Genomic DNA, 72,089 nt, shown 5'->3' with positions numbered 1-72,089 from the left:
GGGGTGATACAAGTCTACCCCCCTTAAAGAAGGTTTCGTCCTCGAAATCTGAATATGCACCAAATAATTCCGGGTAGTGTTCGTGCATTTCATTCTCCGCTTCCCACGTAAGATCTGATCCCTTTCGGTGTTGCCATTGAACCATCACTTGTCCAATGGCTTTGTTGCGAAGTTGTTTCACTTTGTAGTCTTTTGTTGCCACGGGCTTTTCCAACATAATTTAATCTTTCATCCACCTCGATATCGCCCAAAGGCACATATATCGTTCCATCCGCGAGGCATTTTCGTAATTGCGACACATGGAAGGTGTTGCGAATTCCATCTAACGCCGGTGGTAGTTCTATCTGATATGCCACCGTTCCGACTCGAGCTAGTATACATTCTGACAAGTCTACTCGCATCCTTTAGTAAGTACATACCTCGAACTTTGACAACAAGTTTTCATCTGATTACCCGTCATGATGAATTGGTCACTACCACTTTACAACTTGTCCAATACACTTGGTAATTCAATATTGTATGATTCAATACGATCCTGTTACATTATTCCATGATCAACGTTCATTCGTTCGAGCTGATTTTCTTAAATCTTGTGTGTTAAACTATGCATACCCACATACCTCTAACACCCACTTAGGGAAACAATTATAATAATATTCAAGCTTGTTCATTCCTATTTATTCATATAAAATCACAAGTCAAACACCATTCAATAGTTGCTAACTATTTAGCTTCTACATACACTCCACCCTTTTCTGGGCCAATATCAAGCAAAATTTCTTTCATGTCACTGGCTTGGTAATTCTTTTCACACTTTTCTTATAATACCTATGTATAATCTCTACCCGAGACCAATATTTCTTTCATTGATAATCTATCGTATATGCATGGTTAAACGCAATTCAGTGCATACATTTATACAACTCGGGTATATACTATCTTGCTCCAACCCCTCTTACCATCTATCCCTTGGTTATAAGGGCCTACATAAGGCTTTAATCACACAACCAATATAATCGTGTGTCAATACTTACATTCATGTAACTCATATTACACCCGAGGTGTTATACGCAACTATACACGCTATCACATTCCATAGCTGTCATACATACATCAGTCCTTCTAACATTGCAGTACAAAGGCAAATACCTAACATCGTACCACAATGGATAACTCTACCTATATACCTACTAAAGTTTCGTTACATACAAGATTATAAGCTTATTTTGCATGCCATTCCATTCCACGTATTTGTTACATACAACTAGGTATAACCATTCATTCGATAATTTGTTTATACTTTACCTCCTAGGGTTGTCCTATAAAATGAACCAAGAATCCTTACGTATCGAAACTCTAACTCGTGACATTTCTCGAGAGGTATACCTTCTAATAAGATATGCATTCTATTGTTTTCATTTTTACTTCCTTCCATGTTAATCTTTCAATCTACCATACAATTCTTTCTAATTATTTTAAATTTGGCATTCTAAACATTTACCCTGCTTTGTTACCAGTGCCTTACTTTCCTTTCTATTACCTATTTTATTATATGCGGATCAACTCTTACAATCTTTCCATGACGACACTTTAAGACATCTAATAACTATCCTTTGCAATAAACAAGAATTTAGAGCCGCTCAATTTCCTGTATTGATATGAAGTTTATAATTCAATTGCCATCATAATAAGTCATTTACTTCTGCTTTCTAAATTACTAACCATACTTGTTCCTTCATTATACCGTTAGTAACGATAACGTTCATCATGAGCCTACTACTCAATCCCTCCATTATTATTATCTTCATTCTTTCTATTCGCCTCCTTTGTAACGTAAAATTATGACTACCAATAAATGTGTGTGTGTATATATACACACGCCACCGGCATTTGGTAACTCCATTCTTGTTATTTGCTTGTGTTTTCAACCATTCGCAAATTTCTTTCGTATGCAATATCTAGTTATCTACCTTACTATGACAAATTTAATGTTTTCCTTCACAACCATATTGCATGTTCAACTTCGTTAATTAAAACTCATGACTTTTGGTCATTGCCCTTCCATCCCCACAATATGGGCTAATTCATACATTTGTACTTCCTTGTTAATTTTGGACATACTTATGTAAATGTTGTTCTTGCCATGCCTTGCAAAATTATCTTTCCTTAGTTAAAATCAAGCCACTTGTTTGGGTCTCAACCTATTAGCCATCCTGTTCCTTTTTAATCGTTTACTAATAAGTCCAACAGGTAATTATGCTTACATGTTGGGCCAACATCCTTCATTCTTGTAATTCGTGCATATCTTAAAATTCAGATTCTACTTCTTTCTTTCTTACAATTCATGCATATATTTCGAACATTCAAATTCTCTGTCTTTTTCTTAATATTTGTAGACAATTGTATTCTATCTTTCTTTCTAGTTATTCATTCATACCCTCCCTTTTTATTATGGAATGTTCTCGATTACCCGAGTGTCTTACATCCCCCTCTCCCTTCTTACCCATGCTCACTAGGCATATCTGTGATGGGTTTCTGCTCGTGAGCATCCTTTCGCTAAGTTTATTAGTTTTCTTCACATCGAGGTCTTTACCTCCTCGTCTCGTTTCAATTCAGACATACTTACTATTATTTTACCATTTCTTTCAAAAATTTCTACCATTGTTGTTACTAAAATCATCCATCAAGATCTTTTAGCCCATTATCCATTCTGATCCTTACGAGTCGATTACTACATGTCTAATTCGTAACATATTCAGTGCATCGTCTTTCATTAGAATCTTTTACTACCACAACATCTTTCTATAGATATACTTACTTACACCACTACATGCTACCACATTTGTCAACTGTTTTACGCTTACTCGTATATCCCGTTTTGGGTCTACCACGGTTAACTATCAACATACTCTTACTATATTCAACTTCAAATGTTGTATTTCAACACTACATTCTACATTATGTTTCATGTGCTGCGTCTCAACGCAACATTCTACATTCTGATTCAAGCGTTGTGTTCCATATAAATATCTTCCTTTAAAATTTTCGTTCTACTAACATTTACTTTTTATTTGACCAGTTTTTCATCCTTAGAACCATGCTACACTCGCAAATCTATCATACTTTCACGTTCAATACCTTCTAGATTTGATCATACTTACCTTTCTATCATTTCAACCCTACACGATTTGGTTTGAAGGGTTAGACAACTTTACTTCATCGCATGTTATTCCATGCCATCATAATTACTTTTTAATAACTTTCGTTTCTTATCCATTATCATCATCATTTATCAATAAGAATCATACAAGGCATGACTTCAAATCACGGGGATTTAAAATCCCTAACCTTCCTTATTTACATTTCCACATTACTTATTTCTTGTAACGTAAACACGTGACATGCTTAAGCTCGTACATTCTCATTAAATAATATGTTACTTTTGGGGGTTTATTGGGGACCATCAAGGTTCGGGGCTCAATTACTTGTTAATTCAAAATTTTCATTTGTTGCCTGAACTCCACCGTAAGCTACGGTTAGTCTACCATAGCTTACGGTATCTCTTTTTGTATCAGGGCCTCCACCGTAAGCTACGGTAGACACCGTAGCTTACGATGGCAACAAAAGGGCTACGGTGACTTCCTACTGCCTTACGGTGGACACAAAATTTCAATAAATACCGTAGCTTACGGTAGCTACCGTAAGCTACGGTAGAGCCCAGTACACGTTTGCTGAATTTCTTAATTGCAGCCATTTTGATCCGTTTTCGAAAATGATTTAAATCAAGCCAGCCCCCGAGGTTTCTAAATGCACTTAATGCTAACATTCCTATGTTTTCATTTCTTTCTAGTTTTTCCATAATGTCATCAATTCATATTATAATCTACTAAAATAATCTTACAAGTTTACCTCTTCTTGTGTCTTGGAGCGAACACACACCTTCTGTGAGCTTTCGGTTTGAGTCCGAGCACTCTAACTTGCTCGAATCTCTGAAACCTAGGCTCTGATACCAACTTGAAACGCCCCAGCATTCTTTACCTTTTTAAAAGTTTATAATAATATAGACTTCATACAAATTTTTACAAAATTTGGGCATGACCTGTTCGTAACGTAAGTGATTTCCCTGCTTTTAAACAATAAAACACCCCAACTTAAAGAAGACCTTCGACCCCACATTCTAAGTAACAAAAACGTGGTAAACAAGAAGTCTTTTAAACATTCCCAACTATTTCATAAACAACCTTTTTTTTTTAAACCAAAAGCGGACAAGTTTGATCTCTCTAGATACAGAATCTGCTAATTAACTAAGTTTTACCAAAACATAAAGACGACCAAAACCAACATCATACAAAATAGACATCTTCGGAAGCGTGAGGTGGGCACAGTTTGTTTGTGTGCTCGTTCCAAGTCGCCAAACCATTTAAGTCGAGGATTTACCTACATCATACATCAAAATTAATTTTGTCAGTTTTGTCATGACTAATCTAAGTTATAGATATAATCCATTCCATACTTTCAATTCGTACATACACTTTCTTACCCGTAGAAAGGGGTCAAACATACCATCTCATAATTGAGGTAAAACATGCCATCCATTAATCCATTAGTAACGGGTTAATTTCATTCAAAACGTAAACATTCATCCAATCTGTTCACAACGAATCGAATACCCTCCTTTCATTATTCGTATTTGCATTCACTTCAACCCATTTATGACGGGTTGAACTTTACCATTCCTTTTTGCATAACTTTCCATTCTTTTGTTCTTCTTTTCTTTGCCCTTGTCGACACACACATACATCAGATGTATGTGTTTGTGTTTTAAAACTTAGGTTTTATTATTTCATTTTTCAATTTACCCAAGTTTGGTCCCTCAAGTATTGAGTTTTATAATTAAGGTTCAATCATTTATTTACATGCTTCTTATATTTATATAACCACATACTTATACATGTTTATATATTTTTGGGGTGTTACAGTTTTTGAAATCATCGAAATCGTTTAAGACATATGAATCACCCCAAAACAATTGAAAACAGAAAAATAGGGGAACTATGTACTCACATAGTTACCACAAAACATGTAAAAAGAGGGGATCTATGTACTCACATTGAATTGCAAAGTTTCCTCGATTTAATGAACTATCAATGCTCGGGTAAACCAAGGAATACAAGTGGCACCTAGTAATCGGATTGCTAAGTTAATAAATTGACATCTAAATCGGGAGATCGGGTAGAATGAGGTTTCGTAAACCAAATGAGTATTGAAACTCATGTGATATGGTTTAACAAAGCCTACATCCTAAAGCGGAACCTATCCTAAGTGCTTACGACCCGTTAAGGTAGTCTATGCTACTTTAACGCGTCGTTCGCGCGAATGCGCATTCGAGACGCCTAACTAGTCCTATGACAAGTATTATAGCCCTAACATGTTTAAATATGTTGCATAATCAGTTTAAGTGACAAAAGTTAGGTTACATATGCTTAAATTCAAATTATGCATGAAAAGGGCATTTTGGTCATTTTCTAAGGCATATAAACTACCTATCATACAACTAATTAAAATAAGTGACCATAAGGTATAACCTCGGAAGGTTATTCCCTATACAACTATGGTCACAAAACATGCTTGGTCGGATCCTAACGATCAACCAAACGGGTCGGGTTCGAAAGTCTAAGCGGTTGTCAAGACCGCTTGACTTACGACCCTATACAAGCACTAGACTAAAAGTGACGAGTTAAACATGTTAAAACATGTTTAACTAAGTTAGAAAACAAGTTTGATATCAAAACAAAGTGTTTTGATACCCGAAAATAGTTTCGTCGCAAAATGCACATAATCGGCATTTTGACCGAAACTTTGACTCGTCACTTCGACTAATAAACGTGGTAATCAGTAGGTATAGTCACAAGGGACTATAACCTTCGTGATTACGCTCACGTTGCAAAGTTCGATTGTACTTTAACTTGGCCAATTCATGTTCAAAGCAGAAACTCAAACACTGTTTGACTTTCATGCTTGAAAAACATAAACAAGCATGAAAGAAGCTTACAAAAAGTCCAAGCTAGGAAGAATTGAACTAAAATACTCAGGTATGAAGCCTTAACTTCAACTTAGAGCAGATTAGATCAATTTGAGCAAGGAACAATGGCAAACTTGATGGGTATTTATAGGAAAGCTTGAATTACCAAGATCATTACATGTGTTTTTGCAAAGATCAAGGCTTGATCTCAACCATACACATGTTATCCATAGATTAGATTACAAGGGGAGCACAAAAACAAGCCAATGGTATGCTAAATCAGGGATTAAAACCATGATAACAGACTGTTTTAACCAGATTCAATGTTTCTGTCCAGATAGGGGCCTCGCCGTACACGACAGCAAACACCCTCAGGCGTCGCCATACGCCAAGCCCCCCTTCTGAAGTTTCAAAAATGGCAGAACAGGTCCCTGCAGCCTCCAAACTTGTTTTTCGACGCGATTAAGCCCCGTTAACCCAATTTCAAGGCTCTACAAGGATGTTAAAGTATAGGGGACTTGAAATATGCTTGAAACATCTCAGATGTCGGTTCGTTTGGTCGTACGGTCGCGTTATTCGGTTAATTACGACAAAAACTCGAACGGACGCCAAAACGATCCAAACTTCACGACGAATGGTATTTTTGCATTCCAATCACTAAAATAAAATATTTTAATGATTACAAAATTTTTGGATGTCCGGATATGTTCAGAACGTAAGATATGCGCGTAAATGCAAACTTATGCACTTTTTGACGCTTTTAGTCCCTATTGATCAAATAAGCACATTTTCGCAAACGAATCCCTCAAAACCTATTTCTAAGCTATGTAAAGGATATTTAGGGTAAGTTTAGCTTATGATCAAGTTTCGGAATGTTCGTTACAGTACGAATCGGCATACTTTCGCAATTTGTCGCAAATAGTCCCTACGATCGAATAAACTTGTTTTCGACTCACCAAACTCTCCAAAACTTATTTCTAAGTTATATAAAGGTTATTTATGGTATGTTAAGCCTATGTCACTATCCAGAGTGTTTATCACGTTAAACTGATTACGTTTACGCATCAGTTTGCGTATAACTTTCCAGAAAGCGATTTAAAGCTTGAAATGGAACTAGAATCAAAACGTAAAATCGTCAAACACAAATACACAAATAATGACACCAAAACACATCGTTTCATTGATAATTGATATTGTTCTACATCGTTGTAACACCTCGAAAAATTTCGTCCAATAATGTCTTGACACGTGTCATAAGGTTCCGGTATGTGAAAACAAACTTTAAAGGGACTAAAGTTGACAAACGGTGAAAACTATGGAACGTAAGGGTCCAAAGTGTCAACAATGGATAAATAGACTCTATGATAACCCTACATAATGTTTATAACCTTAAACGAATGGATCATGGATCATACGAAGCAGAAATTGCACAAAAGTGAGGAATTACAAACTATAGGGGCCAAAAGTGTCAACATGTTGAATTTATACCTCTGAGTGAACTTTTGGCAGACCCGAAGCTTTGTAATGCTAAAATATACTCACTAGAATATGTGGTAAAAATTTCGTGAAGTTTTGTTAACGTATGAGAAAGTTATGGCCAAAACCGTACTTGAGGGGTTAAAAGCGTCAACGTCGAATTTCATGGCTTTTCGGTTGAGCGCAAAGTTATCCGAGGACATTACCATGTTGGTAAATGTCCCAAGGTTCTTAAAAACCAAGTTTGGGGGTTTACGAGTCAAAATAAGTAGCCGAAACATCGTTTGCGAAGACAGGGACCAAAGCTGCCAACTTTTGGCAAAGTTTGACAGCAGCAGAAGCCAGGCGACCCGCCTGGACATGCCCAAGCGGGCCGCGTGACCCTATCAGATGCTGAATTCGCGAATTATTTGCAATCTGGTCCATTTTTGAAGTGGTAAACAGCTGGGATCACCTCTCTCTTGCTCCAATAAGAGTCCTTGCATGCCTAGGCTACTGTGAGCTTGCTACAACCTCTGAATTTCCCTCATAAAACAGATTATTCCTTCATTCTTGAACACATGTGTTAGTAACAAAAACTCTCTCAACTTGCAAGAACTCTCAAGGCAACTTCTAGAGCATTTCTGAACGACAAGGCAGCCTCCTAGTGTTAACTAAGCTCCATTAGGACCTTTGTAAGCCTTCATATCATTCTATAATTCGTTCTTGCTTTGATTATTAGTTAAAAGTCAAACCGTTGTTCATATAGTTTGACTTTTCGATTAAACGAGTTTAGCTCTGTCATTTCTCAAATTGAAACCACTGATATGTTGGTATTTATGTGGGAAACAAACCCTCAAAAGGGTATCCTCTGATTCCCACTTTATGCATGCTAATTGTCGAGTCAAAGGTGTTCTTAAAAAGTCAACAGAAATCGTTTTTGCGAAATATAGCTTAAATGGTAATGTAGGTGACATGCAATCAGTTTGATCATCATAAATAACTTATAATAAATATAAGAATGTGTTTTATCATAATCAACTCGACAATCTTTAGTATAAATACGAATCGGAACCGAAAGTCTTGTAAAACGACTTTTTCGTAGACTATCGATTCGGATCCGTGCATGCATGTTTGAGATCTGTATTAGAGCATATTTTGAACCACTTTTATTTTGGTTAAACTTTCTGGAATTTTTATATCTCAAGTCTATGCTTAGCCGATTCATTTGCATGTTTCCGATTTATGCTTAAAGTTGACTATTTTGCCCTTTTTGATATAAAACGTGATTTTTGGAAAAGTGAAAGAGTAGAAATCTTTATTTCTAATATATAAACTTGCACCGAAAATTTGAGATCAGTTAGTGGTCCAGATTTTGAGTTATGGCCGATATCGTAAAACTATATCTTAAAGTTACATAAACGGCGCATTTAGCGTATAACCTATTTCAGGCCACGTTTTGATATAAAACTTTTTACCCACTGATGTTATATATTATTTTGGGATTTTTGATGATTTTTATTTAATTTTTGGCTGATCGTATCATAGATCGCTTAGTCGATTCGGTTAATGCCGGTTTTGACCATTTAAGCCATAAAATGAGTTTTACACATTCTTTTGACCCCAAATCTTTTTCTACTGATTTTATATGTTAAATAAATTATTTTGAGCATTCTGGAAATATAAAAATCTCAGCTTTCCTTTAAAAACCCGGAAACGGCTCTAAATCGCATTTTTAAGCGTTTCTAGCGTATAGTAGGTGTTATACTCATTTTAAACATATAAGACTCATACCTACTGATGTAATTAGTATATTTTCATATAATAACAGTAAGTATAAATGTTTGAGCTCAGATTTCCAGTTTTGGCAGTTTTAGCCCTTGTGAAATTACTAAAATACCCCTACGGTGCATAGTTTGATTTTAAATGATAAGTTTTGTATACGGGTCATACTCTACTGTTATAATATATCAAATGAAGTATATTTACTGTATAAATCAGACCCGTAACTCAGATTTCCAATTTGACTCTTTTATAATGTTTTAAATGACCAAAATGCCCTTAGGAGGTGTAAATTGAGTTTAAAATCATTCGGGGCATAATAGAACATAACTTACTGATATTATATCATATTTAAAGCGTATTATCTCAGGGGACTTGCATATGACTCATTTGGCTACCCGTAACGCCCTTTTTGCGTCCGTTCGGTTTACGTAACTAGTTTGCGTAAATTGACCGAAACGGGTCAAACGTTATCATTTTTATCTCAAAATCCAGAATGTATTTAGTATACCCATATTATACAAGTATTCAAACTTGTCGGGTCTAAATTCTATCCGGTCTTTCGCTTAATCGTGCGCTTGTACCGTATCGTCCTTAAAACTAACCGGTCTAAGCTAAAGCTTAAATAAAAGACCCATTAGGAATCTAATAGGTTATTATAAACCTTTGTTCCAGATTAGGAGGCCCAGTAAAAGCTACCTACACTTACCAATTGTGATTCATACTTGCTCAGGTAAATACATTTTGACTTATTTTCCCTATACGGGCTTGGGGTACAGTATTTAAAATGCCGCTTGATCGAGCGCACAAATCCTGCACCCTTGGGTGTCCAGTCTTGAATAGTTTGTGCGACTCGTTTAAACAGTCTTGTTTTACTTTAAGGGTTTGGGGGGTTATTGACCGTGTCCCGGATATCCTTGGCATTATCTTACGAGATGGCCACGACCAGAGCACGGGGTGTAGGCGTACACCCGACGTGTATAACTCTTTAATGTGGTGTGTCATTTAATCTTTAGCCTGGACAGCAGATCCCGGGCCACCAAATGTACGAGTAACATGTAATTCGTTCACAAGTTTATATTGCATAATTATCCCAAGTTAATAAAAATATTTATGCCTTGTGCATTTAAATAAATTTTCAATCATTTTTCAAAATGAGTCAGTTGATTTGTATTTACCAGTGTAAACTGACGTATTTTCCCAAAAGGTTAAGTGCAGGTACTATACGAACTAGGCTGGCTGTTTTCCTAAGAGCGTCCACTATAGTCTCGCAAGCTCGGACGACAAATAAACTGTTGAACAATTTATCTTATTTTATTGATCCGCCTGCGGATCCGTTTCAACTACTTATGATGTTTATTATTACATTTTAAATAAAGTTGAAATGAATCTATTTCTGCTTCCGTTGTGCATTATTATATTGTGTTGTTTGTCTATGACGATGCCAACCACGTCACTGTACCCCACACCGGGCCCACCGGTGACACGTGGAGATCGGGGTGTGACAATCGTACATCATTTACAGATCACAAATGTTACACTGACGGATTAATCCGTACAAGGGAAGAATACAAGAAGAAAGAATTAGCCTAGAAAACTACCCAAGAATTTCGTTCAGGTAATAACTACAAAAGGAGAGGAGTCGGGCAGTTTTCTGCATCGCCTCTCTACAGATTCTGTAAAAGGAAACATTCAGGAAGGTGTGCTAAGTACTGCAACTTCTTCAAAAACACCAGGACATAAAGAAGAAGAATGTAGAAAGAAAACTACTATCAGTTTCAATTGCGGAGAATTAGGTCACATTAAGCCAAATTGCCCGAAAATGACAAAGGCACCTGACAATAAAGAAAAAGCAGCAAACGTAATGAAGAAGAACGCACGAGCCTTTACACTTACAATGCAAGAGGCAATAATGATTCCAGACGTAATCGCCGGTACGTTTCTTAATCATGACGTCTACGCTAAAGTATTATTTGACTCTGGTGCAAACCAAAGTTTTATAAATACTGCATTCTCTTAAGCACTTAATCAACCGTTAACTAAGCTTTGTCAAGCTTGTACGGTAGAAACGGCATAAGGAAACTCCACCAGCATACGAGAAGTGCTTCAAGAGGGGAAGATAGAATTATTAGGACATAAGTTTACGGCAAATCTGCTACCGATGAATCTAGCTGGATTCGATGTAGTATAAGTAATGGATTGGTTAGTAGCCAACCATGCTCGAATCTTATGTGATCAAAATTATGTTGAGATCCGTTGGCCAATAGGAGAGATAATCCTGATATGAGGAGACAAACTGATTAAGTCAACAAAATTCATCTTAGTAATGAAAGCTGGAAGCTATGCTCAGAAGCAAGGAATAGTGTACATGGTCTCCGTGATCATTAACACTAAAAATATGGAACTGAAGGAAATTTCGGCAGTATCGGAATACCCCGACATTTGTCCTGAAGATCTACCTGGACTACCGCCTGACAGAGAAGTAGAATTCAGAATTCATCTGATCCCTAGAACTGCACCAATTGCTAAAGCACCTTATCGTTTAACACCAACGGAGATACTCGAATTAAAGAATCAATTAGTTGAATTGCTAGAAAAAGGATTCATATAACCCAGCTCATCCACTTGGGGAGAACCTGTGTTATTTGTTAAGAAAAAGGATGGGTCAATGCGTATGTGTATCGATTATATGGAATTGAATAAGGTCACAATTAAAAATCTATACCCATTACCAAGGATTGATGATCTATTTGATCACCTTCAAGGAGCTCGATATTTTTCTAAGATTGATCTACGCTCAGGATGTCATCAACTGAAAGTGTAGGAGGAGGACATTCCTAAGACTGCTTTCAGAACTAGGTATGGTCATTTCGAGTTTACAGTCATGCCATTTGGTTTAACAAATACTCCGACAACATTTATAAACATGATAAATAGGATATGGAAACCATACCCGGACAAATTTGTAATTGTCTTTATAGATGATATACTTATTTATTCCAAGAGCAAGGAAGAGCACACTAAGCATCTACATGTACTTTTAACACTTTTGAGAAAAGAGAAGCTTTATGCTAAAATTTGAAAGTGTGAATTCTGGTTATAAGAAGTGTAATTCTTAGGTCATTTAAATAATCATGAAGGAATTCGTGTAGATCCCTCAAAGATCGAGGCAGTTACTAAATGGAAAGTCCCTCAGTCATCTACTGAAGTTAGAAGTTTCCTATGGTTAGCAGGATACTATCGACGGTTTATTTAAGACTTCTCAAGGATATTCGTTCTGTTAACCAAGTTAATGTGTAAGTCGGTTAAGTTTGAATGAGGACCCAAGCAAGAAGAAACCTTTACAACCTTGAAGAAAAGGTTAACAAATGCACCGATACTTGTATTACCAGAAGGAACTGAGGATTTTGTAGTCTTTTGTGATGCATCTAGACGAGGATTAGGTTGCGTTTTGATGTAACGTGAGAAGGTGATTACTTACGCATCTAGGAAACTGAAGAAACCTGAAGAGAATTATACAACTCATGATTTAGATTTTGCACTTAAAATTTGGAGACATTATTTTTATGGAAGTAAGTTTACCATCTTTAATGACCATAATAGTTTATGATATATTTTTGGGCAAAAGAATTAAACATGAGGCAAAGAAGATGGATGGAAATTTTAAGCGACTACGATTATGATATCCAATATCATGAAGGTAAAGGTAATGTAGTAGCTGATGCTTTAAGTCGTAAGTATCATGAGAAGCCGAAGCGGGTACGTGCTCTCAGACTAAATTTGCAGATAAATTTAATTGAACAATTAAAAAGTACCTAAGAAACAACAATCAAGAATGATGTTGAAGGATTAAAAGGAATGATGAAGGAATTAGAAAAAAGGAACTGGTGGAATTTGGAGATTCCATAAGAAAAGAATTTGGGTACCTATCCAAGGAAACCTACAAGATAGAATTTTAAAGAAAGCTCATAAGTCTAGGTATACGATGCATCCTGGTAGTGACAAGATGTATCAAGATCTGAGGAATATTTTTTGGTGGATAGGAATGAAGAAGGATATAGCTAGTTACGTTTCTAAGTCTTTAACTTGTTCATAAGTTAAAGCTGAACATCAGAAACCTTCAGGTTTGCTTCAACAACTAGAAATGCCAGTATACAAATAGGAATTGATAACAATGAACATTGTTACCAAATTACCCAAAACCAGGAAAGGTAATGACTCACTCTGGGTGTTTGTGGATCGACTAACCAAGTTAGCTCATTTTCTACCCATGAAGGAAACCTTTCATATGGAAAGATTAGCTAAGCTATATGTAGATGAGATAGTTTCATTATATGGAATTCCGTTATCCATTGTGTCTGATGGAGATAGTCATTTCACTTCTCACTTTTGGAAAATTTCCAAAAAGCTACGGGAACACGATTAAATTGAAGTACAACTTATCACCCTCAAACAAATGGACATAGTGAAAGGACAATCCAAACATTAGAAGACATGCTAAGGGCATGTGTAATAGATTTTGGAGGAAGTTGGGACAATCACTTACCATTAATAGAATTGCCACAGCCCCCGACCCCCTGCCCCGTGAGGTGGGCGGCGCGGCGCGCTCAGAGCTGGTGGTATCGGCGTTTATTAATGGCAGCGGAAAACTTTCATCAGAACCGTAGTTAGCAAATGTTTTATCAGAGTTAAAACACCAAACTTTTTATAATAAACAAATGGGATAAAACCCAAGTTTTCATCATAATATGTTTATAGGGATAAACCCTAGTTTATCGAAAGACAAAACTCCTTTTTATTTACGTAACTTTTGTAGCCACTTTTCCAAGCCTTTGGTGCTCTCCAGCTGGCTTCTAATAGCTTCACATTAAGTTACCTAAAATGCGTTTTAAAAATATTTTATCAGCAAGAAATACTCAAGAAATACTGGCGAGTGCATCCTAGGTTAATCAAAACAGTTTTATGACTTCACATCTTTACAACTACAGTTTTGAGGGCATCCGCAATTACATTTGCTTATATCTATCAAATTACCCTTTTTCTGGTATTGTCAATCCTGACTTGTGGTCATGCTACTATTCCAATAGTAACGAGTTTCAAGTAATGTATACAAAACCCCAACATACCGGTAGTAATGGTAGAATTACAAATTCTCAATTACTGTTAAGTGTAACATTAAAACATTTGAGATTTTGTTAAAACATTTTGACTCACAAAAGTAATTTACAAAAAGGTGACAAAAAAAGAATGTACTCACTTTGTTTACTTAGGTAAAACTATAGCTTCCTGGTGAATCTCCTGGATATTATCTATTAAAATTAACAATGCACACGTGTTAGTAAAATAACCCAAATCACATTAACCGTACAACTCGAGACAGCACTCCAATGACTGAGTCAGGCAAAGCCTTGACGTGCATTACGGAGTCCTAGATCAATCGGGTGTAACACGAGACAGAACTCCAACGACTGAGTCTGGCAGAGCCTTGACATGCGTTACGGAGCCCTAGATCGATCGTGTAGGGTAACAAGTAGGGTTATAATACTTACAACGAGGCAGAGCTTCGCTTTATAGGGGTATTATACCCCGAGTATTATAATTGCCTAGAGAATAGAGAGAGAATTCAGATTTTTGAACATTGAACAAATGAGGCATCGGCCTATATTTATAGGTTGATTCAAAGGCGGCTCGCGGCCTGCGTAACCTTCTTCTAACTCTCACGCGGCCCGCAAGGAGGGTAGGTTAGGATCTAGCTTTGACTAGTCAGCAGACTAGCCTTGACACGCATGGGACATGTGGCAAAATGCCTTGACCGGCAATCCAAGCCAATCACGGCCCGCGACACATGAGGCTAAGGGGTCGTGTGAGATTAAATATATTATTGTTATAATATTTAATCTTGAAGCCATTATAATCATTTATATTATATAGATCAAAATATATTAATAACCTATTAATAATTAGTTGGTAATTGTTGATGGATCATATTACCCTTATTAACTAATTAGGTTTCCTCTTGGGTGTATATATAAGGAGATTATTAGAGAGTTTAAGGGTTAGACAATTACACAATTCACACAACCCTAATAACATCACTTTCGGCTCCCTCTCCATAACTGAAACCTTCCCTTGTTTCGGTTCATCACCATCATCATCTTACATCCTAAGGAGGAACCAGATCATCCTGACAAGTATGTCAAACTCAATGGCTGCATCTTTGACTGGATTCTCTGCTGGCCTGTCTACTGTAACAGGTATGTTATTCATGTTTTCCATTATGTTTAAACAGAACTGATCAACATGTTGTATCAGAGCATATGTTGATAAATCAGTTCTGTTTTTTCGTATCTATTATTGTGGGATCAAAATCTGGAAAACAGAAATTTTTAAGGCTTATAAAATCACGGCTGATTTCGAGTACCAATGAGCCGAAATCACTATTTTCGGAACATGTTGTTTAAAATATTGACTCAAAATCGTAATGGGTAAATTAATGTCCGAAATCTGTTAACAAAAGTCTTAAATTTAAGGTTTCGGATCCCAGAATTACGTTTTAATTTTCTAGGGTTCATCACTTGTTATAAGAAAAACTCGAAAATTCCTTAAGTTTTGGAATGTAATTTGTATTATTGGGTGTTTTTACTGTTTTGATCTGAATTTTATCTATTAAAATCATTGAAAACTGTTAATAGATAATCAGTTATAATTTTCGAAATCTTTTGATAAGTTTAGATCAGCAATAAAACAGGAAACATTATCCCACATTCCCTAAAATTTCGAGTTTTTAGTTATTATAGAAAAAACAGCTGTTAACAGTGGACTCGAGACCATCAGATTGAAACTCGAGACCATCAGATCTTGACTCGAGACCACAAGGTCTCAACTCGAAATCATAAGGGTCCTCAAATCTTTACAACTCGAGACAAAGGTCTCGACTTGAGACCATAAAGTTTCAACTCGAGACCACTGAGGTTTGGACTAAGGGTTTTAAATCTACACAACTCGAGACCATGAGATTGCGACTCGAGACCATAAGGCTACAACTCGAGACCAAGGTTGCGACTCAAGATCTCATAACTCACTCGAGATCTCATAACTCAGTCGAGACCTGACTCGAGACCTCACTCGAAACCTCATTATTTTAGGTTGTTTAATGTGAACTAAAATTTAGCTATTAAATACTTGGTTTTGTAAACACTTAATTAACTAATCAGAATCAGATAACTTTTTACAAAACCAAAATAGCTTAACTTGAATGAGTTCCTGATGTATCATTTCTGGCCAAAGCTGATTTAATACATCTATTTATTGTTCAAGTATTATAAAAGCTATGTTGAGTATGCATTACAAATGTGAAATGTCTTAATTTCTGGCCAAAGCTGATTTAATTCATTCATGTCTAGCATACTTGACAAGGGCATAATTAAAGTGATTATCTCATTTCTGGCCAAAGCTGATTTGTCACGATTACTTTGCACACATACTTAAATGATTGCACTTCTGGCCAAAGCTGATTTGTCTTCGTTTAAGTAGAATTTTAACTAAGTCTATTATTTTGATGTTAGTAATAGACAAAATCACAACTTCGTAATTAAAATGGTCATTATTTATGCCTGCCTTAGTATAACATGCCCTTAGATCACATTAGGACTCTTTCTTAGTATCTTAACTTGCTCATCTTATTTCCACTATCAGCACCCAATTGCGAGATTCCACCTTTGACTGGTGATAACTTTGCTGAATGGAAGGATGCCCTCATGCTTACACTTGGATTGCTGGATTTCGATTATGCTCTTAGAGAGAATAAGCCAGCGGACCTTACTACTCAAAGTACTGCTGCTGAGCAGATAGTTCATGAAAAATGGACTAGGTGTAACCGCATGTCTCTCATGTTCATGAAGCAGTCCATTCATAATGCAATTAGAGGAGCTATTCCTGATTCTGAGGATGCTAAAACCTACCTGGCTTCTGTGGAGGCTCAATTCAAAGGAACATCAAAAGCACACGCTAGCACTCTTATCCTCAAGCTGGTGACGACTAAGTATGATGGGAGGAGCGGCATTCGCGAGCACATCATGATGATGCATGACATGGCCAATAAGCTGAAAGGGCTAGAGATGGAAATCAGTGATGGTTTTCTTGTTCACTTCATCATCACTTCGCTTCCTTCGTCCTATGAAGCATTCAAGATCAATTATGTCACACCCCTATTTTCCACATATCACCGGTGGGCCCGGTGGGGAGTATCGTGATGTAGTTGATATCATCATAGTCAAACAACACAAATAATGAATGCACAACGGAAGCAAAAGATAAAATATTACAACCCGATATAAAGTAATATCCAAGTATTACAAACGGAATGTAAAGGATCCACAGGCGGATCTTGAAATAGAAAGATAAACACTGTTCAACAGACTTTAGGCATCTAGAACTTGCAAGATTCCCTATTGACGCCCTGAGCTCACAGCCAATTACGTACAGTACCTGTCACTTAACCTTTTTTGGATAATACGTCAGTTTACACTGGTAAATACAACTTAACTGACTCATTATGAAAATAGTTTAGAAAATTGATTTGAATGCTCAAGGCGCAAAATTCTTTTATAACTTGGGACAATTATATAAAAATAATCTTGTATACAGATTTACATGTTCGTTATACATTTAGGGCCCGATGTAGAAACCGGGTCAAGATTAACAGACACACCACAAGTATAGGCCCACATGAGCGTGAGAAACCGTTTCCCTTATGCAACTGTCAGGTGTATGCCTACACCCCGTGCATAAGACATGGCCATTTTATAATACAATGATGTCAAGGATATCCGGGACATGGTCATTAACCCCTAAAGGCCTTTATTTCAAACAAGACATATTAAAGTGGGTTACCTCAATAATTTAATCACAATATGATTAAACATTCAATACCCGACCAAGCGGTATTATTATAATACCGTATCCCAAGCCCGTATAGGGAAAATAAGCTAAGAGTATTTACCTGAGCTAAATATAAATTCAATCCCAGCCGTATATCAAATCAGCAAGCACACGTACTTCTACTGGGGCTCCTAATATGGAACAAAGGTTTTTAATAACCTATTAGATTCCTAACGGGTCTTAATTAAGCCTATGCATAGACCCGTTAGTTTTAAGGAAAGGTTTACGGTTCAAAACGCAAGATTAAGCGTAGACCGGATTAGAATGTGATTTAGACCCGACAATTTTGGAGACTTGTATAATATGGGTAAACTAAACACATTCTAGATTTTGAGATAAAAATGATAAGGTTTAACCCGTTTCGGCTAATTTATGCAAACTAGTTACATAAGCCGATCCGAACGCGAAAAGTGCGTAACGGGTAACCAAAAGAGTCATGAACAGGTTTCCTAAGTCAATATGCCTTAAATATGTTGTGATATCAGTAGGATACCTTCCATTATGCCCAAAACGAGTTTAAGACCTTTTTATGCCCCGTAGGGGTATTTTGGTCATTTTAAAGGTTATAAAAGAGATTGAATATTATTTTGAGTTACAGGTCTGATTTAATCAGTAAATATACTTAATTTAATAAGTTATAACAGTAGGGTATCATATATATGTGAAATTTGTTAATTATAACCATACTATGCACTGTAGGGGCATTTTGGTAACTTCACATAGGCTTAAAAGGTCAAAACTGAAAACCTGAGTTTAAAACTTTTCCTTAATGTTAAAATATGAAAATTTACTGAATATATCAGTAGGTATCAACCCTTATATGTTTAAAATAATTTTGATACATACTATGCGTTAAAAGCTTAAAAAGGCGATTTGGAGCCATTTCCGGGTTTTCAAAGGAAAGCTGATGTTTTTATTATTCCAAAAGGCTCAAAATATTTTATTTATCATATTAGATCAGTAGAAAAAGGTTTGGCATCAAAAGGATTTGTAAAACTCATTTTATAGCCCAAAAGGGCAAAACTGACAACTACCGAATCAAGCTTAGAACCCTATGTTATGCTCAGCCAAAAAAAATAAATAAAAATCTTCAAAAATCCCAAAATATTATTTTATATCAGTAGGTAAAAAGTTTGGTATCAAAAATTGGGTTTAGATAGGCTATGCGCTAATTATGTCGTTTAATTAATAAAAAGCTTTTCATTTACGCTAATGAGCATAACTCCTAATCTAGACCTCAAACTGATGTCAAATTTTTGGGACAAGTTTATAATTCAGTAGTGAAGGTTTATATCCTCTCACATTTTCAAAAATATCGTTTTAAGGTCAAAAGGGCATAACGGTCAACATTTAGGCATTTAACGGAAACATGCATGAACTAGGATTTCTATGGAACCAAGTTGTATAACCTCGGAGGATTATACTAACCTATAATATGGTCCTAATGGACTCCTAAGGCATATCTAATCTAAGCTAAATCGGGTCAGAACTGAAAGTCAAAGAAAAAGTCAACCTTTGCGACTTTCGGTTTCGAACCGAGCCTATACTTAGAATTGTCGGGTTGAATCATGCTTAGGCATGTTCAACTAATATTTACCAAGATATTAAAGTGAGAAAACTGATTTTATGACTTTTATATTAATATTTATGCATTTTATTTAAAATCAACCCGTTTGACTTTTATTTGACCCCACAATTAAACTAAGTAAACGTGGTAATTAGGAGGTGCCCTTTTGAGGGTTAAACACCTACCTAATTACGGTCACGTAGCCATGTTCGATGCGAACAATGGCTTAACCGTTTAAAAGTCAAAGCGTTTATCGCAAACGCTTGGCTTTTCGGCTTAAAACGCTAAATAATTAAACTAAGCACGAAGGAACACTTACAAAGGGTCCAAAGGACAGAAGGAGGTTCTCAAGAAGCTCAAGATCCTCCAAGAATTAGAGAACAAGAAGAAATGGAATGAGGTGTGAATGAAATCCAAGATCAAGTGGGTTTATATAGGATTTCAAGAATCGTTAGGATCGTTTCTCGTAAACCGTGCTTCAATCTTGGCCCTCCATGTGTGCCCAAGGTTTCTAAATACAATGGGTGTTGAAAACCAGCTAATGGTATTGAGAATTTTACCTAAAAGCCCTTGAAAAATGAATAAATTGCTGAAAATATGAATCTGCCCAGACCTGGGCATAGGCTATGCTGTAAGGGGCGTAGCCTACGGCCTGCACAGCTCAAACAATCTTTCAAAAGTGCAGTTTTGGTCCCTGCTTGCATAATAATGTGTTTCTGACACATCTAAGGCCTGTTAACCTCATTTCAAGGCTCTAACAGGATGCCTAAATATAGGGGACATGAAACATGCTCAAAAACATGTCGGATGTCGGTTCGTTTGGCCGTACGGTCACGTTGTTCGTCTAATTACGACGAAACACGGACGGACGCGAAAAACGATCCAAACTATGCGACGAATGGAATTTTATCAATCCAAACACTAAAATAAAATATCTTAGTGCTTACATAAATTTTTGGGTGTCCGGATATATTCAGAATGCAAGATATGCGCGAAAATGCAAACTTATGCACTTTTTGACACTTTTAGTCCCTGCATGACTTAAAAGTTTATTTTTGCGCACCAAACACCTCCAAGCCTATATCTAAGCTATATAAATAATAAATAGGGTATGTTTAACTCATGGCCATATTCCGAAAGGTCCGATATCCTACGAATTGACATATTTTTGCAGTTTGACGCAATTAGTCCCTTAATTGCGCAAAGTAGTGCGAAATGCCGTTTAATGATATCCAAGCCTTCCATGGCTCATATTGATCATTCACAAGCATATACTTAAATATTACTATGCTCTCGTTCACTTAGATGGTCACCGAAAGGCGTAGATTCAAAAGTTGACGCTTCAGGTCCCTCTATTGCGCAAACTTGCGTATCTCATCATTTAATAGCATTGAAGCCTCATCTAATCCATATTAGGCATTATTGAAAGTATTATTAAACATCACGATGCTTCTGGTTCGCTAAAAGGTCATTCAGAGGTGTAATTAAACATATTGACACTTTTAGCCCCTTTAACTTGCAAAGTTGCGCGTAACTTTACTTGTAGGCATAAAAACCTTAGACGGCCATTACTTGGCATTCCCGAGAGTATATAAAATATCATGAGGCTCCCGGTTTGTTAAAAAGTCACTCAGAGGTAAGAATTAACATGTTGACGCTTTTAACCCTTCATCGCGCAAACTTTCAATTAATTACGCAAACGGCTACACTTAATCATCAAGTGGCTCATTTGTGAATATAAACATCGTAAGAGATTATTTAGAAACTTATTTTAGGTATGCTATCACTTCCAGTCCTTTCATAATCAAAGTTTTTGATTTTTCGAAAAACATTAGTCCCTAAATTTCAATGTTTGACTTCATTTAGGTTCATTACACGTGTCAATACTTCATTGGACGTGATTTTACGAGGTGTTACAAATTACAACACTCAGAAGGACAAATGGACGATGAGTGAGCTGGTCGTTATGTGCGTACAGGAGGAAGAGCGTATGAAGATGGATCGCACTACTGATCTTGCTAACTTCATCACCTCCAACTCTAAGAAGAGGAAGAACAATCATCAAAGGAAGGATGCTTCCAAAGTTCAAAGGCCCAATCCTAATACAAGTGCACCTTCCATCTCTAAGAACTCCTTAGGCAAACCCTACTGCAAGTTCTGTAAGAAAACAGGACATAAGCAAAAGGAATGCCCTGACTTCAAGGAGTGGCTGGCTAAGAAAGGTAACGATTTTTTCATGATACTTGAGTCCTTTAATTTAAATGTTCCTGCTAATTCTTGGTGGTTTGATTCTGGTTCTATGGTTCATGTAACCAACTCTACTCAGGGATTTCTTTCAATCCGGAAGCTGGGAAGAAACCATAGAACACTTAAAGTTGGGGATGATCGAGAATTAGAAGTGAAGGCCATAGGAACATTACAATTATTTTTGAAAACTGGTTTATGTATTAAACTTTATGATACCTTATATGTTCCTGAGGTAACTCGGAACCTTGTATCAGGACCAAAGTTAGACATGGACGGTTTGTTGTTTCCCATGGTCATCGCAAACTCTCTATTCTCTATGATTCCGTTGTTTATGGTACTGGCATTCTGAATGGTGGTCTCTATAGATTAGAACTAGATGATAATTTTTCCAAATCTTTGTTGTCATATAATATTAATGAATCACTCGCAAAGATGAAACAGATTCGAGACTTAGAGACTTCATCTATGTTGTGGCATCAACGTTTAGGCCACATCTCAAGAGAATGATTAAATCGTCTCGTAAAGGATGAAGTCTTACCTCCTCTCGATTTTACTGATTTTGGAACATGTGTCAAATGTCTTAAAGGTAAAATGACATTAGCGAATAAGAAAGGTGCCACTAGGAGCTCTAATCTGTTAGAACTCATTCACACTGACATTAGTGGTCCTTACCAAATCGCTGGCATAGCAGGACATACTTCATTTATCACTTTCATTGATGATTATTCTCGTTACATGTACCTGTATCTTATTAAGGAAAAGTCTGAATCTCTTACAACTTTTAAAGATTATAAAGCTGAAGTTTAAAAGCAATTAGATCGTCAAATTAAAGTTGTGAGATCAGATAGAGGCGGTGAATATTATGGAAGACATACTGATGTGGGTCAAGCTCCTGGTCCATTTTATGAGTTTTGTAAGGGCCAGGGGATTGTGAACCAATACACCATGCCCGGTACACCTCAGCAGAACGGTGTCACTGAACGAAGAAATCGTGCCCTTATGAACATGGTGCGCAGTATGTTAGCCAACACTAATTTACCATTATTCCTCTGGACTGAAGTGTTAAAAGCAGTTGTTCATATACTCATTAGAGTTCCTTCTAAGTCTGTCCCTAAACTCCTTATGAACTTTGGACAGGAAGGAAACCGAGTCTTAAATATATGAAAGTATGGGGCTGCATTGCTGAAGCAAAACTCTATAATCCTTTCCTAAGGAAACTTGACCCTAAAACAGTTACATGTTTCTTTATCGGGTATCCTGATCACTCAAAGGGTTATCGTTTCTATTGTCCTTCCCATGTCACTTGTATTGTTGAAACCAAGCGTGCTGCGTTCCTGGAGGATTTCAAGGTCAGTGGGAGCAGTACTAACCCTTACGAAGAATTGCACGAAGTACAAGACGCGGGGGGGGGGGGGGGGGGGACTCGTCGCTTACCATTACTCCGTTTACTCCTCTTGTACCCAATGCAACAACTACACCTGAAGCTATTGCACAAACTCTATCTCCACAATCAGAACCCATTATACCTCATAACGAAGGCACATCAAACGCTCAAAACCAAGACAACGCTGAACCCGATAATCAACTCAGGAGGTCATCTAGGCAAAGACGACCTACTAATTGGGATGATTATGTTACCTACCTGACTGAAATGGATGCTGGAAAGCTCAATGATCCTATCTCTTACAATGAAGCCATTAGCAGTGACCAGTCTTCTGAATGGAACAAAGCAATGATTGATGAGCTTGAATCCATGAAGAAAAATGACGTTTGGGATTTGGTAGAATTACCCAACGGTGTCAAACCCGTAGGATGTAAATGGGTGTTCAAAACAAAACTGGATCCGAATGGGAACATTGAACGCTATAAAGTGAGATTGATTGCAAATGGCTACACTCAGAAAGAGGGAACTAATTATCAAGAGACGTTTTCACCTGTCTCTCGTAAAGATTCATTAAGGATCGTTATGGCCCTAGTAGCTCATTTTGATTTGGAGCTGCATCAGATGGACGTCAAAACTGCTTTCCTTAATGGAGACTTAGACGAAGATGTTTACAGGAAACAACCAGAAGGTTTTAAACCTGAAGGTCAGGAGCATCTAGTCTGTAAGCTGAAGAAATCCATTTACGGGTTAAAACAAACATCACGTCAATGGTACCTCAAGTTTGATGAAGTCATGAAGAGACAAGGTTTTATAAAGAAATCAAGTGGATCAATGCACCTACCTCAAGATGAGTGGGAGTAATTTTACTATATTTGTCATTTACGTAGATGATATTCTATTGGCAAGTAATAGTTTAGACATGTTGCATGAGTCGAAGCGGTTACTCTCGTATAACTTCGACATGAAGGATCTCGGAGATGCTTCTTACGTCATTGGCATCGAAATTCACCGAGATAGACACAAAGGGATCTTAGGATTGTCTCAAAAGACTTACATAGATCGTGTCCTTACATGTTACAACATGCAACAGTGCAAACCCTCAGTCACTCCAGTAGTTAAGGGAGATGTTTTCGGTTATTTCCAGTGTCCGACAATAGAGGTTGAAAAGGAGCAAATGAGCCAGATACCTTACGTGTCAGTAGTCGGGATCCTGATGTATGCTCAAGTCTGTACTCGCCTAGATATCGCTTATATTGCTGGAATGCTAGGCTGTTATCAGACTAATCCTAGCCTAGATCACTGGAAAGCAGTTAAGAAGGTCCTTATATATCTGCAAGGGACGAAAGACTATAAACTGACTTATAGAAGAAGTGATCACTTAGAAGTGGTAGGCTATTCTGATTCTGACTTTGCCAAATGCAAAGATGACAAGAAATCCACTTCGGGCTACATCTTTATGTTAGCAGGCGGACCTATCTCATGGAAGAGTCATAAACAACAGTTAACCACAACTTCCACAACGATGGAAGAATACATTGCTGTTTACAATGCAACTTGTGACGGAATGTTGCTTAGAAATCTGATCACTGGACTCAAAATCGTTAATTCCACTTCTAGACCATTGAAGCTTTACTGTGATAACTCAGTTGCCGTTAGTTTCTCGAACAGTAACAGTTCGACTGGAGCTGGTTTATATCTCGATACAAAATATTTGTTCGTACGTGAACTAGTTGAGGAAAATAATCTTTGTATTGAGTATATTAGTACTAAAGATATGCTTGCGGATCCGATGACTAAAAGTCTCCCACCTAAAGTTTTTGAAGAACATGTATCGAATATGGGACTTACTAAAGACCTTATTTAATGGCATATTGTACTAGTTTATGTTTTAATTAATGAAATTTACTCAGTTTGATTTTGTATGTCCCTAACATATGTTCTGCCGGTGTAATGACATATAGACAAATATAAATACAAATCAGACGCTAAAGGGCTTATGCGTATTTTGATCGTAACTATTAGGTTTTAAATTGAGGCTATAGTATGACTAATGGGGGTCCTGAGTCGAATGATGATTCAACGGCTGTATTTCTCTGCTATAGTTCTTGGTTTAAGGCTAAAATGAGTGTTAACTCCTGGCCAGGCTCATCTAATACTCATGATAAATGATTACTCGGCTAAGTGGGAGAATGTGAGATTAAATATATTATTGTTGTAATATTTAATCTTGTAGCCATTATAATCATTTATATTATATAGATCAAAATATATTAATAACATATTAATAATTAGTTGGTAATTGTTGATGGACCATATTACCCTTATTAACTAATTAGGTTTCCTCTTGGGTGTATATATAAGGAGATTATTAGAGAGTTTAAGGGTTAGACAATTACACAATTCACACAACCCTAATAACATCACTTTTGGCTCTCTCTCCATAACCGAAACCTTCCCTTGTTTCGGTTCATCACCATCATCATCTTACATCCTAAGGAGGAACCAGATCATCCTAACAAGTATGTCAAACTCAATGGCTGCATCTTTGACTGGATTCTCTGCTGGCCTGTCTGCTCTAACATGTATGTTATTCATGTTTTCCATTATGTTTAAACAGAACTGATCAACAGGTCGCGCCCCGCGAGCGACTCCCAGATTTTGTTTTTCTTGATTTTTATAGATATTAAGATATTTAGGGTTTGTTTCTCGTATACGGGGTATATAAGGAATGTTTTGGGTCACGTTAAAGGTTTTAGGAGGGATGTTATAAGAATTCTCTTGTAACAACACTTATCATACAAGCATTAATGCTGCCCCATTTAAGGCACTTTATGAACGAAAGTGTTGAACTCCAGTATGCTGGGCAGAAATGAAAGAAAAGCAATTATCAGGTCCCGAGATTGTGCAAGAAACAACTGACAAAGTAATTCAAATCAAGGGAAGATTGAAAACAACACGAGATCGTCAAAAGCGTTAAGCCTAAGGTACGTCGGACCATTTAAAGTTATCCAGCGAATAGGACTTATCGCTTATCAGCTACAACTACCAGAAGAAATGGCAGGTGCATGATTTATTTCATGTATGTAATCTAAAGACATAGAGGTAAATAAGAAACTAAAGTTTGTTGAGAAACCTCTACAAATTGAAGATAGAAAGATTAAGAATCTCAAGCACAAGAGGTTAGTTCTGGTCAAAGTGAAATGGGATTCGAAAAGAGGTCCGGAATACACATGGGAGCTAGAATCAGAAATGAAACACAAATATCCTTACTTATTCCAATAAATCTTGAGGACGAGATTTAAAACAAGGTGGGGAGGAAGTAACAACCCTTTAAAAAGGTCCCACAACAATCCGTAATCGAAACCCTAAATGTGTACGATGAAACCCGACATGAAAAATAAAAGGTCGTATTGATTATCGCGGGCCGCGACAACCTTATAAATAACCCTCACGGGTCGCGAGAACCCTATAAAACACCTGAGACACGTGTGGGACATGTGTCGTCCACGTGGCAGACCTACCCCATGACAAATGCCACCTATGCCCTAGCTAGGGGTCCTCACGGGGCGCGACAAGATACCCTTAGGGTATCACGGGGTGTGAGAATCTCATATTCCAGGTATAAATTAAGCATGAAACAGGCTTTCAAATCTGCTCAATTTCTTTTCTTTTCTCTCTCGATACGCTGCTGTTATAGCCAAAATACCCGAAGAGCTAAACCTCTGCCCGTAATCAGAGTAATAACTCGAATTACTGGTATGGTAGCCTGTCCGATCGATTGAAACCAATCTAACGGATGTTTAAGTGTTGCCTGTATACGGCTATACTTTGTCATGTTGTAGGTTTTGATCTCGTGATTATCGTTAAAATTGAATTGAGTTAATACACTAATACGTGTGCATTGTGTGTTTAATTAGGAAACCAAGCATTAAACCAGAAGGCTAGTATCAAAACCCTAAATCTGCAATGTGAGCCATTCTATTTTGTTAAATTCTTTCAAGCCCTAAATGTTTTCTAGTTGTACTTACAGTGATTAAGTCTTTGTGTTCTGAAATTACTATCGGTTTGTGGGGTTTTCTATACTACTAGTCTAGCGTTACTATTGGACAAAGAGTTAGCCAATAGTAATATGACCACAAGCACAAGGATTTCCCCAGTGACAAATAGTGACAAATACTGATTTGAGTAATTGAAAGATATAAAAAATGTTAAAACTCTTTATGTTGTAATTATAACAATGTGTTTTAGCACAACTGAATGAACTGACCAGTTTTTTTCGCTGATCAAATGTTTTTAAAACGCGTTTCAGGTGATTTACTATGAAGAGAAGAAAAAGTGTTATGAAGCACTCAAGCTTAAATAAGTGGCTGGCTATGTAAACCTGAATAAAACATGTTTTGTAATCACGGATTTATCCTAGTGAAAATCTAAACGCGTAATGAGAAACATAAGCCAGTTCATTAACCAAACTTAGAGAATCTTCAACTATAAATTTCACTCAGTATTAATCTTAAACAAGATTAACAACCGACACACATGTGACCTACTCTGATACAACTACCAACTGACAACATTTTTAAGTTTAAAAGATTCTCAGTTTACTCCTTTAACTTTCAAAATTTGTCAACTTCGACCGTTATGAAGATGCAAATTAAAGTTAGAACAGTCGTTTTCTGGCTTTCGATCAGGTTTTAGGTGGGATAGATTCAAGTTCCAACATCGGTCCATAAAAACTAAGTTAAAAAAAAATCTTTTTGGTTGTTTTTCAATTTAACCCCAACACTTTTTTATTTTCAACTTTGGTTCCCCATACTTTTTATCTTTAACAAGTTTTTCATTTTACGTTTCTTTCTAATTTTTGCGAGTCAGCACACCGCAACGCGCATGTGGGGTTTAACGTTTTTTGTCTATTTTTTCCCGTTTGAGAAGCCAGTCGCAACACATCTATTTTTTTCTATTTGACAAGTTCGTCATAACGCGCGGATCCGAGACCGACTTAGTTATTCTTTTCTACGTTTTACGTTTTTATCTAATTTCTTAGTATTAACACACAACAGGCATGCGTGGTTCAACGATTTTATGTATGTTTTTCGTAGGTGTTATTTTCTACTTTTTATTTTATTTTATTTTATTTTTACGAGCTCGTCTGATATTGGTGATCGCTGGCAATGCTGTGGCATTAGGGCTACTTGGCACAATTTTACAAATGTATTTAACATATTAAGTTCTTTACTAATAATTTGTTTCAGTTTACCGCTATACCTCCTTTAGTTAAGAAAAACTATTTTTACGTGCATATTTTTATGTACGTATCGATATAAATTCGATTTGCTCTACGTGTCGACGTAAATGTTTTCTATAAATGATTCAGGTCAAATATAATACGTTTTCGTTTAAAAAATCCATTTTTACGTGCATATTTTTATGTACGTTTCGGTATAAATTCGAGTTAGTATATTTTTCGACATAAACTTTTTTGGGAACGAGTGAGGTCAAATATAATATGTTTTCATGATTATTTTAGGAATGTTTTGTAAACTTTGTTTTGAATGGAGTGGAGTCAAATTATGGTTTCTTTTTTTCCCGTTTTTCAAAAGCTCTAATTAATCTCTTTTGATTATACGTGTAAGCTTTTCCGTTATTCCATTACGTTTTCTGTGTATGACTCCGGTCATGCGTTATGATTGTACGAGACAAATTTGATTTACTTTATGTTTTGATCTAATTGCAATGCTTATATATGTTGCATTGAGTTCAATCAGATCGTCGAAATACGTATTTTCATATGGTTAAAGCATCACATAACGTTTGGACTAATGCATTCGATGTTTGCGATGTACTCGCACCGCAACACGTGCGAGTTTTATTGCTAGTTTATTTAATTGGTTTATTATTTTATTAATATGTTATTGTTTTTCTAATATTTATTATTATAATTAATAATGATCATATTTTGTTTTTTGTCTATACCTTTTAAGATATGTTTTCTTATAAAATTCTGAGTTGTCCGTTGTAGCATGTTTTTTTATCTACGATTAGATATAAGTATTTTCTATAAAAACATAGTTATAAATAGTAATGTATAACTAAATGAAACACAAACATACATGTTATCAAAGTTGTCTCACGGTTTAATTTTTTATATAAAGTGATGTCGCTAACCTTGTTTGTTATATTAATAATAAAAAAATTTGAATACACCGTTGCGACGTGTTTATTTTTATCTACACTTTGAATAAAGTTTTATTCGGACGTGTGAAATATATCTCATTTTTTGCAATGTGATGGTATAAAAGTCATTGAAAGTGGAGTTGTATCCACAATAGAGATTTTTTTTCGTACCTTAAGCTATGATGATTGAGTACCGGTAAAGTAACGATATCGTGATAAACTAAACCGATACTAGCTGAACAACATTGGTACCCATATTCGTTTTTTATGCTTTTCGATAGATGTAAAATGCGTGTCATTATGCTCTTTGGCATATCTCTTTCGGTTACTATATTGGGTGTCGATATCATGCCGAATCGTACCTATTCCGGCCATAGGACCGCCAATCCCACTACTTTAATTAAATCAACATTCTTTGGTTTCGTCTTTGATGGCCTTCTGCTCCCTGTCACGTCCACCAATTATGAATTTCATTATTCTACAAAAAAGAATAAGGAACTGAATTACGCAATGTGATTAAGTTATAGGTAACATTTAATAACTTTTTTTTAATTATTTTTAAATAATTTTGTTTATATTAATAAAGATAAATATAATGAGGCTGGTTTAAGGGTGGCTCAGTTGGGTGAGTCCTTTACATATATACACATAATAACTATAACGGAACCATCCATTTAAGTTGCATTCTTCTCCTAACAAACAATTAAAACATTGTACAACACAAAAAAGTTGAATCACTTCATGAACTTATGAGATATATAGATAACACTATTACTTGCTTAGTATATATATTTAAACTTTTTATCTAGTTGCTAAATAGTTGCAAGTATGGAAACCTGATGGTCCTCAATCAGAGGGTTCTTCAACCAAAATCATGGCTTCTCAGATAAGTTTGCATGGTACCTTTATCTTCCCTTGAATCTGACCACGTCTGTTTTCACCAAAAATTTTCTTAGATGATTATGATTTCGAATATTTAATTGCATCTGATTTATGATTCTATATCATATGCATGAAACCTTTTGATTCCTAAAACAAACATTTGAACACTAATACAGTGATTCTAATATGTTCTGATCCACAAGTTGATTACTAACTAATAAGCTATTTGCAGGGCGAGAACCTAGTTTCTTCAGCAAATTGGCTTTTTATTGGGTCAACACATTGCTTGCTAAAGGTTACAAAAAACCGTTGCTTCTTGAAGATATTCCATCTCTAGGATGCATAGACCAAGCCGCAGTTGCCCATGAAAAATTTACAAAAGCATGGGATTTGGCCAATTCGCTTCGAAATGGACAAACCTTAAGCAATGCTAACATGGTTCTTAAAACATTAACCAAGGTTTATTTCCATGAGATGGTCTTATCTGGATTTTGTGTCTTTCTTAGGACAATAGCGGTTGTGGCTAGCCCATTGTTACTCTATGCCTTTGTCAGCTACACAAACCATGAAAATAAAGATTTACATCAAGGGTTCTTTTTAGTCGGGTGTTTGATTGTAGTCAAGGTGACCGAGTCACTGAGTCACAGGCAATTTTACTTTATTGCGCGAAGAACTGGTATGAGAATGAGGTCAGCTTTAATGGTCAAAGTGTATGAAAAACAACTTAAACTTTCTAATTTAGGAAAGAAACGGCATTCTACCGGAGAAGTTGTGAATTACATAGCAGTTGATGCTTATAGAATGGTTGAATATCCTATGTGGTTTCATGTGGGCTGGTCTTCTATTATTCAGTTATTTCTAGGTATTGGTGTATTGTTTTCCATAGTTGGAATAGGTGCATTTCCAGGTTTAGTCCCTCTAATCATATGTGGACTTCTTAACGTACCATATGCAAAAGTTATTAAGAAGTGTCAATTAGAATTCATGATGGCTCAAGATAAGAGACTAAGATCCACTTCTGAGATCTTAAACAGTATGAAGGTTATAAAGTTACAATCCTGGGAACAAAAATTCAAAGAAATAGTTGAATCTTGTAGAGAACTTGAATTCAGATGGTTGTCTGAAGCTCAATTCAAGAAGGTTTATGGCACTATTTTGTATTGGTTATCGCCAACACTTGTTTCTTCAGCCATACTTATAGGGTGTGTATTTTTGGGAAGTGTCCCTTTAGATGCTGCCACTATTTTTACAGTTTTGGCTACTTTAAGAACTATGTCTGATCCCGTAAGGTTTTTGCCCGAGGCAATTTCTGCATTAATCCAAGTCAAAGTCTCGTTTGACCGGATCAATTCTTTCTTAGTTGATGATGAACTAAAGAATGATTTGTCGAAAAGAGGCCAAGAAAGGGAAAAATTAGATGACAGTGTTACAATAAAACATGGGAATTTTGCATGGGATCCTGAATCACCTATTCCAACACTTAGGGATATAAATCTTGAAGTAAAATGTGGGCAAAAAATTGCGGTGTGTGGGTCAATTGGTGCTGGAAAATCATCTGTGTTATATGCTATTCTTGGAGAAATATCCAAAACTTCAGGAACAGTAAGTCTATATATTGGTACTTGTATTATTTGGTAACCATTTTTTCTGTGCCACAAAGCCCTCATAATTTTTGCAACATTTAGAAAAAAAAAAAAAAAAAAAAACGCTTTTTCCTATTTCTAATTGGTCTAGAAAGACCATAAGCATTTCGAGAAGGATTTTTAACTTGTTTTGGTTTCTAGGGAGTCCGCGAGGAGTATGCTAGTCAAATGAGCAGACTCCTAATTTTTGTTGTTCCATATCAGCATATTGAAGAAGAGTTTGCTTCCCATGTGAATAATGTTTGGAGTCCAGTGCCCTGCATAGCGAACACCCCAAAAACCAAAACACTTCTAAAAAAACTCAGAAACACTTATCACTTTGTTAGAACACCTAGTAATAAATATATTTAGAAAAAAACCATTGAAAAAAATCTATTAGGGTTAGGTTATTAGACCTAAATACTGGATTTAGTATCCATAAGGTGAAGACAAGACACCTATGGGTATTTTTACCGTTCTATATGTTTAATTAGCCCAGCCTGGTAGATATATGCATGCGGAAGCAACACACACAATCAACAATAATACACAGAAAATAAACGAATATGAGAACACAAGGAATTACGTGGTTTGGTTTCCATGTGAAACCTACGTCCACGTGCGGTAACCAGGAATTTTATTGCTTTTTGCCTTTCATCCACTTGTGATGAGATATTAGAAGTACAAAGATCATTTAAATAGTGTTTACAACTAGGGTTAATAACTTGTTCCAAAAAAAAAGACTAAATGTCTTCAAATTAATTAGTCTACTCCAAAACAGTCTTCTTAACTAAACCGGGCCCAACTCAGATCAAGCCTCAACACATAACACCCACACGACCTTCTAATACCTTGTTTGGTAACCTTACAATGCAATTTCACCATTTAATAAATGTGTTCGTGTTTTGTAATTTATATTGTTCATTGCAAATATTTTTGTTTCCAGGTGGATGTTTTTGGATCAATTGCTTATGTTAGCCAAACATCTTGGATTCAGAGTGGTACAATTCAAGATAACATTTTGTATGGAAAGCCAATGGTTAGAGATAAGTATGAAAAAGCCATAAAAGCTTGTGCTTTGGATAAAGATATAATGGCTTTTGAACATGGAGATTTAACAGAAATTGGCCAAAGAGGGATTAACATGAGTGGTGGTCAAAAGCAAAGGATTCAACTTGCGCGAGCAGTATACAATGGTGCTGACATTTATCTTCTAGATGACCCTTTCAGTGCAGTAGATGCACACACTGCAACAAGTCTCTTTAATGTAAGACTTTACCTTCTTACAATGACATTTTGCAAATTATTAGGCTTCCTTCTCTATATTATTGTAATTTTATGTTTTTGTTTTAACGACGAATTAATCTTACCTCTATTGTACTTCACACTACTTATTCTAAATTACTTCCATTGCCGCGGGTTTGAAACTGTGACCTCTTCTCTAAGAGGCGGTAACTTCAGTATTATTGAGATTTAATAAAGCAGCAATAAAAAAAATATAACTATTCTTTGTGACCGAAAGTATTATTTCCTTCTCTATGTTATTGTGATTTTAGTATCATAACTACTTTTCCCACCAAAAGTGAAATGTACTTAAAAGATGTACTTCAAATATTCATATTATGCCTATTTCTTGGTCTTACAACCTATGTTAGAATCTCCCTTTGTCACTCTTTCTTCGAGTTTTTCTTAGCTTATACTTCAATATGTGTGTTTCCTATATTATTCTAAAGTTGATTTCATGACACTTTACACATTTAAAAGGATAGTACAATATTTTGAATGTGTTTCATACATGATACCAGGAAACGCTATTTGATTATCATTACCTGTAGGTCCCTGTTTCGCGGAGGATTACGAACCTAAACCTTGTTATACAAACCTACTAGCGAGTGCGGAATCCAAGCTAGCAAGCAAACCGAGTTAGTAGCAAGTAGAGAAACAAACACACAAGTTCACCGATTAACACAACTTGTATTAATGCAATGAGGGTTCGGTTACAAGCTCAATGTTTACAGAAGTGTTCTATAAACTCTCTAAGATGTGTGTGTGAGTTTGGACAGAATGCTCTCAAAGAATACTCTCTCTTTCTGTCTGTGTGTCTGTCTGCCGAAACTCAACACATGCATGGGTATATATACCCAGCTCAGCAGGTCTGGTCGAAGGATCCGAAAGATGGGCCGAAGGATCATCTTTCGGATACAATGCTTTCGAAGGATAAGCAGGGACCTCGAAGGATAGTCTTTCGAGGTCTATCGTTCGAAGCATATCTTTCGATGAGATCGAAGGATCCAAATTATCCTTCGATCTCTACATCATCCTTCGATCAGAACATCTCTCAACATACAATCTGTTGTCCAAGTCAAACCGGAGGATGGTTGACTTGGTCAACTTACAACACAAATCAGGACATCGTTACATAAGACCGAATACAGACAAAGTACAGACACAAGTGCACCAACAAACTCCCCCTTGGCTGTAGCTTTGTCGTTGATCTCTAAGCTTTGTCTTGTTCTTCTAAAAGTGTAGACTCGTCTTGAACTTCGACGGTCTTTGGTCTTCAGGTTTTCAAAACTCTGATGTCCTATCATGTCTTCAATGTCGGAGGATCTTCAAAGTCTTCACGTCTTGAAAGTAGAAAGTGTATCAACAAACTACCCGTATCATGTAGGAAGTGTGTTGACAAACTCCCCCTTAACATAAGCTCCCCCTTGAGTTATGCTCGTGAAAAGACTTTATCTTTATGAAGTGAGATCCTTGTGGTGTTGATGATGGCCAGCGGCAACTCGATCATCTTCATCTTTTGAGCGCCTTCTCGTCGTGTCTTCATTCCAAGGCTTGTCATCGACCATGTTCTCCTAGCCTTTAGAATCTGCACATGCAAGAAATCTAAACGCGTAATGAGAACAACTGCTTGGAATAGTATAAACAAATGACACACGAGTGACCATGTCAAAATCAAACACCGTCCGACAGTTTGAAAGTTTAATAAAATTTGTCAATTTTAGTTTTTAACTTTCAAAACATGCAAATTTCGACCGTTTATGAAGATTTAGTCAGTTTGGTTTTCAGTCAGGTTTCAGGTAACGAAGACTTGAGCTCCAACATCGTACGATCGAAAATAAAGCAGAAATAAAATCTTTTTGGCTTTTATAAAGTTTATATTAAAACAAGCCTAAAATCTTTTTGGTATTTTTGAAATTAAAAGACAACAATTTAAAATCCTTTGAGTGTTATCAAACGACATCACCGCTAATGTCGTGCTGATATGCACCAAACGACGAAACTGTTTAAAAGAAATAATAAAAGTTAAGCAGTAAATAAATATATACAAACATTCTTTTTGCGAGTTTCGAGGGTAAGAGAATCATATCAGTGTACGGTCATGCCAAAACACTCTTGTTGTTTAGTTAGTTAACATTAAGATAAGCATCCTATAACAATTATCGGTATTGTTGTCCACTTAAGCTCAACTTATCAGATGTAATCATGTTTAGAGGATACGTTAAGGTATGATTTATACTTACCGACCGGTGTTCATCCACATCACGACACATTCCCGTATCAAGGTATGCACGAGTGTTCATCTTACCGGTGAGTATACCGATTATCATCTGTTTGACCGTATAAAATTGTGAGATACTCACTTATTTTGTTTTGAAAACAAGTCCTATGTGATATAATCACTTATTGATGAGGAACTTGATTTTCGTATGCATGAGGGCACAGGTGCAAGTCCGTGAACAGGTCAGTACTTCCGTACAGCAGAGAGACGAACTTGACACCCGGATAAATGTGATATTTTATCACTTATTTGATATGGACATGTGATTGTTTATCACTTATTGAGGTCGAATGCAGTATGCAATATGTACACGTATGTATAGTATCATGGAAGATCTAGACTTGCGTTGTGAGCCTACCGATACATCTTATATAGAGCTGCTTATCGTTTTGCATTTTAAGGTTTAAAGAGGTTTGGATAGACCACTGATGTACTATCATTTTCTCTTTTGCTCGCCAGGAAACTCATTTTTGTTTTTCTATTGTTTTTGTGTTTTTGAATTTTTCGATGTTTTTGGATTTTCCGATTTTTGGATTTACTCCCCCTAAAATCAACAAACTAAGATAAATTTAAAAACACAAAGGTATTTACAAAAATGATTTTCCGATGTTGGTTTTACTCTTGCTTGACCTTAATGCCGTTTACCAATAATAAAAAGTCAAATCTTGATTTGTCAAAAGCTTTGGTAAATAAGTCGGCACGTTGGTCATCGGTGTGGACCTTAACAACATCGATTAGCCTTTTCTCAAAGCAATCACGTATGAAGTGATATTTGATTTCGATGTGTTTGGTCTTTGAATGCTGCACAGGATTTCTAGTGATATCTAAAGCAGCAGAATTATCAACGTAAATAGGAGTAGTTAGGAATTCAAAACCGTAGTCCCGCATTTGTTGTTGGATCCAAAGAACTTGGGAGCAACAACTTGAGGCAGCAATGTATTCAGCTTCGCATGTTGATGTAGCTACACACGTCTGCTTCTTGCACTGCCATGTGACTAGGCGATTTCCTAAAAACTGACATCCAGCCGTTGTGGACTTGCCGTCGATTTTACATCCGCCAAAATCAGAATCACTGAAGGCTACCAATTCAAAGTTATTATCCCTAGGGTACCACAGACCGGTGTCAGGGTACGCCTTCAAATAACGAAAAATCCTTTTAACAGCAGCAAGATGTGAGGCCTTCGGGTTAACTTGATATCTAGCAAGCAGGCACGTTGGGTACATTATGTCTGGCCTTGATGCTGTGAGGTACATGAGAGATCCGATCATGGCGCGATAGATAGAAGGGCTAACAGCTTCTCCCTTCAAGTCTGGAGTAATTCCGTGATTAGTTGGCAATGGGGTACCAATGGGCGTTGCATCAGACATCTGGAACCGGCTCAAGATGTCACCAACATATTTAGTCTGATGGATGAATATCCCAGACTCCGTTTGTTGTACTTGTAGGCCCAAGAAGAAGGTCATTTCCCCCATAGCACTCATCTCGAATTTATCCTGCATAATGCGCTCGAATTCCCTACACAAGACATCATTAGTAGAACCAAAAATAATGTCATCAACGTATACCTGTACCAGAAGAAGATCTCCATCTTGTTCCTTGATGAAAAGAGTACAGTCGATAAGACCTCTACGAAAACCGTTCTCCAGCAGATAGTGAGATAAGGTTGCATACCAAGCTCGTGGGGCTTGATGAAGACCATAAAGAGCTTTGTTGAGCAACCAAACCCGATCGGGATGAATAGGATCTTCAAAACCTGGAGGCTGTTCGACGTACACCTCTTCTTCAACCACACCATGTAAAAATGCACTTTTCACGTCCATCTGATAAACCTTGAATCCTTTGAAGGACGCATAGGCTAGAAAGATTCGAATTGCTTCGAGACGTGCCACTGGTGCATAGACTTCGTTGTAGTCGATCCCTTCAATCTGACGAAAACCTTGAACGACTAAACGAGCTTTGTTTCGGATAACAACTCCGCGGTCATCCTTTTTGCATTTGAAAACCCAACGGGTACCAATCTTCTTGTATCCAGCAGGTTTCTCTACTAGTTTCCAGACACCCAGCTTCTGGAATTGTTGCAGTTCTTCCTGCATTGCTTCAACCCAAGCATTATCTTTCAAGGCTTCTTTCCACGTTCTTGGTTCTTCTTGTGAGACATAACACGCGAAGGACCAGTCGTTTTGTTGCCCGGATTCTCGAATAGCTGCATACAAGCCTGCATTGTTGTTGTTTCGCAACATGTTTCTTGTTTGTACGCCACTTTGCACATTTCCAATGATGTTTTGTTGAGGATGGGTATTATGAATCCTTGTTTCTGGATTGTCTGGAACTGGAACATTTATACCCAGGTTGTTAAGATTAAGATCAACAACCAATTCAAGACCCGGAATTGACGAAGAGGATGATGCAGTAGTCTCAGCTGTTCTATGTGTTTCCACTGGAGGAGTACCCTCTGAAGTACCATGAACTGCTGTTGTAGGAGCTTCTTGATCTGCATCTAGAAATTCATCATCCTCTGAAGATTCGTTCAATTCGTTAGCATCATGAAAATCCTCATTGTTGAGAGTATTGTTGTTCACCGAAGAAGATGGTTCTTGATTAACAAGAATCGGACGAACCACCGGTGAATCTGTTGCATTGTTACTCTCGAAAAACATCCTAGCCGCAGCATTTTCTTCAACGGCTTCAACATGGATCGAATTGAAGAAGTCATCGTACTCAAACATCCAAGGTTGACCCGGATTTTTGACTGGCAAAGTGTGCCTTTGTACTCTGACCTCAGACCATTCCTCGACCCTTTTAGTCTCTAGATTCCAGACTCGTAAGTTGGGAGTGGCATACCCAAGAAAGTATCCATCAATTGCTCTTGCCCCAAACTTTCCATTAGGATCGATGATAGTGCATGGAGCTCCAAACGGTTCTAGATAAGACAAATCTGGTTTCCGTTTTTGAAGAAGCTCAAAGCAGGTCTTGTTGTGTCTTTTGACTGTAAGGACTCTGTTCAATGTGTAACATGCAGAGGCCACAGCTTCAGTCCAGAATGGAATGGGTAACTGTGACTCTACCAACATTGTCCTAGCAGTCTCGATCAATGTGCGGTTCTTACGTTCAGCGACACCATTCTGTTGGGGAGTATAAGCTGCACTAAACTCATGAAGAATACCTTTTGAAGTGCAGAACTCCGTCATGGAATGATTTTTAAATTCAGTACCATTGTCGCTACGTATCCGCCTAACCTTCAACTTATATAAATTCTCAATCTGAATGATCAAGTTTTTGATAATGCCGAAGGTTTCACTCTTGTGTGCCATGAACGCAACCCAAGAAAATCTTGAATAATCATCAGTAACCACGAGGCAGTATTGATCACCCCGAATACTCTTGTGCTTGACAGGACCGAACAAATCCATGTGCAAACGTTCAAGAGGAACTGCCACTGTGTTGATCTTCTTTGTAGGGTGCTTCTTCTTTGTTTGCTTTCCTTTCTGGCACGAAACACAGATGTCTTGAAGATGGAAATTTTTGAGGGGAACACCATTCACCAATTCATTTGAAACCAAATGATTCATTTTGCGTAAGTGAATGTGACCCATTCGTCTGTGCCAAGAGATAGTGTCTTTTTCTGTGGCTTTGGAAACGAAACAAGTTGCTTGTGCAGACGTAGTAATAGCCTGGCTCATGTCAAGGACGTACAAATCATTTATCCTTGGAGCCGATAAGAGAATCCATTCTTTTGGAATTTTGAAGCCGGGTTTCAGCACATAACATCCATTAGCATCAAAGTGTACTGAAAATTTCTTGTCACAAATTTGAGAAACACTAAGAAGATTGTGATCAAGTTGTTGCACAAAATTGATCTTGTCAAAGCTGACAATCCCGTTAGATATCATTCCTTCACCCGTTATGTATCCACCTTTATCTCCAGCAAAAGCAACATAACCTCCTCTAATAGATTTAACGTCGTAGAGAAGCTTCATGTCGCCTGTCATGTGCCTGGATGCCCCACTATCAACAATCCAATGACTACTGATAGTTCCTCCTGAAGCACCCTGCACATGAACTCAAATGAATTAGTTGGAGATGGGGACCCAAGCCATTGTGGTCTTGGGTCTTCCATTTTCATCAATGACAATAACTTCTTGTCTTTGATGGTTGGTGAATTGTGATGGTCCCCCTGATTCAACAACCGTTTTTGGTTTCCAAGTCTGTTTGGTTTCACCAGTGTTTTTCTTTAAAATTTTAACTTCTTGATGATTTGAAGTTTTAGAATTTTCTGGTTTTACAACAACAGATTGTTTATGAACCACATCGGTTTTAATCGCTTTTTCAATTTTCTTGACCTGTTGCCGTTTCTGTTTCTTTTCCCTTTCTTTTACAAGTCGGGGATCTTGTTTTGTGGAAACAGATGGCTTACGGTCAGTCTTACCACGGGGATCATCAACCTTTCCTTTCTGCTTATGAAGATATGGGCAGTTTCTAATAATGTGCCCAATGGTTCCACACTCAAAACATGATCTTCGTTCTACAAACCCCGAAGAATCATGTGATCGTCTAGCCGATGATGTTGAACTTTGTGAACCCGAGGTACTAGGTTTTGAACTACTTGGTTCATTTCTTTTCTCGACAAAAGCTTTCTTGACAAAATCTAAGTTAGATTGATTTTCAAACTTTTCAATTTTGTCTGTTCCCGTCGATTTCACAAAGTTAACATTTTTCTTCTTCTTTTGGTTCGGCTTCTTGTTAGCTTGAGCCGGTGTTTTACCTTTGGGTTTGGTGTGATTTTGCTGTGTTGGTACTGTTGGCAGTTTCTTGTTACCAAATTGCTTTCGAATTTCAGCTTTTGGAATAGGAGGACACTGTGTAACTGTAACTTTAGGTCCTGCCTTTCCCAAGAACTTACTCGTCGAATTCTCAAAGACTTTGCAGATTAAGGATTGATTAACATTCTTAATGGGAAAATCTTTGTCTGAGTAAATTTTATCATCACCAACTAGAGTGTACAGCAAATTCACACTCTCCGACTTCTTCTCAGACGAGGACTCAGTTGCAACAGTCTTAGCGGGTTTGACAGGGGGATCACATAGAATGTGATTCTCAAGAGGTATGTCCTCATTTTTGACTACCGCATCAGACTTTGCTGGGACAGTATCATCAGATTCATCATCAGACGAATCAGCATCCTCAATCACAACTGGAGGATCTTGATTCTGTTCAGCACTCACAAATGTATCTGCTGACACATCTGAATCTGAGGATACTTCCTTTTGGTATCCAAGTCCTGCAGCAAACTCCTTAACATCTAGAGGCACAGAAGGTTCAAAGAAAACTCTGTCCTCTTCATCAGGCATGGCGTCATAATTATGTCTCACTGGTGGTGGACACTTCTTGTACCCTATGCATGTGACATCTCTCTTTTCCTTCTGAACGTCAATGATGTGATCTAACACATAGCTAGAACTCAAATAACTGTCTAGCTTGAGTTGGATCGCATCACTTTCGGTTTTCACACAAGCCATCTCTTTTTGCATACTCTCAAGGCGAGATATATACAAATTAATATCAGTTTGTTTTCTTGAAACCATTTTAGTCAGTTCAGTTTTATCCTTCTTTAACGTTTCAATTACTGACTTAAATTCTTTTTCATGGTTTTCATAAAACATGTTGGCTTCTGTGCATTTAGAGAGGTCCACAGTCAATTTCTGATTGTGGAGAAAGGTCACATCATATTTTTCTTGCAAAGCGTCATGCTTACTTTGCAAGTCACTCAGATTCTCATTCACAGTAGTATGTTTGTCTTGCAAGTCAAACAAACTAGCTTGTAAAGCATCATGTTTGCCTTGCAACTCAGACATACTTTTCTCCATTTCAGCACATCTAGCATGCATCCTAGCACATTCATCACAATTAACAGCAGTGGGTTCATCGACACATACCTGACTTGATGAACCGTCGACATTAGCCATAAAGGCTGAATGGAGAGAAGACGAAGTATAAGCAGCTTGATCCACCAGAATAGATCTTCTTTGAGTTTCTGCTGCAGCTTCCTCCAAGAGTTCATCAATATCTGCATCGATAGCTGCATTCGATGTCTCACCCACATGATCATCACCAGAATTGGATGATTCTTCATCAACACTTCTGCTGTACCCAGAAGAGTCTTCATCTTCAGACGATTCACCACCACTGGCAGAAGATTCTCCACCACTGGTGTGAACTAGCTCCTTCACAATCTGAGCAAAACATGCTGTTCCATCTGGAGCATCACCACCCAACTGGATTGACCAGTCACAACCTTCATCTACCTGAACCGCAAGTGCCCGGTTGGTTTGGTTGTTGACGGGTACCATGGTACGATCATTGTTTCTGTTCTGCCGATTGCCTTGGTTTCTGAAGGGATTTTGATTTCCGTGCTGGGCTGGCTTTGTACATTCCCGTTTAAAGTGACCCCGTTCACCACAGTTGAAGCATTTAACGGCCTGCTTATCGAACCCATACTTGGTATCTCGCTTACTTTCCAAGCTGGTTCTTCCAGTACTCTCCATCCAATCCTTTGCTCTTCTCACAGCACTCGCAAAGGCCCACTTGATGTCCATCAAGTCCATCTCCTCTTTATCAATCTGCCTGTAATCTTCTTGTGTCAGATTAATGTTGCCAATCTGACCTTCTATCAACCCACAGTACGCGCTCACTACAGTGTTAAGCAGCTCCATGTGTTCCTTAGCCACTTCTACACTGATTTTAGAGAAGCTTGACGTGTCGAGCTGTACTGTACTTGACTTTGATTGTTGACCAGCAGATGATGTTCCTCCATAACATGCACGTTGTTGTTGTTGAGCAGGAGGAGGTGGAGGTGGTTGGATTGGATTTCCATACATGTCTGTGGTGGGAGGTGGCTTAACAGGAACTTGTATTGGATTGCCAAAACAATCTGTGCTTGTGACAAACGCTGTTTGAAGTGGAGCATGTGAACCGGTTCTTGCAGACGAAGAATTGGAAGTTCCACAGTACATTTCTGGATTCTGTGGCAATGGAACTCTCTTCGCCTTCAATGTTTCCTCCTGATCCTTGTTTTCCAACAGTTGAACGAATTCGTTGATATTAGTGGTCCTCAACACCCCGTTGTACTTCAGGATTTCCAAGAAACTACTCCATTGAGGAGGCAAAGCATCAGCAAACTTCTTCACAACTTCAGCTTGAGTTGTCACTACACTGTAATTATCCAATTCCGTAAGCAGATGATAAAATCGGCTTGTCATATCTCCCAAGGACTCCTTATCCATACAAGTGAAGCCTTCGAATTCTTTCTTGAGAAGATCATGACGCATTTGACGTGTTGCTGCATTTCCCACTCCTCTGTTTTTCAATCCATCCCATAACTTCTTTGTTGTCTTGAAGCTGACAAACTGATGGTAGATATCCTTGCTCAACGCCTGAGTGAGAATGGCGTATGCCTTCTTTTCCAGATCATAGGTTTTCTTTTTATCTTCTGGAAGATCAGCAAACGTAGTAGAATCTGAAGCAGCAACCTCTATGGCTTGATCGAAATCTGTGGTGAAACGTATCCACAGTTCCGTATTTTGACCAAGAACATATGTTTTAAATCTCTCAACCCATCCTGGATATTCATTCAAATGCATCAACTTTGGAGGTCGATTCAAACTTCCTGATTCACTTTCGCTTAGTAGAATACTTTGAATGCTCGGAGTTTGATTCGATACCAAAGCCCATTGATTTCCCTGAGAAGATGTCGATACCGGCGACTCGGCCCATAAAGGAGATGACCTGGTATTCGTGTATTTTCCATCGTCTGAAGCCGATGTACCCCACCATGAAGGAGTGACATTTGATCTTGTATATTCACCATTGTCTGGAGCCGGAGTTCCCCACCAACTCGGATTCATGATAGATAAGCAAAATAAATGCTAAGTAAGAAAGATCCGAAAGATACACAACCGAAAGATCCTGGTCGAAAGATCTGAAATCACAGAAAATTGTTAACAATAAACAGATCACAATCGAAAGATATAATCTTGTTCGAAGGATCAACAGTACTCGAAGGATTACTGTTGACTCTCGAACAATGATCTCGAAAGACTCAAGAACACGAAGGATTCCCCTTTTGAAAGATCCTTATCTTTCGTGTTAAATCCCTATCTTTCGGACACTTATCTTTCGAATAGCTAACTTCCGAAGGATCACACTTGTTCGAATGATCAACAGTGTTCGAAGGATCACTGTTGACTTTCGAGCACTGGCTTCGAAAGACTCAAAATCTCGAAAGATTCACACTTGAAAGGTCCTTATCTTTCGAGATAAAACAACTATCTTTCGAAAAGATTCCCTGATCGAAAGATATATTTCGAACTTCGAGGGACGGGTCGAAGGATATAAATCTTTCGAGCCCTTCTTGATCGAAAGATATCGAAGGATGATCTTTCGATGTCGAAAGATATCTTTCGATATGTTCTGACACACTGACACAAAGTGATGGGTTGGTGAAAAGGTGACAGGTTGGTAAGGTCAACTTTCGGCAAAAGGTATGGTCAGACGTACTTTCCCACCAACTTTGAAAATTTTGCCAAAAATGAAATCCTTATCTTCAACACCAGTCACCGGAATGTTAACCGGAGACTTAACCGGAAAATACAAAATCACTTAAAACAATTTTTCAAGTTACCCAACCCCACTTAAAACACTCCCGGTTAGTTTAGACACGTTTTTACTCAAAGAAAAAGCAAGAAAACAAGTAAAAACAGGTGCAAAACCAAGTGTTTCAACACACCACAACTTGTAAAAACCCGGTTTTAAACAAGGTAAAGAGCGAGGCTCTGATACCACTTGTAGGTCCCTGTTTCGCGGAGGATTACGAACCTAAACCTTGTTATACAAACCTACTAGCGAGTGCGGAATCCAAGCTAGCAAGCAAACCGAGTTAGTAGCAAGTAGAGAAACAAACACACAAGTTCACCGATTAACACAACTTGTATTAATGCAATGAGGGTTCGGTTACAAGCTCAATGTTTACAGAAGTGTTCTATAAACTCTCTAAGATGTGTGTGTGAGTTTGGACAGAATGCTCTCAAAGAATACTCTCTCTTTCTGTCTGTGTGTCTGTCTGCCGAAACTCAACACATGCATGGGTATATATACCCAGCTCAGCAGGTCTGGTCGAAGGATCCGAAAGATGGGCCGAAGGATCATCTTTCGGATACAATGCTTTCGAAGGATAAGCAGGGACCTCGAAGGATAGTCTTTCGAGGTCTATCGTTCGAAGCATATCTTTCGATGAGATCGAAGGATCCAAATTATCCTTCGATCTCTACATCATCCTTCGATCAGAACATCTCTCAACATACAATCTGTTGTCCAAGTCAAACCGGAGGATGGTTGACTTGGTCAACTTACAACACAAATCAGGACATCGTTACATAAGACCGAATACAGACAAAGTACAGACACAAGTGCACCAACATTACCCTTACAATACCTGCACAAACACTCAACATTCATTTGTATATATTTTGTTTCAGGATTGTGTTATGACTTGTCTTAAGGGTAAAACCGTCATTCTTGTCACTCATCAAGTGGAATTTCTCTCATCTGTTGACAAGATTCTGGTAATCAGGATTAAACATAATATTTATTATAGATATTAAATTGGATAGATTTTACATGTGTCCTAAATTTTCTAACATCATATATATCATTCTAAATTTCATAATAAAGTATCTACCCTGAACATCAAGAACTTTACTTATATCTATTTGACATAAAAAAAATAACATCAATTACTCCCAAGGGTATATTTTAATGAATGAACAGATACAAAAAAAAAAAAAAAAACAATATTATTAGACCCCCCGTAGTGGGCCGGTTTTTTTTTAAATTTCAAAAATAACGCCCAAAAACGCCCCCCCCCCCCCCCCCGTTACATAGGGCGTTGTTTGGCTTTTTTTTTGAAAAAAAAGTGAATCAGCGTTTTATTAACAATGCTCAACCAAACGAATTGCATGAGGATGAGATGTTGACTGGCCAATGGTAGTGGTCCAACTGGTAGTTTCATTTTTTCTAACCTCCTCTCTATAAAAAAAATAATTGTTTAATGATTGGAAGGGGCGTTATTGGGCATTATGCCCACTACGCCACTTTTGCAATAACCCCCAATAATGCCCCATACTGACTGGACTGCCACGTGTCGCAAAACGCCCTATGATGGGGGCATTATTGAGCTAAACCACTACACATGGTCTTAGTTTGGTTCATCACACCTAGCCTCTTAATTAATGTGTTTTCTCTTTCATTTAATACAACATTGAAACTTTTAATATGTGATGATATTTTTGGACCTAGAAGGATATATAAGATATTTAAAACCTTTAGAACGTTTTATGTGAAATATATGGTTATTTAATCAATTTAACCTGTTGTATATCTTGATTCTACTATAAAGGTTATGCAAGATGGTCAGGTTACACAAACAGGAAACTATGAGGATCTCCTAATGGAAGGGACAGCCTTTGAGAAGCTTGTGAATGCTCATAAAGATTCTATTACTAACTTAGATACTTCATCTTCTGAAAGTAAAAGTAAAAGCAAACTCCATAACAGAGATAATAAAAATTGGCAAAGTGAAAAGAACAGCAAGGAAAATATATTGACAAAGGGTTTAGGAGTACAATTGACTGAAGAAGAAGAAAAGGAGACAGGGAATGTTGGATGGAAGACATTCTTAGATTATGTTATCATCTCAGAAGGATCATGGTTTTTGACTTTAAGTGTCATGAGTCATGTTGGTTTTGTTGCTCTCCAGGCAGCAGCAAGTTATTGGCTAGCGTTTGGTATCCAAATCCCTAAAATCACTAAGGTCATGTTGATTTGTGTTTACACTTTGGTTTCAACCACAAGCATGCTTTTTGTGTCTCTGAGATCACTTTTTGCTACCCTTTTGGGATTAAAAGCATCTAAGGCATTTTTCCACAAGTTCACAGATTCGGTTTTCAGTGCTCCCATGGTCTTCTTTGACTCTACTCCAGTTGGACGAATTCTAACAAGGGTAAGAGTTCATTACCTCCCTGTACTATTGATTTGGAAATATGTAAAAGGAGAAGGGTATGTCATATGTGTGAGTAGTAAAGATGTCAATTAATCCTAATTGGTTCACATGTGAAAACGGAAGTAAAAAAAGGAGTTTCATAAATGAAGGTTTAAAAGGGATATTATTTTAAAGGGATAATTATCCAAGGTGTTGAGGATATTATTTAGTAATTAGTTAGAATAATTGTTAGTATTTAGTTCATTATTTGAGTCAAGGAAAGTATTTGTTAATCTTCCTAGTTTTTAGGAGTTTGAGTTACAATCAATAGGGTCTTTTGTAATTGGTTTTATTAATAAGATAAACAAAAGAGCCGTGGCTGAGTTTTGTCATAAATCTGGCTGTGTTGTCTTGCCTGATCCAAATGATTTCCAACATGTAGAAACACAAAAACCCGATACAACATGTTTGGTGACTAATCTTTTATTCATGCAGGTCTCATCTGATTTGAGTGTGATTGATTTTGACATACCCTTTTCGTTTGCCTTTGCGTTTAGTGCTGGTATTGATTTACTTGCCACAATTGGTATTATGGCTTCAGTGACTTGGCAAGTTCTGATTGTAGCCATCTTTGCCATCGTGGCTTCAAAATATGTGCAGGTGAATCCTTTTTATCCTTTAATACAATGTTTAAGTCTAGTTCATGTTACAAAGTGAGAGTACTGAACCAATACTGTTGTTCGATTTGTAATGTTGCACAATGCGGGCAACCTAAAATCTTTTTTTTTTTCTAAACTTCAGGGATATTATCAGCCTACTGCAAGGGAGCTAATGAGAATCAATGGGACCACAAAAGCACCCCTTGTGAATTATGCATCTGAAACATCACTTGGAGTTGCAACAATAAGAGCATTTAAAATGCAAGATAGGTTTTTTGAGGATTTCCTAAAGTTGGTGGATAGTGATGCAAGTACTTTGATTTTCTCAAATGCAACTTTAGAATGGTTGATTTTGAGAACAGAAGCGTTCTCAAACCTAACCCTAATCACAGCTGCGTTTCTCTTGGTTTACACTCGAAAAGGCTCTTCAGGTATGTTTGTCGGATCTAGAGGTGGCACCGGTTGGTCCAATTCTTTTTAAGTATGTTAAATGTGATTACAAACTAAGTTACTAACTACTTTCTTTATAATATAACTAAATTTACAAACATATATTTGATGTAACCAACTTCTAATATATTATGCATGGAAATGTATCAAACCTTGCAACTTTTTCGGGGTTGTTGGCCCCAAAATGGATCTTGATCTCTAGAACGTGATAAACAAACTTGAACAACAATAACTTGAATGTAATAACCGAATGTATATATCGAATTGAGAGTATGTAGTGTACAAATGAAAACAAATGATCCCTATTTATAGTTTTCAATGGGTACGAGTGAATAGACGTGTCTCTTCGTGAATAGACGTGTCCCTTGAATATGTGAATGAGAATGATCGTGAAGGGGTACGTTGATTTGTAGCCACAAACTTGAACCGGTGCCACCCTTTCTTTTTTCCTTTGGCCGATCGGTGTGTGGTGTAGGAGAGACACATCCCTTCGATTTTAGGAGGGTAGTTACAATGTTTCCTTTTGACAACTTCACACCTTGTACTTTGTAACCGCCAAGTAACCGCCATCTAAATAACTATTAACTATATACACAATAACCCTTGTACTTAAGGATGTGTAGAGATTAAGGATTTCATTCACCCCCCTAATCTTGAACATCCTTGAGTTGTAGATCTTGAACTCCGGATAGTTTTATCTTCTCGAATCTTCTCGGTATTTAACACTTCACATGGATCTTTTAATCTCGAACTTTGCTTCTCGCGAACTTGCTTCTCACTAACCATGTTCTTCACGAACCTTGCTTCACACGAATACTTTGCTTCACACTTGCCTTGACCGCACTTGATTTGTATCACACGAATCTTTTCTTGTGTAGTTGTCTCAACACGAACTTCTCCCGGTCTTGATTGACTTGCCCACTATCATATCACATGACTTGCATCCATCTCGCATAGATTTTGATAAACTGACTCACTCAGATCTCTCTTGTGGTTGTATCACACAACAATTTTTTCTGCCCCAGTCACAGGATACTTGTTTCCTTCATGCGCGCGCCTTCTTTTGGTCTATCACAGATTTAATCTCGTCATCACGGTTGTCTCTCACAACGGGTTCTTCATCTTGATTGCTTCCCTCACGGATTCTTCGCTTTGATCCGATCCACTCACTGGACTGTTTTGTTATACCTTTCACAGGTTATCTCCGCATCACACGGTTCTTCCCCTTGATCGTATCACACGACCAAGTTTCACGTTTCTATTTCTCTTCAGCGTCTAGGCACATCAGAAGTGCCGGTTCATCATCATCTTGTTCTATTTCGACCAATAGTGTCTCACTTTCTTTGGTTTTCTTGGTTGGGCATTCATAGGCATAGTGCCCAAGTTTCTCACATCTGTAGCAAGTGATTTTCGACTTATGTCTCTTAGTCGGTGTCTCTTGCTTGCTATCATCACTTTGTGGTTTGTCGGTTCCTTCCGACTCGTAAGAGGTGTATCCTTCACCCCTACGTTGATAATTTCCTCTCCCTCGGCCTCGTGACGGACGGAATCTCCCTCGTCCATGATTTCCAACATGTTGTCCATGACCCGCATACAGGAGTTCTTCTAAATTGTTCACAAGGCTTTCCTTTTTCTTCAACTTTAACCTTTCTTCATACGTTTTTAATCTTCCGACCGCTTCTTCTAGCGTCATAGTTTCTAGATAGGAGTATTGTTCCATGGAGGCAACGATTTGAGTAAACTTATCCGGTACGCCATTTAGGAGTTTGCGTACTAGACTCGGTTGACTCAATGTCGTTCCTACTTCAGTTGCCCGGGTAACGATACTATTAATCTTTACGGTAAACGAATCAATAGTGTCGTCATCCTTCATTTGCAACAATTCAAATTCTGACAATAGCGTGTGCATACGCGCCTTTTGTACCCGATCAACACCAACGTGTCTAACCTTTAGATTATCCCAAATCTCTTTTGCAGTTTTACAACTTGCAACTTGCAATACAACGTCTTCTGGTATTGCTTGAAACAGATATGCAATTGCAGACTTATCTTTCTTAGAGTCTACCGTTGCATTTTTTGCTGGTTCAATCGTTTCCCACAAACCATTCGCTTCAAGAATCGTCTTGATACGAATAGCCCAAACCGTATAGTTTGTTGGTTTCAGAATCGGACACTGAAACTGGGAAAGAGAACTTCCTTCCTTCTGTATTATTATCGGATTTTCTCCGGATGTTCCTGACATGACTTCTTGCCGAACAATCTTCACTTCTAATAAAACTTTCTCTTGGTTTCAATAGATCTTAACAACCCCGATTACCCGAATCGTGTAGAAATCAAACAACCGAAATCAAACTAATTCGCACTAAAACCCCGGAATCAAAACGAACCCTAGATTCCTAACCCTTTGGTTCAACCGATTATACTAGAACCGAAACTAAAAATTCTGAAATGAAACCTTTGCGAATTAAAACGAAACTGAAACCTGATCGCGAATTCCCTGCGATGCCTTGCGATTCCCACGCTTAGAGCCTGATGCTTTGATACCAATTGTTGGCCCCAAAATGGATCTTGATCTCTAGAACGTGATAAACAAACTTGAACAACAATAACTTGAATGTAATTACCGAATGTATATATCGAATTGAGAGTATGTAGTGTACAAATGAAAACAAATGATCCCTGTTTATAGTTTTCAATGGGTACGAGTGAATAGACGTGTCTCTTCGTGAATAGACGTGTGTCACACCCCAACCGATGGCGGAATCATCGGGGCGCGGCACTGAGCGAAACAGATTGTCCAGAAGTTTCCACAACAACTATCATACAAATTCAGTTTAAATGATACGTCCCATACCGTATCCCAAATAAATAACAAGTTATCATAGAAAGCAACTAAACAATTAACATTGTTCCGACAACTCAGATTTAATTATTACAAACCAAATAAAATATTGTTTGATATTTCTAAGACCCCTATTTGTGGACCCCTCTGGCTACAATGCCGGTGGCAAGATCTACAGACAACTATCGCCCCGGATCAGGTTCGTGGACAAGGGCCATGGGTTGTGGGCTCCTAGAAGCTTATTATTGCCTCGCTTTCCTAGCAAGCTAACACCTTAAACACCTGTCACATACGTTGAAATAAAGTCAATACATAAAATGTAAAGGTGAGCACACAAGTTTGATATAGCATATAGAGTTCGAATAGTTTACGCATAACCAGGCACGTACACAGAGGAAAACGATGCATGTAAATTATCAACATGGGACCATCGGTACCAACGACTGCAGGTTTACTGTCCGAGACAGTTCGCAATACATGATTACCACCGTAATCCATGCAAGTAATTGTCCTTAGCAACCCCCGTGTGAACGGGTGCTGAGTCCAAACTATAGTACTATGTTGCTAAAGCAGGTAGATAGCACTCCACGTGTAAACATAATAAACAGCAATCATTTAGTCAAGTAGCACATGCGGATAGGTTAGCGTTCAAATAGTTTGTGTTTGATTGTGATTTTGATAGATAACGTATGTAACACCCAAAAGTGCTAAAAGCAAAAAGGGATCGAGTATACTCACAGTGGTTTGGTATGGATTGAAGGGAGCACTGAGAGAAGTTAGCCTGAATAGTTCGATAGTATAACGATGAGTAACGCAGAAAAGGTAACGAGTGATAATGGATCGATTGGGCCGTTCGATCGGACAGCTGGTTCGATCGGACGGGCTGCTCGTCCGGTTTGAAAGTCCGTTTGAACACTCCCATTCGATCGGCCGGCTGGCTCGATCGGCTGGTCCTTTCAAGTGGATTGTTTCTTCCTTTAATGAAAAGGATGTGTTTGTGTATGATGGTTTGAACTTTTGAAGTTTTTGCAGCATTACCTTTCAAGTCGGTCGATCGAACGGACTGTTCGTTCGGTTAACCCACCCGATTTGTTTGCAATTTCCGCGTTTTAAATTTGGCAATGTGCCACTCGAACGGATGGCATGCTCGATCGGGTGACATTCCAATGTTTCGAAAAGTTAAGTGTTGAAGTATAGTATTTCATGATTCGAGCAGTAATGTTACAAGTCTAGTGGTAGGTTCGATCGAACATCACCTCGTCAATACTACACTTTGTGAGTTTGTGGGCCCAGGTGCTAGTCGATCGGCTGCCCGGTCGATCGGCTGGTGTAGTCCGCTCGGTTGGGCTGTCCGATCGGACAGCCTAACCGTTCGGCCAGCATTTCTGACCTGGTTAGCCAATCTTCTAACACTTGGTTATTCCCGTTAACTTGGTGTGATCTCGAGGTAGTTTGATAACGAGTTGAACCACAAAGCTGAAATCCTTACTTAGTTCACTGACTCGGGCAGGAATCGCCCAAGTCCGGCTAGAGAACGGTTTGGGACTTTAGCTTAACGTTTAACCCGAAATAGGTAAACCTCATAGGTAGAATCCGAACCTTGAACCATGTGTTTGTTTAGAATGATTTGTAAGTCGGTTCAAGCTTCGTTTTCACCGGTTGAGTGTAAAAGAGTTGAAAGATTGATGAAAATCCATCTTCCAATCCTTTTCCACCGTGAAATGTTAAGATCTTTGGTAGATTTTAAGTTGTCTATGTGGAAATCGGTTAGATCTAAGCTAATCATGGTGGAATGATGTCAAAACTTGATGTTCTTGAAGAACACCATGATGACATCACCCAAGAACACTTAGATCTTAGTGATTTCACGGTTAGAATTTAAGTTTTGAAAGATAGAAAGGTGTAGAATCAATAGGTGAACAAAATCGTACAAGATTTAGAGTGAAAAACTTACCGGATTGAGAGAAATCTGAGAAATAGTGAAGAGAAGGAGCTGGTCGGTCAGAGCTTTCCAAAAGTAGAAAGAATGACAATGACTGCCCTATTTATAGGCTTCCAAAAGAGGAAAGGCCCAACCGATCGGCCAGGATTCCTGACCGAATGGGCTGCTCGATCGAACAGCATGTTCGATCGGCTAGCCTGTTCGATCGGAAGTCCTGTTCGATCAGGATTGTTCCTTTTTGAGATTTTCGCGATGATTTTTGGTATTTCGATTTCGATGGACGATAATTTGAGTATGATAGAATTTCCTATTCAAATTACTTTTAGTCCCAACTACTATATCTAACATAGAAGCATCCTTACAACATAATTCAAGTTCGGTTTCGATTGAGTTTGATTATCCTTTGAGTCTCGATTTGATTTGATTGATTCACCACACCACACAACGTAAAATAACATGCACAAGTAACACGTAAGGCACACACACACGTATAAAAGTACTAAAATTCCCACACTTGCGTTCGATGATTGATTCGATTAGCTTGATTATTGATTGATTAACTTTATTGCATTGTTACTTCCCATTATTCACAGTCGGTCGTCGATTCGCGGCTAAATTATCGATCGATTACTTTGCTTATACAACACTTACTCAACATAATACGAAAATCAAAATGAAACTAAATAAAATAATTTTAAATTATCTTTAATTCCCATAACAGTCAACACTTGACTTTGACTTTGACTTTTGGAAAACACGGGGTGTTACAGCCTCCCCTCCTTTCGGGAATTTCGTCCCGAAATTAGGCTGAGAGCCGTACATCGCCGTGTGATTTTACCAATTTGACGCTTCAGATCTATCTGAATAACTGCGGGTACTTGGCCTTCATGTCGCTTTTGAGTTCCCAAGTGAACTCCGCGCCTCGTTTGCCTTCCCATCGGACTTTCACGATCGGAATGCGAGAGCGTCTGAGTTGCTTGGTCTGGCGATCCATGATTTCGACTGGCTTTTCCACGAAGTGTAACGTCTCGTTGACCTGAAGATCGTCAAGCGGTATGATCGCATCGTGGTCAGCTAAGCACTTCCGAAGGTTTGATACATGGAAGGTCGGGTGGACATTGCTGAGTTCCTCCGGTAAATCGAGTCTGTAGGCAACTTTTCCGATTCTTTCCAGAATCCTAAAAGCTCCAACATATCGCGGCGCGAGTTTCCCTTTCTTGCCAAATCGGACTACACCCTTCCAAGGTGATACCTTTAGGAGTACGTAGTCACCGACTTCGAATTCAAGGGGCTTGCGTCGATTATCGGCGTAACTCTTTTGTATTTCCCGGGCTTTTACCAAGTTTTCCCTGATCTGGTGGATCTTGTCGGTCGTTTCTTGTAGAATCTCGGGACCGGTTAATTGGGAATGACCGATCTCGTGCCATACAATAGGCGAACGACATCTCCTACCATACAAGGCTTCGAAGGGTGCCATCTGGATGCTGGAATGGTAGCTATTGTTGTACGAAAATTCGACCAATGGCAGGTGTTTGCTCCAACTACCGCCAAAATCGATAACACACGCACGGAGCATGTCTTCAAGAGTACGGATCGTTCTTTCAGTCTGTCCGTCGATTTGTGGATGGAATGCGGTACTCAAATTCAGCGTCGTACCAAGAGCCGCTTGAAGTGTTTCCCACAATCTCGAAGTAAACCGAGCGTCACGATCAGAGATGATGTCTCGAGGCGTACCATGATTCTTAATGATCTCGTCGGTGTAGATTTGGGCTAGTTTGGCCACCTTATAGTCTTCTCGTATTGGCAGAAAGTGGGCTGATTTGGTTAGACGGTCGACTATAACCCAAATGCTGTCGTGACCTGATGGCGTGGTCGGAAGCTTAGTTATGAAATCCATAGCTATGCTCTCCCACTTCCATACGGTATCGGCGGTTGTTCGAGTAAGCCGGAAGGTCTTTGATGTTCAGCCTTGACTCTTGCACAAGTTAAGCAGCTACCAACGTATAGAGCGATATCTCGTTTCATCCCAGGCCACCAGTACTTGTAGCGTAGGTCGTGGTACATCTTGTCTGCACCGGGATGAATGGAGTATCGGGATTTGTGGGCTTCATTCATGATAACTTTTCGCAATCTGTCCTCCTCGGAACCCAGATTCGGTCTAGATAGTAGAATATCCCATTGGCTTTGCTTACGAGATGAGCTCCATCGTGATAGATTCTTTCTCTCTTCAACGTACGCTCGTTGAAGCAAGCATGTTGTGCTTCACGGATGAGAGCTTCGAGGTTATACTGCGCTTAGATGTTTCGAACACCTAGCACATAATTCTTCCTGCTGAGTGCGTCAGTAACTACATTCGCTTTGCCTGTGTGATAACGAATCTCGCAGTCGTAATCGTTGAGGAGTTCTACCCATCGGCGTTGACGCAAATTGAGTTCTCTCTGATTAAAGATATGTTGTAAGCTCTTGTGATCGGTGAAGATCGTACACTTTGTACCGTACAGGTAGTGTCGCCAAATCTTTAACGCAAAGACAACTGCGCCTAGCTCGAGGTCATGGGTTGTATAGTTCTTCTCATGGATCTTGAGCTGTCGAGAAGCGTAGGCTATAACCTTGTCTCGTTGCATGAGAACACAGCCAAGACCAAGGTTCGAAGCATCACAATAGACAACGAAGTCATTGCTTCCGTCGGGCAGTGTAAGAATCGGTGCATGGCACAGCATGTGTTTGAGGGTTTGGAAGGCAGTCTCTTGTGCGGTTCCCCACACGAAAGGCTTGTCCTTATGAGTAAGGGAGGTAAGCGGTACAACAATCTTAGAGAATCCTTCGATGAACTGTCGGTAGTAACCTGCTAATCCGAGAAAAGAGCGAACTTCTGACGGGTTCTTAGGCGTAATCCAACCTTTAACTGCCTCGATCTTCGCGGGATCAACGTGTATACCCTGACTATTCACAATATGACCCAGAAATTGAACCTCCTCCAGCCAGAATTCACACTTGGAGAACTTGGCGTAGAGTTGATTCCCCTGAAGTAACTCGAGAACCAACCGCAAATGCTGCGCATGTTCGGCCCTCGACCTGGAATAGATCAAGACATCGTCGATAAACACGATGACGAAACGGTCTAGGAAGGGTTTACATACGCGATTCATTAGATCCATGAAAACCGCGGGTGCGTTTGTCAAACCAAAAGGCATAACAACGAATTCGTAATGGCCATATCGGGTTCGAAAAGCGGTTTTGGGTATGTCTCCCTCTTGAATCCGCAACTGATGATAACCTGAGCGTAGATCGATCTTTGAGAAGCATTGAGCACCTTGTAACTGGTCAAACAAGTCGTCGATTCTGGGCAAGGGGTATCGGTTTTTGATGGTTAGCTTATTCAATTCCCGATAGTCGATGCACATCCGGAACGACCCATCCTTCTTTTTAACGAAAAGGACTGGCGCGCCCCAAGGAGAAGTGCTCGGGCGAATAAAGCCTTTTTCGAGTAGTTCTTGGAGTTGGTTCGAAAGTTCTCGCATCTCGGAGGGATCGAGTCGGTAAGGGGCTTTGGCAACAGGGTTAGCTCCAGGAATAAGGTCGATTCAAAAGTCGATATCACGACTTGGAGGTAATCCAGGAAGATCATCAGGGAACACCTGAGGAAACTCTCGGACAACTGGGACGTCTTTGACTTCAACTTTCTTTTTCTTGTCCTCCTCCGCTACAACAATATTGGCCAAGAAGGCTCGATATTCCTTGCGGAGATATTTGCTGGCTTGAAGACATGACATGAGCTTGAGACCTTTCGTAGCAGTTTCACCATACACACATAGAATATCACCACTAGCTAACACAAATCGAATCATTTTATCGAAGCACACAACTTCAGCATGGTTTTCGCGAAGAAAGTCCATGCCTACTATGACATCGAAAATTCCGAGCTGCATCGGAATGAGGTTGATAGGGAAAATATGATTGTTGAGCTCAAGAGTACAATCACGGAGCACAGAATTTACAGCGATGGTTCTTCCAGTAGCGACTTCAACTTCGAATGACGACGAAAGATAAGAGCGCTTACGACTAAGAAGCTTCTCGAATTCAAATGACACAAAGCAGTTATCGGCTCCAGTATCAAACAAACATGATGCATATATACCATTCACAAGGAACGTACCATTGACCACGTTGTTGTCAGCTTGAGCCTAACGTGCATTGATGTTGAAGGTTCTGGCGTGAGCTGCTTGCTGTTGTTGTTGAGGCTGCTGTTGTTGTTGCTGGGGCTGTTGGGCTTCTTGCTTGACTACCCTGTTCGGGCACCGGTTTGCAAAGTGGTTAGGGTCACCACATGCAAAGCAGGTCCGAACATTTGCTGCTGGGACCTGAGCGGCTTGCTGGACTTGTGGAGCAGGGAGTAGAGCCTGATTAACAGCGGCTTGAGCTTGGGCTTGACGGGGACCATAGCGACAACTCGCAGTGAAATGCCCGTAGAGGTTGCAGTGAGCGCAGAATCGGCAAGCCACACCCACTGGGTGGTGATAAGAACACGTTGGGCAAAGTGGATGGGGGCCGGTGTACGCACGCTTAGCTGGCGGCGCATTGATCACTGGAGCGGTGCGCTGTGGTTGCTGCTGTTGCGCTGGCACGGACTGAAGAGGAGCAGCATTGGTTGCGGCAGCGCAACTCTTGTTCTTCTTCCTCCTTCTTGAAGACTTGGAGGCTTGAGCAGTGGTGTTGTCGGTTGATGCGGTGGTAACTTGATGCAGAGACTTGGCTTGCTTATCCCAGAAACCAGCCTTTACCCGCTTGTCATTAATCTCAGCGGCGAGCAGGTAGGTTTCCTCGATCGTTGCGGTCTTAGAGGCGTGAACAAAATCCGCTACGCAGTCTGGAAGAGCACGGATGTACTTCTTGAAGGTCATATCGGGAGTCTTGACCTGATCGGGATATATTATGCTCAACTGCTTGAAGCGAGCAGTGAGACCAGCATTGTCTCCCTCTTTCTGCTTGATACTCCAGAATTCATCCTCCAACTTTTGGCGTTCGTGGGGAGGACAGAACTCGTCCATCATGATCGCTTTCAATTCCTCCCACGTCATCTCGTATGCTGCGTCGTTCCCGCACTTGTTCCTTTCGGCGGTCCACCAGTCCAAAGCACGAGACTGGAAGACACCAGTAGCATTGAGAGTACGGAGGTGATCAGGGCATCCGCTTTGTCGGAGGGTAACTTCCACTGAGTCAAACCAATGAAACAGGGCTGTAGGGCCATTTTCACCGGTGAACTCCTTTGGTCCACATGCCTTGAATTGTTTGAAACTAAAAGTAGCTTTGTTGGAATCCTTGGGCGTGACAATTCGGGATTCCTCTGATGATTTGCTTGCGTTCTCGAACACATCACTGACGGCTTTTGCTACAGTCCTTGAGATTATCGTAGCGAGACGTCGATCTCTCTTTTCCTGACGGGTAAGACGTTGGCGAGGCATAGATGATGACGACATGGTCTGCAATAGACATCGCCACAGGGCTCAACACAACGAAATCGAATCTCACCTCACACGTCTTAGATTACTAAAGCTTAGAATCACACCACAACACGTATCACGGCGCACATATCACATAAGCACAAACACAGAATACACAGAACTCACATAATCACAGAAACACATACGCACATATTCACAGAGGCACATAAGCAAATAAGCAATTAGAGCACCTAATTTCCTAAACACATACGCATTTTAGCACAGAGGCTGTCAGAAAACAGAAACCTATAATCACAAGTCGAGTGTCGTTCGTATAGTATATTGGGTAGCATCACATCGTATCGTCTAACGTAGTCGTAGAGCGTGGTATAGCGTATTAATGTCGTTTAGATTGCGTCAACAGGAAATCGAATCGAAGTAGGGTAGCAACACAAATCGTGCGGATTGATAACAAAATCGAATAATCAACGGAAATATAAACACGTAATCAGGCAAAACATATAAAATCAGCAGGGTAACGCAAAAAAAATCGAAAGATAGATCGTCTGCGGCTACTAGACATTGACTAACCAAAACAATTTAACTATTCACAGCGGACTTGTCGTCACTTTCGACTCTAGGGGTCATGTTTCTGCCTCAATCCTCGGGCACTATACACGCGTTTCCCTAGGTCATACTCGTGAGTTCAGGTCATTGGAGTCCGTCAAATTGTCTTGGCGAGATGAAATAAAGTCGGAACAACTGCCAAGGTTAGGGTTTCACCCCTAGCTTAGCAATTTCTTCCTTGTTTTAAGAAAATTCTGAAGGAAATTTGCATCAAAATGCAGGTTTCAGCCCTGATTTGGTATAATTTTCCCCGTTTGTCGATAGAAAATCACACATAAATAATCGGCAAAATCCAACAATTTAGGCAGGAATTTACGGCTTTCACACCTAATCCTGTCCAAACTGCAGATTTTGGCTTGGGGTTCGAGTGTAGTGATAGAATAGAATGAATAAGCACATAAACTGGTCTCTTGGTTCCTAGCTATAGTCTAGGTCTCTAAGACGGCGACCCGGACTAGGTCGTGTCTAACCTAATTCCCTATAGTTATGGCTCTGATACCAATCTGTCACACCCCAACCGATGGCGGAATCATCGGGGCGCGGCACTGAGCGAAACAGATTGTCCAGAAGTTTCCACAACAACTATCATACAAATTCAGTTTAAATGATACGTCCCATACCGTATCCCAAATAAATAACAAGTTATCATAGAAAGCAACTAAACAATTAACACTGTTCCGACAACTCAGATTTAATTATTACAAACCAAATAAAATATTGTTTGATATTTCTAAGACCCCTATTTGTGGACCCCTCTGGCTACAATGCCAGTGGCAAGATCTACAGACAACTATGGCCCCGGATCAGGTTCGTGGACAAGGGCCATGGGTTGTGGGCTCCTAGAAGCTTATTATTGCCTCGCTTTCCTAGCAAGCTAACACCTTAAACACCTGTCACATACGCTAAAATAAAGTCAATACATAAAATGTAAAGGTGAGCACACAAGTTTGATATAGCATATAGAGTTCGAATAGTTTACGCATAACCAGGCACGTACATAGAGGAAAACGATGCATGTAAATTATCAACATGGGACCATCGGTACCAACGACTGCGGGTTGACTGTCCGAGACAGTTCGCAATACATGATTACCACTGTAATCCATGCAAGTAATTGTCCTTAGCAACCCCCGTGTGAACGGGTGCTGAGTCCAAACTATAGTACTATGTTGCTAAAGCAGGTAGATAGCACTCCACGTGTAAACATAATAAACAGCAATCATTTAGTCAAGTAGCACATGCGGATAGGTTAGCGTTCAAATAGTTTGTGTTTGATTGTGATTTTGATAGATAACGTATGTAACACCCAAAAGTGCTAAAAGCAAAAAGGGATCGAGTATACTCACAGTGGTTTGGTATGGATTGAAGGGAGCACTGAGAGAAGTTAGCCTGAATAGTTCGATAGTATAACGATGAGTAACGCAGAAAAGGTAACGAGTGATAATGGATCGATTGGGCCGTTCGATCGGACAGCTGGTTCGATCGGACGGGCTGCTCGTCCAGTTTGAAAGTCCGTTTGAACACTCCCATTCGATCGGCCGGCTGGCTCGATCGGCTGGTCCTTTCAAGTGGATTGTTTCTTCCTTTAATGAAAAGGATGTGTTTGTGTATGATGGTTTGAACTTTTGAAGTTTTTGCAGCATTACCTTTCAAGTCGGTCGATCGAACGGACTGTTCGTTCGGTTAACCCACCCGATTTGTTTGCAATTTCCGCGTTTTAAATTTGGCAATGTGCCACTCGATCGGATGGCATGCTCGATCGGGTGACATTCCAATGTTTCGAAAAGTTAAGTGTTGAAGTATAGTATTTCATGATTCGAGCAGTAATGTTACAAGTCTAGTGGTAGGTTCGATCGAACATCACCTCGTCAATACTACACTTTGTGAGTTTGTGGGCCCAGGTGCTAGTCGATCGGCTGGCCCGGTCGATCGGCTGGTGTAGTCCGCTCGGTTGGGCTGTCCGATCGGACAGCCTAACCGTTCGGCCAGCATTTCTGACCTGGTTAGCCAATCTTCTAACACTTGGTTATTCCCGTTAACTTGGTGTGATCTCGAGGTAGTTTGATAACGAGTTGAACCACAAAGCTGAAATCCTTACTTAGTTCACTGACTCGGGCAGGAATCGCCCAAGTCCGGCTAGAGAACGGTTTGGGACTTTAGCTTAACGTTTAACCCGAAATAGGTAAATCTCATAGGTAGAATCCGAACCTTGAACCATGTGTTTGTTTAGAATGATTTGTAAGTCGGTTCAAGCTTCGTTTTCACCGGTTGAGTGTAAAAGAGTTGAAAGATTGATGAAAATCCATCTTCCAATCCTTTTCCACCGTGAAATGTTAAGATCTTTGGTAGATTTTAAGTTGTCTATGTGGAAATCGGTTAGATCTAAGCTAATCATGGTGGAATGATGTCAAAACTTGATGTTCTTGAAGAACACCATGATGACATCACCCAAGAACACTTAGATCTTAGTGATTTCACGGTTAGAATTTAAGTTTTGAAAGATAGAAAGGTGTAGAATCAATAGGTGAACAAAATCGTACAAGATTTAGAGTGAAAAACTTACCGGATTGAGAGAAATCTGAGAAATAGTGAAGAGAAGGAGCTGGTCGGTCAGAGCTTTCCAAAAGTAGAAAGAATGACAATGACTGCCCTATTTATAGGCTTCCAAAAGAGGAAAGGCCCAACCGATCGGCCAGGATTCCTGACCGAATGGGCTGCTCGATCGAACAGCATGTTCGATCGGCTAGCCTGTTCGATCGGAAGTCCTGTTCGATCAGGATTGTTCCTTTTTGAGATTTTCGCGACGATTTTTGGTATTTCGATTTCGATGGACGATAATTTGAGTATGATAGAATTTCCTATTCAAATTACTTTTAGTCCCAACTACTATATCTAACATAGAAGCATCCTTACAACATAATTCAAGTTCGGTTTCGATTGAGTTTGATTATCCTTTGAGTCTCGATTTGATTTGATTGATTCACCACACCACACAACGTAAAATAACATGCACAAGTAACACGTAAGGCACACACACACGTATAAAAGTACTAAAATTCCCACACTTGCGTTCGATGATTGATTCGATTAGCTTGATTATTGATTGATTAACTTTATTGCATTGTTACTTCCCATTATTCACAGTCGGTCGTCGATTCGCGGCTAAATTATCGATCGATTACTTTGCTTATACAACACTTACTCAACATAATACGAAAATCAAAATGAAACTAAATAAAATAATTTTAAATTATCTTTAATTCCAATAACAGTCAACACTTGACTTTGACTTTGACTTTGACTTTTGGAAAACACGGGGTGTTACAACGTGTCCCTTGAATATGTGGATGAGAATGATCGTGAAGGGGTACGTTGATTTGTAGCCACAAACTTGAACCGGTGCCACCCTTTCTTTTTTCCTTTGGCCGATCGGTGTGTGGTGTTGGAGAGACACATCCCTTCGATTTTAGGAGGGTAGTTACAATGTTTCCTTTTGACAACTTCAGACCTTGTACTTTGTAACCGCCATCTAAATAACTATTAACTATATACACAATAACCCTTGTACTTAAGGATGTGTAGAGATTAAGGATTTCAGGGGTAACAACACCAATTGTATGTACCGAACTTAGTTCAGCTCTGATGATTAAACTTTCAAAGCATACCTCTTGTTGTGTTTAGTTTGCTACAACTTCAAAGAGTCAAACATATATGACATTGCTTACATCAAATAGTAAAATTAAAAGTTATCTACACATCAAACTTAAAGTTTTATAAGTTATTACATCATAACTAAGTGCATCTTAAGTTCCATACACACAATTCCAATATGTGTCAAGTTTGATTTATTTTTATGCATTTTGGGTAAGTTTTGAAGGTTGATTACATCAAATGTTATAATTTTAAGTCTACATTATATCCATGCCCTGTATTGAGTTCTTAACTACAAGAATCCAGTCTTTGCATATGTAGGGTTGGTTGGCCTCTCTCTATCTTATGCATTGGCACTATCTAGTATCCAAGTGTTCTTTACTAGATGGTATTGTAGCTTAGCCAATTATATCATATCAATAGAAAGAATCAAACAATTTATGCATATTCCACCTGAGCAACCAGTAACTTTGGAGAACAACAGACCACCATCATCTTGGCCTTCCAAGGGAAAGATACATTTCGAGGATCTAAAGGTAATTAAATCATACTTTTTTCAGCTTTTCTTGTGAAGAATCCATTAACAATATGGATCTAAAGGTAATTAAATCGTACTTTTTTCAGCAGTCAAACTATTGTGTCAACATGGCCAATAAATACTTTTGTCATTAATTAGAAAGTTAGTAAAAGATCAGGGGCTAAACATGAAGAATTAGTAAGGTTGTTATGACCAATCTATGTGGGATTTACTGGGTATGGATTTACTGCTGTTATAACCAATCTATGTCAGTTAATAATTAGCTGTTAATCGTTGGTTAGTATAAATGCGTCAAACAATCATTCTGTTGGTAATTCGATTCGTTCATCATTCATTTCTTTGTAATAAGTGATCGAGATTCAAAAGTAAGGTTCAAACATTGAGAGTTAATTGTGTTCTTGATATCATTGTTTCTCTAGTGTTATTTCAACAAAGACCAATTTACTTAAGAAATGGCTTCATGTAGGTTTCTGCTATTTCAAATCAAACAAATAAGCAGAAAGGGAATGGATAAAATGGGTCAAATCGATCAACCGGCCGGCATATGTAATGGTCAAAATGTGTTGTTTGTTATATTTAAAACACGTCAAATAAATAATACCTAAAAAGCAAAAGGGTTTCAAGTTGCTTATAGTCTACTATTAATGCATACAACTTTCAAAATAGTTTTGTTTTTAAAGATTTAAAGATTGTTATAACACATTTAAATTAATAACCATATTTACACATTCTTAATAATTTTCTTGCTAAAAAAGTAAATAGAAGTGCTAGGAGATCAACCAACCCGTCTCAACCCGTTTTGACCGTGTTTAAATGGGTTGAAGGTGAAACATGTTAAAAGTAGCACATTATTAATGTGATATTACAGCTATTCAATCATATTTAATGCATGCCGGATTTATAATATTTTCCAAAAAAAAAAAAACAAACAAACTAGTTATTGCAATCCTACACAACCCATTTTGACCCATAACTAAAAAGTGAACCGTTTTGACTGTTACTCGCTATCTTGTCACATGGACATCTTATATAGTGGTCATTTGGTTATGATTTCAGTTGAGATATCGTCCAAACGCACCACTAGTTCTCAAAGGAATCACTTGTACATTCGAAGAAGGGACTAGAGTAGGTGTTGTTGGAAGGACCGGAAGTGGCAAAACCACACTTATAACAGCGTTATTTCGCTTGGTAGAACCTGATAGTGGAAGTATTCTTATAGATGGATTAAACATTTCCCATATTGGACTTAAAGATCTCAGGATGAAATTGAGTGTCATCCCACAAGAACCCACCCTTTTTAGGGGAAGCATTCGAACAAATTTAGACCCACTTGGACTTCATTCTGATGACGAGATATGGAAGGTAATTTATTATGTATATATATAATCTTCATAAATCAATAATAGAGATGCAATTTAGACCCATTTACTACTGAATAAGTCTATTGACACAACATAAAATTTGTACTTAAATTACCTTTCTTGACCTGTTACCCAACTTATTTACCACCTTTATATGTACAATATTGTATGCTTTAACATGCATGGTTTAAATGGATTTCCAGGCATTAGAGAAGTGTCAACTAAAGAACACAATCACTGATCTTCCAAATTTGCTAGAGTCTTCTGGTTTGTATTTATTTTTTTCTTTTTGTTATACCGTATACTAACCTAATCTAAAACAATATTTCAATCATTACTTCTTTGTTAGTGAGTGATGACGGAGAGAATTGGAGTGCTGGACAAAGACAGTTGTTTTGTTTAGGGAGAGTATTACTTAGGAGAAACAAAATCCTAGTACTTGATGAAGCAACTGCATCCATTGATTCAACAACAGATGCCATTCTTCAAAGAATCATAAGGGAAGAATTCTCAAGTTGTACAGTCATAACCATTGCTCATAGAGTTCCAACTGTCATAGACAGCGACAAAGTCATGGTTCTCTCTTTCGGTATGTTACGGCTCCAACATTGTTGGAATAAACAATTTAATGCATTTTAAAATGAATCAAAAAGTATAGGTGACACAAATGAAATATGAGAGGGTCAGGCACTTGGGTTGGTTGTTAAAGGTCACATACGGTCAAAATTATTAACTTTTTAGTACATGTTGAAACAGATTGATGAGCTGCAAACATTCTATACCTATATTAGTTTCTAAGATTTCAATGAACAGTAATGTTTTCTTTGTCTTTTAATGGTTTTTTTCTTTTTAGTTTTCTCTTTTCTCTATTTTTTTAACTTTATGGTTTTTTAAACTTGTAATAGAATTTTAACTATTTATAATTTTTCCACAAAAATTAAACGGGTTTATTGTTTATTTGTTTTTTTATTTTACGTTTGTTTTTTCTAGATTTGTTGTTGTTCGGTCCTTCGGTATTTCGTGGTCACATTTGCTCCATCAAGGTTTTATACCCAATGGACTTTCTAATATGTGTCGGCATAAATTCGATTTCGTCTTCTTATTACGTTACGTAAGTCATTTGGTGTTATAAATTTGTGTTTTTGTTTTACGTTTTTTCTTGGTTTTGGTCGTTGTTCGGTTGCTACTTAGCATGATTTTATGCCTCCCAACCCCGAAACGCTGGTTGCACGGTTTTACGCTCCCCGCCCTACAACGCAGGGGACTTAAGACTAGTTTTTCTATATTTTATAACAACTGACTGTTAAATATGATAATATTTAAAAATACATTCAGGGAAAGTTTCAACTAGTTTGACTTATTTCTTTTTCACATATCTTTTTATTTTTACTTTTTTAATCTTGCCAATTGACCTTATTGTTTTTCAGGGGAAATGGTAGAGTATGGCGAACCTTCAAAGCTAATGGAAATGGATTCTTTCTTTTCCAAGCTTGTAGCTGAATACTGGGCCAGCTGCACAAAGAACTCTTTGGAGAAATTTGATGGCTTTTAGTGAGACTGAGAGCGAAATAATATCCACGTTTTTTACTATGTCTAATGATCATTTTCAATAAAAAAATTTCAGCTCTCTAGCTAATCAATTTAGTTCCATGATGATGTTTCTGAACTGTATGTTTTGGGAACAAAAATAAAGCATATGCATGTGGACGGTATATTTACCATCCCAAAGTTTATCTAATAAAAGAATGAAGTCGTAAGTTATAGAATGCAGTACAGTTTTTTGTTGAATTCAGTTTCGGAATTTTTGTAGAATGTAGAGATCAATATGTTTAAAACAGAATTTGATGGAAAGTAGGATTAAGTCACCATAGGATTAGTACAAATGATTACATTGTCTGGGTATGTATACCCATTTAACCATTGCGATTATTGATTGTTAATTGCAGATTAGGGTTTATCGAATAAAAGAATGATGAATAAAAGAATGATGTTCGTATGTTTCGAATTGGTAACTGTATCTGTTGAAAACATTCATACATATATATACATGACGGTTGGAAATATAACCGCCACAAATAATAATAATAATAATAATAATAATAATAATAATAATAATAATAATAATAATAATAATAATAATAAACTTAAATAACTAAACCGAAATGAAATCATTAAACTTATTACTATATATCTATCTATTTATCTAGCTTAATATCCTAATATTCCCTCCCGTAAGCTAGATATCGGCAACATGCATGAGTTCTTTGAGACGAAGGAAGTCCTTAGGCTGCAGTGCCTTTGTAAGTATATCGGCAACTTGCTCCTTAGTAGTGCAGAACTTCACTTCCACCTCGTCTTCCTTGACTAGATCACGTATGAAATGGTACTTCACTCTAATGTGCTTGCTTTTCCCGTGATAGACCGGGTCTTTGGCCAAACAAATGGTGGATTTGTTGTCACAGAGGATTACCGGAGGACTATCCATATTCATTTTGAGTTCATTGAGAATTCCTTTCATCCATAGTGCTTGACATCCTGCTAGTGATAATGCAATATATTCTGCTTCAGTCGAAGATAGTGCAACAACCTTTTGTTTCTTGGACTGCCATGCTATTGCTCCCAAACCTAAGTGAAACATGTAACCAGACGTGCTTTTGCTGTCATCTACATTTCCGGCATAATCGTTGTCGCTGAATCTGATTAACTTCCCTTTACTTCCCTTTGAATATATAATTCCATGATTTATTGTCCCTTTTATGTATCTTAAGATTCGTTTTCCTGCTTCCCAGTGACTCCTTTTTGGTTTCTCCATGAACCGACTTATTTTGCTAACCGCAAACATTATATCCGGCCGAGTATTTGTTAAATACATGAGGCATCCCACCAAACTTCTATATAAATTTTCATTTACCTTGTCTTCAAGATCATTTTTCGAGAGTCGTTCGCCATATTCCATAGGAGTAGATATTGTATTACATTTTTCCATATTGAATTTCTTGAGTAAACCTTTGGCATATTTTTGCTGAGATAATACAATGTTTCCTTCTTTATATTTAACCTCCATGCCCAAGAAGTAATGTAACACTCCCAAATCAGTCATTTCAAACACTTTCTTCATTGAATCTTTGAGTTGATTTATCATTTGTAGAGAATCACTAGCTATTATAAGGTCGTCAACATACGAGCAGATTACCATTGTAGAAGTTGTTGTGTTCTTAATGAATAGTGTATGTTCATATACACATTTCTTGAAACCATTTGTTTCGAAGAATTTATCTATCTTGCTATACCATGCCCTCGGGGCTTGTTTAAGACCATATAAAGCTTTCTTGAGATGACATACCTTCTGTTCTTCTCCCAATTTGATGTATCCTTCTGGTTGCTCAATATACACTCGTTTATTTAGATCTCCATTTAAAAATGCAGTTTTGACATCCATTTGGTGTAAATACCACTTGTTTCGAGCCGCCAATGCTAATATTAACCTCACCGTGTCAAAACGTATGATTGTTGCAAAAACATCTTGATAATCCACTCCATATTTTTTATTGTAGCCTTTAACAACCAATCTTGCTTTGATTGTCATATAGATCTTCTACCTGTTCCTGTGTGAGGGGTTCTGAATTAGCATATACATCGGCTAGATTCTTGGTTCTCATTTCTGCATTCTCCGAAGATGTTGAAGACGAAGAGTCTGCTTCCTCGTCATTCTGACTTTGTTCAGCTGTTTCTTCGTCATTAACTTCACCGCTGTTATGACCAGTTTCATGTACTGCAGATTCATTGACTTGAACTGCCGCTTCCTCTTCATCATCTGTAATCCTAGTGTCCGGGAAGTTCAGTTGGACGTTTGCATCATTTTGTTGATTATTGGATCCTTCCCAGTCTTGATTTTCGTCGAATATCACATCTCGGCTGATAATAGATTTGTTGTTTACTGGATCATACAGCTTGTAAGCCTTGCTTATTTCACTGTAGCCTATCATAATCACCTTTTCCGTTTTGTCATCAAGTTTCCCTCGGTGTTGTTTTGGAACATGAGAATATGCTACACTCCCAAAAAAAATTAAATGAGAAACATTTGGTTTTCTTCCACTCCAAGCTTCTTGAGGAGTTATATCTTGCACTCCTTTCGTTGTTGCTCGATTGATGAGATAGGTAGCACATGACAATGCTTCAGCCCAATAAACGTGTGACAATCTTTTCATTTTCATCATGCTATGGCTGAGTTCCATGAGGGTTCTATTTTTCCGTTCTGCTACTCCATTCTGCTGGGGTGTGTAGCTAGTAGTGAGTTGATGATGTTTGCCATTATCTTTGAGAAAATTTTGAAACTCATGTCCACAATATTCTCCTCCCCTATCTGTGCGTATAGTCTTTATCTTGGTATCTGCTTGATTCTCCACCAATCTTTTGAAAGTCTTGAACTTTATTAGGCATCGGATTTTAATTTCAAAAAATACACCTAAGTCTTTCTTGAGAAATCATCTATAAATGTGATGAAGTATCTACATCCACTTATAGATGCAGTTCTCATCGGACCACATATGTCGGAATGAATTAACTGCAAGGGTTTAGTGGCATGCCATGTTGCTTGTTTAGGAAATGCTTTCTGAGCATGTTTACCAAACAAACAACCCTCACATATGTTATGTGATGGTTTGGCATCCGTCTTGGGTAAACCCTTCACCACTTCCTTTGCTCCCATATTATGTATTGTCTCGAAGTTTATGTGTCCATATCGGCGATGCCACAAGACTGATACATCTTGAGTCATTATATTGCATACTCTCGGGGTATCATCATAGGTTAAGTTTAGTGGAAACATTTTATTTCCAGTCAGTCATTCAAACCGAACCCATATGCTTTCCAGTAGGATCCTTAATAACACATTCATGGTTATGGAAGTTTACCTCATAACCCTTCTGCACTAATTGTCCCACGCTTAATAAATTATGTTTTAAACCTTCAACATAAAAAAACGTTGGGAACTCTTTTCTCTATTCCTCTTACTTTAATGGCTACATCACCACTTCCTAATACATTGAGCCTCTTGTCATCTCCGGTTCTTACTTCCTTCTTTTCCGATTCATTTAGTGAAATAAAGAGGCCTTTATTACCAGTCGTATGATTGCTACAACCACTATCTAAATACCAGCAATCCTCTTTTGTTATCTCTTCTACATTAAATATCATAAATAGAGTTTCATCATTACCGTCTTCGGACTCTTCTTCATGTAACAGAGCATTGTTGCTCTTATCACTCTCTTCACTCTTTTGACAAAAACGTGCCATGGGACCTAGTTTTTGACAATTGTAACAGCGAATTTGCCGGCTGAATCTTCCTCGTCCCCTACCTCTTCCTTTTCCATTGAAATCTGATCTAAAAAATCTCGATCGATTCTGACTTGTGCCTTGCATTTGAAATGCTTGTTCTACGGAAGATTCATCATATTGTTTCAGCCTAAGTTCATGCGATTGCAAGATCCCTAATAATTATTCAGTTGACATGGCTGTCATATCTTTCGATTCTTCTATGGCTACTACAATTGATTCATATTTTCTTGTTAAACTACGAAGAATCTTTTCGACGATTCGTTGTTCCGTAACGTTTTCTTCATTTAATCTTAACTGATTCACTATAAAAGTGGTTCTGTTTATGTATTCCTCTATAGATTCACTATCTTTCATTCGTAATGCATCAAACTCACATCTTAGGGTTTGTAACTTTACTGTTTTGACTCTTTGCTCTCCCCTATAAGCCTTGTGAAGAATGTTCCACGCTTCTTTTGATGTTTTGCTTGTTGCAATTCATTCAAATACTGTCTCGTTCACTGCCTGGAATTTAATATGAAGGGCCTTCTTGTCTTTCTTCACTTTTTCTCTATAAGCATTCTGATCATTTTCCGAAGCCCCTGCCGCTAATTGAATGTATCCTTAATCTACACTGGTCCACAGATCTTGAGATTCTACACTGGTCCACAGATCTTGAGATGTTGTGATACTATCACCAATGTGACCAAGTTTACAAGGGTCCAAAAAAAGAGGAATTTTGACCAATAGAATTCCAAATGAACGTTCAGGACATGCAATTCAATTTTTGAAACAATAGAATTCACTACCAACGGAAACTTGCGTTGGTCGTTGTATGATTGAAACTCGAGTTTAACAAGCTCGAATAATTAGAATCATAAAAATGATTTGTCAACTATCGAACCACTAAATGAACAAAATCAACGTGTTGACATTATTGAGTTGCAAGGATACACCGAAATGAAAACAATCGAACCTGGTGTATCATTGTCTTAATACATAATTGCATTAAGACTACTTAAATGATGTGTCCAACGAAAAGTATATACAGTTTCACATGAGACGGTTGATTGTGATTAGCACAAGCTTCAAGTTTATACTGACGCCACAAGGTGTCGTAATGAATGAAACAATTCAATAATAACGGTGATCGGACAAGTATCACCTGTGTTTTGCATGAAACGTTCGATTATGATTAGCCCAAGCTACAAGTTTATACCGACACCGTAAGGTGTCGTAGTGATTGAAATAATTCAATAATAGCGGTGATCAAACAGATATCACCGTGTTTGAAATCAAATGAAGGCTCAACGAAGTAAATTTGAATGCTTGTTCCAACAAATCTCATAGGATTTTTAATTGATAATGAAACAAATAAACAATGTTTTCGATCGAAGATGGAAAGCAATGAATATCACAAGATGTTCGAACGATGCTGAAAGAACCGTTAAGAGGTACACCGAAATACGACATAAATTTGGGTACCGTTATCTTGACACACGATTGTGTTAAGATTGCTTTAATATGATAAATCAACAAAGCGGATTTAATATCAATAAATAAATAAATAAATAATTAAATCCGTACATGAGGTGAGCAACGAGATTAGCTCAAGCTTCAAACTTGTGAAAAACGTCACCACAAGGAGATCGTGATCAAAGAAACGATTCAATGAAGTCGAAGACCAAACAAGCATGTTATGGTTCAAAGCAAATGAAGCGCTTGTTGGGATTATTTCGAATATGATGGCCTCAATCCATCATATGGAATCTTGAATCAAATATATATTACGAGCAAGTTCAATCAATTGAACTTGGTTGAAACATAATCCAACAATGAATTCATGTATCAATAAGAAAGTTTCGACATGGCCACAACGAAAAACCATGTATGTAGCTTGAAAAGGAAAGGAGCTTCAACAAGTTTCGTTGACTCGATATCAAGAAGTCAACGCTTTGCAACAATGAAATCATCCAAATCACAATGCAATAATCGACATAGCAAAACAATATTGAACGTTGTTAAAGCAACAATTTCGAGTGAAGCCACATGCGTAACAAATAACGCATGTGTAACATATGACTTTGTCAAGAATGAAGCAGATTAGTATTCGCTATTATGAAAGAAAATCTCTGTGATGCAATGACCATTAGGGGGAGTAGAAATGCAAAAATCTACTCACTATATGCAAAAGTCAGAATTTCAATAAAAGAAATTTAAGGACTTTACCTGGAATTTCGAACATAGCGTAATTGCCATAAGTGAAATAGGGGGATGCGAGGACATGTGACGTCTTTTGCAGCGCCAATAGTTGTGAGTCTCATTAGACTAAGCATCGATTGTTGTGAAGTCTCGTTTCAACATACCTTTGCGTGACTCAGGTCATTTGCAGGATCACGTGGCAAATGGATGCTTTTTGTTCAGTAGTTCTCCCGCTGACGGGAATTAGCATCGTTGTTGTCGTGTCCATTTGTGTTTCCCCAAGGCCTTGCCTCGATAGTCGTGTGTGATGTACTTCGAAGTTCGCTGGCGTATAGTTTAACTTTCAAGTATATTCGCGCATTAGCGTTTCGTTCCACGTAGATTACCTGCTCG

General features: G+C 38.2%; 1 protein-coding gene across 1 annotated transcript; it reads left to right on the top strand.

Moving 5' to 3' along the window:
* Positions 1-30,442: 30,442 nt before the first annotated feature.
* LOC110908714 (ABC transporter C family member 8-like) lies at positions 30,443-65,817 on the top strand. Its single transcript, XM_022153696.2, has 12 exons — positions 30,443-30,467; positions 30,683-32,052; positions 33,019-33,339; positions 45,169-45,255; positions 46,089-46,691; positions 47,166-47,330; positions 47,472-47,760; positions 62,604-62,818; positions 63,877-64,182; positions 64,385-64,448; positions 64,531-64,770; positions 65,609-65,817. Exons 1-12 carry the CDS (start codon positions 30,443-30,445, stop codon positions 65,731-65,733), a joined length of 3,810 nt encoding a protein of 1,269 aa, XP_022009388.2. The 3' UTR covers positions 65,734-65,817.
* Positions 65,818-72,089: the final 6,272 nt, after the last annotated feature.

The sequence above is a fragment of the Helianthus annuus genome, chromosome 2 (genome assembly GCF_002127325.2).
Source record: "Helianthus annuus cultivar XRQ/B chromosome 2, HanXRQr2.0-SUNRISE, whole genome shotgun sequence".
Lineage (NCBI taxonomy): Eukaryota > Viridiplantae > Streptophyta > Magnoliopsida > Asterales > Asteraceae > Helianthus > Helianthus annuus.
The sequence above is the reverse complement of the archived record's forward strand: the minus strand, read 5'-3'. Positions and strand labels throughout refer to the sequence as shown.

Excerpts from the sequence above, each read along its gene's own strand:
- LOC110908714 (XM_022153696.2), top strand. The coding sequence starts at position 30,443 with ATGGCTTCTCAGATAAGTTTGCATG. Across the intron at positions 45,256-46,088 it reads CATCTGTTGACAAGATTCTG|GTTATGCAAGATGGTCAGGT; the intron begins GTAATCAGGATT and ends TCTACTATAAAG. Across the intron at positions 64,183-64,384 it reads CTGATGACGAGATATGGAAG|GCATTAGAGAAGTGTCAACT; the intron begins GTAATTTATTAT and ends ATGGATTTCCAG.